Source organism: Schistosoma haematobium, chromosome 1 (assembly GCF_000699445.3).
Source record: "Schistosoma haematobium chromosome 1, whole genome shotgun sequence".
Lineage (NCBI taxonomy): Eukaryota > Metazoa > Platyhelminthes > Trematoda > Strigeidida > Schistosomatidae > Schistosoma > Schistosoma haematobium.
In genome coordinates this window covers 87,394,363-87,460,050 of record NC_067196.1, presented here as the reverse complement: position 1 = coordinate 87,460,050, position 65,688 = coordinate 87,394,363, and the positions used below count along the sequence as shown (strand labels likewise).

The window sequence follows — 65,688 nt, the reverse complement described above, 5'->3', positions numbered from 1 at the left end:
TAGTTTTTATTTTGACTAGAATAATTCTATTGTTTAATCAGCCTACTACCTTAATTTGATTTGCACATATCTCGATGTTCACTTGATCAAAATCAAATCATTTCTATTTGATGACCGAACTCGATGTAACTTATCAGTGTTGACATTCACTTGATAAATATTCATCATTCAGTAGATTTCTTCTAATTATTTCTGTTTCATGTTACACCTTTTTGTAATAAATAAGTGGAATTGTAATTAATGTAGAAACTGACAAATTGTAAATCGATTATTCTCGTAATATTTGTAATTCACTAACCATTTCTATTCAGTTGTGTACTTCATTATTGTAACTTGTTTAAAAAATAATGGAAACTTATATCTTGAAGTGATATCAATGTGCTATGTTCTCTGATCTGGATATGGTTTAATTGTATGTCTTTCATTCTTGTTCTGGGTGACACCATCACAGACCACTTAGAATTAATATTTCGTTTTCAATAATTTGAATAAAACTTAATACTGCTATATTTAGACATTTAAGAGATTGAGAAACAAGTAAGTATAATTTTAATAGTTGAGATCATGAGTCAGTTGAAGCTAGACCATCATGGAAAACCTCGAAGCACTGGACGGACGTTTCAACTTATCGTGGGACTCCCCAGCAGTGTGCATCCACGATTCCGCCTCGTGGGATTCGAACCCAGGACCTATCAGTCTCGCGCGAAAACGCTTAACCTTTAGACCACTGAGCCGGCATCCAACGGTGTTAATGTCTAACTTTGATCAATTCCCGAAATTGTGCCACTGTCCACCATTGTCTTCAATGAGTTACTATCTCACAACAGACCCGGTTGAACTCCACTAGTTTTAATAAGCTTGTAGTGCATTAATGTCAAACAAAAAACTGAAAACAAATGAAGTTGAAGTTTCTCAGGAAACCATGTTTTGAGAGACAACAAAACAATAAAACATTCAATTAATAAATACCTTTGTATAGCTTTATATTAACATATAAGTAACTAAGTAATTTAACTAGAAGTATTATAAATTTACATGGAAATGATCCTTATGTATTACATCAACTCAAACATAAACTGAAGTTCATTTGTATTGATTGTTTGAATATTCCTGTTGACATTTAGGATTTAGATTAATCCTTTGCGAATTGCTTCGATATTATTAGCTGACAAGTATCAAATGGGATGAAATGTACATTCTAAATTTCACTGCTATCCACCATTCAACTCTCCTTATAAACTGAAGTATTGTTCTTACCAATAAACCTTTTAACTTTGCAATTACAGACAAGAATCAGCATATCATAACCAGACTGAAAGTATTAATGGCTTTTTTTAAACCTTAAAAATCTGATTTTGTTTTCTTCTCATATTATAATGCACTAAGACAGACATTTAACTGGTTCTTATGAAATGGATATACGATTGCTTTTATCTATGATATATATATATATATATATATATATATATATATATATATATATATATATATATATATATATATATATATATATATATATATGGAAATAAGTTCTAGTGTAAACAGTCATATAACTTCTGGTGATTACTTTAACATTCTAGATATATTTCCTAATGATAAAGCAGAATATTCCTAATCGATTTACATAAATAGATAAGTTTGAAATAAATAAATCCTTAAATTTGATTGGTTGGCTATTTTTTTATTACTGTGTTCTGATTGGTTTATCATGACAAGTCAGCTGTTTTTACTTAGATAATAAAATCAGCTGAGAAAAAAAAGTTAGTCTATAGATATTTGGAAAAGCTAAAATAAATTGTTTTTTCATTATTTTTCTGATCAATTCATAATTTTATTTGCTACTTCGTATTTATGATAAACCAGTTTTAATTTAATCATTGTGAAATGCTATTCGTCTATTGATATCATCACAAATTTACGTTTAAAGTGGTTACAAATTTTAGGTACGCAAAAGCATATTATAGAAATTTCAAGAAAAGTGATTATTGGGTAAATTGTCGTTTAGAAGTTAAGTGTTAGTGCACGAAACATAAAGTCCTGGGTTCGAATCCTGCATGTGGGATCATGGACGCGCACTTGTGAGGAGTTCAATACTTGGACTGAACGGATGTTCAGTGCTTTCAGGTTTTCAGTAGTGGTCTAACATTGATCGGTTGATGATTTCAATCAGAAAAATTCAACAATCTCCGTATCCCCATACTACGTTCAAATTGATTGATTAATCATGATCATATGGAATTTACAATGTTATTTTATAACTACGGTGTCAAAATAATAACAACAACTATTTATTCACACTGTTATTCAAATATACATTTTCCTCTTATATTGCACATTATTATTTGGCTGCTATAAGTACAGTAAAGTTGACGTTTCCTAGAGCTTTTCGATTTAAAGGTTATATTTTCATAAGATTAATTAACCAACTGTGTTTTCATTATCAAAATGTACCATAATGGTTCATATACAGTTAATTTCCATGATTAATTTGAACTAAAGCAGAATAATACCCCTTTGCCGTCTTGTTCTTTTATTGCTTTTATAAATACCCATCCAAATGTAGTAGCAAGTACGTAGAAAAGATTGAGAGAAGGGTTTATACGAGACTTGCAAAAGAGGTACTTAGAAACATGTGTCTGAAAGCTGATAAAGTTTTCATAGTACTAATGACCAGACAGTTAATAAAAAATGAGATGATGTAAATTTTTATAACAAAAACAAATGGCCCATTTTACTTCGCTTTGTAGAGAATGTTGTGTCTAAATATTTCCGACCTCAAATAATTTTAGAACGATAATGTAATAAATTTTTCTTTGACATGGTAAATATGACTGTAATTAAATAAATTGGTCTGTTACTATATCATATTAATGGTGTCCATTTTGTTGAATACAGTAAAAGTCGAACCTTGGTTTCTTATCAGTATTGACTTTCATAACTTTATGTTATTTACAGTTGAACAGAAGTAATTTGCTTACTGAAAATTCTTCTGTACTCTCTTTATTGAAGTGGATTAGTTTTTTTGAATTGTTCCGAAATCATGTAAGCTATTGATACAATAGTGGTTTAGTAGTTTTAGCTTTTATCATTCAATTCACACATCATGAGATTTAACTATATTCTACATACTTCGATCGTGTTAGTCACTTGATAATTGTGAGCCTCACACGTACACACACACACCCACAGACGCAAATAACTGATTTCACGAATCAGTAATATTGATAACTAATAAACTATTAATAATGACTTGAAATCTATATTCAATCTCATGTTGTATATTCTAACATTTTAGAAAGTTATTATTTTCAATAAAATGAATGGAGTTTTCTTTAGTACATTCCTTTCATATTACTTATTACAGTCTACTGATAATAACTCTGTAGCAAGAGAGATAGAGAGAGAGAGAGTGAGAGTGAGTGAGTGAGTGAGTGAGAGAGTGATCTATTTGACAAAAATTACAGACTGTTGATAAGCACACTTGTATATCTACAGTAAAATGTAAATTAATACTGATAAATTAATTATTTTGTAATCAGTTGGATTACGCCATCTTGCATTCAGTAAAACATTCGCACTTTTTTTCATTATTAATTAGTTTGTTCCGTTTATAAAACATTTTCATGATTATTTGATGAAATAAAGGTAAATGATTATCAGGTGATTGCATCACACTGCATCATTACAAGTACATTTTGTTTTAAAATATGAAAGAAGAATATTAAGCATGATTTTGAGATGGTGGAGAAGATTTGTAACTCAGATGAATGATTTTGATGGGGTTTTATTCTCTGAACTGAATGGTTTGCTTGTGAAGTTTTCATCATTCTTCTGAACGATATCATCTGAACAAACTTCAGGTACAAGTGAAGTGTTCGAATTTCTCCACATATTGTTCACAGCATGTCCTGTACACCTCGTGGATGATTGGTTCTTGTTGACCTTAAACGTATCATTGTTTACTTCTTTGTTTTGGTTGTATCTCCCATTGGTATGATTTTTGTTCCTATGTTTGTGCATAATTTTCCTCATTGGTTGATGAGTTGGATCGATTTCAATGTGCATGTTGATTACTGATTGACCTGAGTGTCAAGTTTCTAAAAATTCTCTGGTGTTTTTAGAATTGCTTCTATACAAAATTTCCACATTTTTCAAATCGAATGTGTGTCCGCAGTTGTTCACATGCATTGATATAAGTGAGGACATATCATGGCATTTGATTGCTAATTGATGTTCATGCAGGCGAAGATGAAAAGGACGTCAGCTTTATCTGATGTAGTGTTTTTCGCAGCTGGCACAACTTATTTTGCAGATGATGTTTGGTTTATCTTCTTTTGTCATTTCATCCTTTGATTTGCATAGGATTGATTGTAGTGATTTTTTTATTTGTGTACAGTGCCTATTCCGAAGGTTTTCAGCAGTCTCGTTGTACTTTCTGATATGCCTTTTATGTATGGTAGGGTGATAGTTACAATAACTTAATAATTAAACGATGTGTTAAACGTCTGTTCTAAGTAAAATTCCGTATTAGTGCAACTATTTTAATCGCATTATCTCCTCAGACTTAATGTACAGTGAAGACTGTCGTGTATGTGACCACTAAGTCATAACCTTTGTTTCTTGGAAATCTAACTAACCTAAGAAGTTCTCATTTACTACTTAATACACTGGGAAATTTCGATAGACTAAAGGGAACTGAGGGAAGTTAGATGTCAGTCAGATACTCATCAACCCTTCCAACTGTAACATTTGCATAGTGGCTGAACCAAAAAATTTGAGATCGTGGACTGGGTACAGTAATTTTAGCTCACAGAGTTAGTATTCAGTGATGCATGATTCCAATCACCTACTAGGTGGAGGTCCAATCTCTGGTTTTCAGTGGGGAGATAAACAATCAAGATCAAACTGATATTTAGTGATCCTCTGTTCTTAAAGATTTTCTGGTTCGATTGTGCCTGCAATTTTAACTACCTGTAGATCAAATAATCACAACGAACTGTATTTCGTAAACGATTCTGTCTGCCAAAAGTCTCGAGAAATATTTCCTAGCTACGTTGTACTACTAACAAGTAGTTGAATTTAGAAAAACGAAGTGAAAACACTTGATAAGAGAGTTGCAAAATATGTAGGAATTGAAGTGTACAAAATATTGTTTGAACTAGGTAACATTCGTGTTATATTTCGAGGAGAATAAACAACAGTAACTGTTAGGATCTATTTATAGACTAATACTTTACATATATTCTTATTGTACAACTATTCAGTGGCTAGATTTGGTATATTTATATTCCTCTTATTAAAGGCTTTATTTTGACCTATAGACTATTATGATACGATTTATTAGTCTTAAATTATACTCAGTTTGCTAATTACTGTCTTCCACAACCACACCTCCTTTTGGCTTCATCGTGTATTAATGTCATTTCCTATTTTATGGTGTGATGCGGTCCGTTTGGCGTGTATATAAACCGGGTATGATTGAAATGAATGATTCACACAGTGGAAGCTAATATTGGTATTCTGAACTCAACTGGCAGGGTTAGGTAGGGAAAGGACCAATAAAGACGCTAGACTGCTCACACCGGTCGACACATCATTGGTTTTGCACAGTGCTAAGATTTTATAAATCATACTCTGGTTGACGAATAAATCACGTGATATTTAACCGGGTTAAGTCACAGAAATTTGGTAATGGCATTAAACAACACTCGTAAATATATGATAAGAATATGTCTTGGTGAAATGCTGACATGTATTTACATTTAACAAACACTAAATCTACTCACAGCAATAAATAATGAATTGAGTAAACATGAAATGAGAATAATTAATTTGTACTGTACAAATAATTTGTTTGTTCTATTGCATAAATCATAATAACAACAGTTATACTTGTTAACAAGTCCTGGAGTAAGCTCATTGATGACATCTCTAGGTGGGCATTTAAGTAAACAACCTCGACCCTCCATTTGATAACCTTGGAAAGTTGAGTAAGCTGTCTGTAAATGAGAAATTGAAGAAAAACAAAACATTGCTTAAAATCGTAAATCATAAAGTAATCAGTAATTATTTCTGAATCGTACAAATATGTTCCATTTAGTTAATTTGAAGAGAGCAAGAAGAGAACATGAGTGATATAATATGAATCCATTTTATTTCGTTAGGTTCTCTTCAACTGCTAACTAACTGTAATATTTCGAAATTGATATTACAAAGTGGGTGGTTATGATTACTTGTATGATTGTATTTAATGGGGAACTATTGCAAACAAATCCGGCTGACGAGTCCCAAATGGGACAAAACGCGCGTCCTGGATTCCACTGCTAGCCACTACCCATTACTGCTTACATAAAAAGCTCGTGAATTAAGGCGATATCGAGGCATATACACAGTATGCCAATAACAAACTGATCAATTGAAGTCTTAAACCTAAATGGGAAGATACAAGCCAAACAATACCAAGTGAATTTAAATTCACACCATTGCACAAGCAAGTGGCTATCAGGACTCAGTAGCTGAGTGGATAAGGCAATGACGTTTGAAGCGAATGGTACTGGGTTCGAGTCCCAGAGTGAACATCAACTCGGATGCAGGTACATCCAGCTGACGAGTCCCAAATAGGATGAAGCGTGTATGCTGGATTCCACTGTTAGCCACTATCCATCTTTGCTTATAAATCAAAATATTACAGAAAGAATGTTAATGAGTCTAAAAGGCTAAATAAAATAATTTAAGTATATTTCTTTCGTAGAATAACATACTGGTACACTGATATCAACTCAGCATGGTGCCCCTTTGGGGCTACTGCCCGCCTCATACCCGGATAAAGGGGGAGAGTTGAGCATTGAGTTAGCGACTTCACTGCGTAGAAAACTAACTCGCCAAAAAGACGCTAACCAGAAAAAATTATTTAAACTATTTAAACTCTGCCCTAAGAGTTAGAAGGTCTTCATTTAGAAGAGTTATGACGCCTTATGGTGAAAGCTGAGTTCCTTCGGAAGTCACGAGGCTGGTGTCCCTTTTGACAACCAAAGCAATTATTAATTTAGGTATATGGAATGTTCGTACAATGTGAGATACCTGGGGAGTCTTCCAAATTGCTGGAGAAATGACGAGGTACAATCTGGAGGTTCTTGTAATCAATGAAACACATTGAACGGAGGTTGAACAACAACGACTAACTTCAGGGGAGCTTCTGTTATACTCCAGCCATGATGAAGAAAATGTCCCACATACACAAGCAGTTGCATTGATGCTATCCAAACAAGCACAAAATATACTTATAGGATGGGAGTCTCATGGACCAAGGATCATCAAAGCCTTTTCCAAAACAAAGGAAGAGGGCATTACAATGAACGTCAGCCAATGCTATGAACCTATTAACGACTACAATGAAGACGTTAAAGATCAATTCTACGATGGGCTACAGTCAATCGTCGAGAAGTGCCCAACACTGATATTGGTAAATATCAAAGAAACAAACTCTAATCATGAGTAAGAATAAGATAAACAGAGAATACCTCATTTAGTAAAATGTAAATAGGTATTTCTTGAATATTAGACGTCACATTGATACTTTGTACTTTATTGAAGGTATCAACAAACAGTCTAGTTCTAGTTATTTGAATGGTTCTGAAGTTGTTATTAATAGGCAACAGAATTTGAAGCTAAATGTTCCGAGAAAAAACTGTTGTCAATATTTCTCTGTAATTGTGAAGTAACTTTTATCTTGGTATATCGCAAAGCTTCTTTTAATTCTCTCATTTGATTACTTTGTTATTTTTAAAACTCATTTATTTCATTGACTTGATTATCAACTAACTGAGCTTTACTCATAATATTTTATTCTTATGTTAACATCTATCCATTACGTAATGAACAATTCCTAGTCCTTTGGTCTTTACGGTTATCAGTGAACTAGAATGCCATTCTACGTTTGAAATATACTTGTAATATTGTTACTTAATTATAAGCAAAGATAGTTAGTGGCTAGTAGTGGAATCCAGGACGCACGTTTCGTCCTATTTAGGACTCGTCAGTTGAGTGGATAACGCGATAGCGTTTAGAGAGAACGATACTGGGTTCGAGATTCAGAGTAAACATCAACTCAGAGATGCAAGTACATCTGGCTGACTAGTCTCAAAGAGGACGAAACGAGCGTACTGGATTCTACTGGTAACCATTATCCATCTTTACTTATGAAGCTTGTGACTTAAGGCAATATTGAGGCAGTACGTACACGATGCACATATGCTAACAAGAAACTGATCAATTGCAGTCCCAAACCCCAATACTTACTTACTTACTTACTTACTTACGCCTGTTACTCCTCGTGAAGGAACATAGGCCGCTCACCAGCATTCTCCATCCGACCCTGTCCAAATCAATCCTTTCCAGCTCTTTCCAGTTGTTATTCACCCTTTCCATATCTGATTCCATTTCCCGATGTAATATGTTCTTTGGCCTTCCTCTTTTCCGATTCCCTTCACGATTCCAAGTTAGTGCTTGACTCGTGATGCAGTTTGATGATTTGCATAATGTATGTCCTATCCACCAACTCCATCGTATTTTCCTAATTTCTTCTTCAGATGGAAGCTGGTTTGTTCTCTCACAGAAGGTTATTACTGATGGTATCCGACCAATGGATATTGAGTATCTTATGTAGACAACTATTTATAAATACTTATACCTTCTTGATAATGGTTGTTGTAGTTCTCCAAGTTTCAGCTCCGTACAGTAGAACTGCCTTGACATTCGTATTGAAGATTCTCATTTTGATATTGGTTGAACGTTGTTTTGAGTTCCATATGTTCTTCAATTGAAGGAATGCGGCCCTTGCTTTGCCAATCCTCGCCTTTACGTCTGCATCTGATCCTCCCTGTTCATCGATTATGCTTCCCAGGTATGTGAAGGATTCTACATCTTCCAGAGTTTCGTCATCAAGAGTGATTGGATTGCTGTTTTCCGCTTTGAATTTGGAGACCTTGGTTTTCCCCTTGTGTATGCTGAGGCCTACTGATGCAGAGACTGCTGCTACACTGGCTGTCTTTATCTGTATTTGTTCATGTGTATGCGATAGGAGGGCTAGGTCATCTGCGAAGTCCAAATTGTCTAATTGTTTCTGAGCTGTCCATTGTGTTCCGCGTTTTCCCTCAGATGTCGAGGTCTTCATAATCTAGTCGACCACCAGAAGAAAGAGGAAGGAGGAGAGTAGACAGCCTTGTCTGACTCTGGTCCTTACTTGGAATGCATCTGTCAGCTGTCCTCCATGCACGAGTTTGCACTGTAGTCCGTCGTATGAGTTCCAGATAATGTTGACAATCTTCTCAAGTGGAACATACTTCTTAATATTTATTCATATTGCAAGCAATAAATTAAAAGTAAAACCTTCTTTATTTTATTGTAATGTGGGGTTATTTCCACTTGACTTACAATACAAACTCCACAGTTATCTAAAATTTCGTCTTTTGTAATTTGGAATAATTTTTTGTATTTGTCTTCACATGGTAAACAAACACGACATTTGATAGCAGAAACTACAAAGAAAAGACACAGAAAAATATACATTTTTCTCAATAAGTGGATTTACAGCTCTCAGTTGATATATTAATTCCAATGTTATTATTGGAGGGAATCAGTAGAAATACGATAAACCTACTCAGTAATTCATTTTGTTCTACATTGTGAATATAAAATGTGCTCTTTAAATGTAGGGATTATCCATAAGTTTCTAGCATTCAATCGTAGATACCTTCAGAGCATTGTTCACGTATCTAGAGAAGTCTAAATGAGGATCCCTAAAGTTAAAAACGGAGTAATAAGTAAAGATAACAAACTGATTGATAAAATTGTGAATCTTTATCGATTAAAGAGGTTGAAACGTGTATTACGTACGGCTGTCCAGTGCTTCCAGGTTTTCCATGGTAGTTGTTAGAGTGATTCAGAAAATTTATTGCAAAAGAAAAGCAAGCATCAAGAGACACTAAGAAGCGTTTCATCCAATCAGCGTTCACTTAAAGTTTTAACCAAAAATATCAAAGAAGTGAAACGTCACATGTAGAGAATCTGATTGACTGTTTGCTATATTGCTAATATGTTTAGTAGCATTCCAGAATCTTCGAGCAACCCAAGAACATTTAAAAATACTAGAAAAACTCTATATTTTCTGTTAAAATGAACCTTGGAGTAAAACTACTTCTCGCATACTTTGCGTCTTCTCCCTGGTTGTTTAGGTCGCTGTATAGTTCTAGCTTTGAGGGAGGGGGTTACAGAATAGCTTAGGAAACGAATATAGCGTTCAATCCGCAAGACTTATCAGTAGTCTAGATTCAAATGAATCATGGTCTCAACTATTGAAATTACTATAATATCCACAAAACTCTTTCTGATATCTATCAAAATCAGTCATTAAGCAATAACTGTCAAATAAAAAAAGTTTAAACATTTAAAGTCATTTATTATCTTAGTAGGTAATGTTATAAATAATTGACGTCTATAATCTTGACATTATGAAATATGTAGTATATGTAGTATATAGCACATAGTATATATGTAATATAGTATAGTATAGTATAGTATATATAGTATATATAGTATATATATATCGTAATATACTTATTACATAACATTTGACATCTATTTTACAAAACAACCAAATGTATTTTATTTTCAAATTTAGAATGATTTTCATCTTAAAAATAAAAAAAAGAAAAGAAAAAAGAAAACAATTAACCGTTTCTTTCTTTTTCTTTTCTTTTTTGATTTCTTTATTGGTTACACATGAAGATTCGGAAAATAGAATTGAATTGTTATATATTACTATAACAATTTATTAATCTGTGAAGATTTATATTTTTAGCTTTAGTGGTATTTGTTATAACTTGTGGACTGAGTGCTTTATTAATGTGTAACGTAACGATACCGCCAATTAGAGAACAGTGAATTATCGATCGGACCAAACCTGTACGAATAGTCTAGAGTCCTTATCAGTCCTACTTCCCGCCTAGCCCAACCTGTTATGTCCAGAACACCAATCTCAGCCTCTGCGATATCAATCATTTATTTCAAACATACTGGGATTATATACAAAACTAAACAGACCGCATCGTACCATAAAACGGAAAATAACATTTGTACAAGATTTAGTCAAAAGTGGCTGTGAATGTGGGAGATAGTGATTGATAGACAAGGCATAATTCAAAAATGGTAAATGGTATAATAATAGTTTATAGGTCAAAATAAAGCTTATGATAAGAGGAACACGAATATGAATAGTTTAGTTATTTAAGAATTATACAATAAAAATATACGAATAGTGGATCCCAATGTTACCATTCATTATCCTCATACAGATATGACAATATTTAAGAGTGTATTTGATTTAAAAGTACATATGTATACTCTATAGTTAGATTACTTGATATTGAATTAAATTATATATATATATATATATATATATATATATATATATATATATATATATATATATATATTAATGAAATTAGTAACGACATCCGGGAATCTGAGTCCGAAACATTTTAGTTTCATCAAACGGACTATATGAAGATCTTTTTTGGGGACTAACATTTTGCAAATTAGAAAAACATTCTTAATCATTTGCATATTTTAATATAAACCAAACTATATTTCATTAAAAATAAGTTTGTTTTTAGTAATGAAGTAATAAACTATAAGAGGAAAGATGAATAGTAAATAGCAGTGGAATTTAGGACTCACGTTTCGTCCTATTTAGGACTCGTCAGCTGAATTGATCAATTGCAGTCCTAAACATCAATTGGAAGATTCAAGTAAACATTATCAAGTGAATAAAATTATTATGTCTGATAAGTCTTGCGGATTGAACGCTTTATTCGTTTCCTAAGCTATTCTGTAACCCCCCACCTTATTATTCAGAAACCCATAGTGATGACCAGCTCGGAGAAAATACCTACCGAATGGATCCCTTGTTAGAGTTAGAATTAGCTAAAGTACGTTTAGCTCAGACAGAAAAAGAAATCGAGCTAGAACGGTTACGCCAAAAAGGAAGAGAACATTATAATCAGGTTATGGTTCACAAGGCGATGGCGTATGAGTCTACATCTGTCTCACATGTCGTTGATGTTCCTCCTAGAAAAGACTGGGTAACAATGATGTCTAGAGCTTTAGACCTACCAAAGAAAGAGATTATAAGGTTTGATGGTAACCCTGTGAACTATTGGAGCTTCATACGGAATTTTGAGGACTGTTTTGACGAGAGCATTGGGTTCCGATCTAGGTCAAACTATTTGATCCAGTACTGTGATGGTGAAGCTAAAAACACTATTGTTCATTGCGCATTGCTCGAGCCAGAAGAAGGCTATTGTAAAGCACCAGAACTTCTCGAGGAAGCATTTGGTCAGAAGCATATAGTAGCCCATGCATTTATTGATAAGATGCTGAACATCCCTGCCATTAAAGGGACCGATCCATATAATTTAAGAAGGTTGTCTCGTGAGATGCATATTTGTGAGCTAACACTCACGCAGATGAACTATGTATCTGATCTTAATTCTACAAGGACTATTGAATGCATGTTTTTAAAACTCCCGTTACACCTGCAAAGAGAATGGGTTAAAGTTGCGTGTAGAATTCTTAAGACAGGTAGAAAACCTTTATTCAAGGACTTTTGTGAATTTGTGAAAGAGCAGTCAGACATTGCTAATACTAGGTACGGCTTACTTATCAACCGCGGTAGACATGAGAAAAATCAACAAAAATTGGATAGAACTGAAAAGGAAGGCCCAGGACAGAGTCAGTTAGAGAATGCTGGTCAACGGTCCATGCTCCATTGGGAGTAACAGGCGTAAGTAAGTAAGTAACTCATTGAATAATACGTAAACTGTGAAATAATAATTAGTGAGACAAAACTTGGCTTAGAATGAGTTATTTAATAAATGAAATACCGTAAAACACTGATTCAAACTATATAAATGAGTTAAATGACAAATAATCAACTACATTTCATATTGCTTTTTATCAACCTGCCTCATTTGACAAAGATACTTCAGAGATAGTTAAAACAGACTTGTTTTGTAAATTGTTTTTGCTACTATATGTATTTCTTTCAATATTTCTCATAATTGGTACAATTACTATCAGTGACTGTTACATAGTTGTTTAAAATAACATAACCTTGGAACTTCTCTCTTATTTTAGAATCCTCTATAGCATTACACATTGATTATCACTCCTCAATACACTGCTGTATACATATGCCTCTTTTTCTCAATTACCCACTGTTATGATAACAGAGCTCTAATATATTTGCTATCTACGTTTACAGATAACAGTGATATTAGTATCAGAAGGGGTTTTGTGGAGATTGTAGTAATTTCATTAGTTGAGATCATGAGTCATTTGAAGCTAGACCACCATGGAAAACCTGGGAGCACTAGACGGCCGTTTCGTTCTTTTGTGGGACTCCTCAGCAGTACGCGCCCGCGACCCTACCCTGCGGGACCCGAACCCAGGACCCATCAGTTCTGCGCCAGGCACTTAACCAACTAGACCACTGAGCCGGCATCCAGAGGTGTTAATGTGTAACTCCAACTAGTCCATGAAGTTGAGAGACAGTGATATTCCCATTATATTTGGATATACATCTCAACCTATAACAATTGTAATTGTAATTATTACTTTCTTACTTACTTACGCCTGTTACTCCCAATGGAGCATAGGCCAACGACCAGCATTCTCAAACCCACTTTGTCCCACTCTGCCTTCTTTTCTAGTTCCATCCAATTCTTGTTCATTTTTATCATGTCTATCTCCATTTCTCGGCGTAATGTGTTCTTTGATCTTCCTCTTTTCTTTTGGCCTTGAAGATTCCATGTGAGGGCTTGTCTTGTGACACAGTTGGGTGATGTCCTCAATGTGTGTCCTATCCACTTCCAACACTTCTTCCTGATCTCTTCCTCCACTGGGATCTGGTTTGTTCTCTCCCACAGCACGTTGTTGCTAATAGTGTCCAGCCAACGGATCTGAAGTATTTTACGTAGACAACTGTTAATAAACACCTGTATGTTCTGGATGATGGCTTTCGTAGTTTTCAAGGTATCCACCCCATACAGTTGAACTGTCTTGACATTTGTATTGAAAATCCCGACCTTGGTGTTGGTTGACAGTTGCTTTGAGTTGCAGATGTTCCTCAGTTGTAAATATGCTGCTCATGCTTTGCCAATCCGCGTCTTCACATCTGCATCAGATCCACCCTGTTCATCAATGATGCTGCCCAAATATGTAAAGGTCTTTACATCTTCCAAATCGTCTCCGTCAATTGTGGTTGGATTGGTGCATGCTGTGTTGTATCGGAGAATCTTGCTTTTCCCTTTGTGTATATTGAGACTTACTGCTGCTGATGCTGCTGCCACACTGTTCGTCTTCTCCTGCATTTGTTGTTGCGTTTGGGATAGAAGGGCCAGATCATCTGCGAAGTCTAGATCGTCCAATTGCATCCTAGATGTCCATTGTATCCCGTGTTTCCCTTCAGATGTTGACGTCTTCATGATCCAGTCGATCACCAGGAGAAAGAGAAAGGGTGAGAGTAAGCAACCTTGCCTGACACCGGTCTTTACTTCGAACGAGTCTGTGACCTGTCCTTCATGCACAATTTTGCAGTTTAATCCATCATATGAATTCTGTATGATATTGACTATCTTCTGAGGCACGCCGTAGTGTCGAAGAAGTTTCCATAGTGTTATTCTGTCCACGCTATCAAATCAATCGGTTCATGATCTCATTCAAAAACTTAATATTCTCCACTAGCCCATACTGGTTATTTTACTTCAGCTTATATTCGTGTTTCATTAAGAAGTGATAGATATCGGGATTATTACATAAAATATTTTGGCATTTTATATACATACCTGACTTACGATCTGTTTTCATATAGCCTTTCAGTGAAAATGTTTATCTACTTTATATTCACAGAAATTTTTTAAAATCACTCAAGTTATGAAGAAAAATAAATACAAGAGGTTAAGCGTTCGCGCGAGAAAAAGCTAGGTCCTAGGTTCGAGTCTCGCGAGGCGGGATCACAGATGCGCACTGCCGAAGAGTCCCATACTAGGTCGAAAAGGCCATCCAGTGCTTCTCGGTTTTCTATGATGGTCTAGCTTCAAGTGACTCATGAATTCAACTATTAAAATATACAACTTTGTTCAAAATTTGATTTTATATTACTATTTAACAAATGAATATTTTCAGAAGGGGTTTTGTGGAGATTCTAGTCATTTCAGTAGTTGAATTCATGCGTCAACTGAGGCTAGACCACCATGGAAAATTTGGAAGCATTGGACGGCCGTTTTGTCCTATTATGGAACTCCTCAGCAGTGCACATCCAAGATCCCGACCCCCCCCGCGAAACGGTCATCCAATGCTTTTAGATTTTTCATGGTGGTCTAGCTTCAAATGACTCATGATTTCAACTATTGAAATGATTATTTGTTTAAAGGTAATTTTATAAAGTGTACAATTATATTTCATTAAAACTACAAGGCAAGTAAAAAGGTCATGCAAATCTTTGAGATTTGAATTCGAAATGAAAATGTAAAAGAAAAATATTTCTACATAGAAGGTTACTTTAATGTTTTTACCATTTAATAGCGCTATATAGACTGTAAGAAGTAGTAAATACGCATCGTTTCATTTATTTGATTTCTTAATGAGGGTCAGCAATAATAATAGAGTTTTATTGAGATTACGAACTGATTCAAATTTGACAACCACTGGGAACATGAAAACAGTGAACGACTATTCTGTCTGAGTATACGACTTCGCAGTGTTACCCATTCACAGTACTCTAATCGGGAATCAAACCCAGAAATTTCGATCACTCTAAGAAAGTCTAACCTCTAGATCACTGAACTAGCATCCACTAACTTTCAAGCTGATAATTATTCCCAATGGAAGTATATGTATGTTATTGCACTAATGACCAAGTGAAATCTTTATGCTATCTACTATTTAACTAACCAAATATCCCCCCAAATTGTTTATATTCATCTTGACTAAGCAATAATCTTTAATAATATCATCATTTATTCATGTGCTTTCATAAGAAAGATTGGTTCAATGAATAGTTCCCATGTTGGAAAATTCAACTTCAAAGACTGTAATATAAGGTTGTGGACAAATATCGATTAGAGTTACACTACTATTTTAATCCAACCATCAAATAGTAGCTATGCAGTTTTAAAAAAAAATCAAATTTCACTTACCATCTGATATAAACTGTAAAAGAAATACAATTATTACATTGATTTCACTAGTGATTATTATTTTTTTGTTCTTTTGCATGTTCAATTTGTCACTATGACATATATTGGATCATATAGGAGTTTCAATAATTAATGATGCTTTTGATCATTACTGTTCATGCATTCAGTAAAATAATAATAATCAATGTTTAACAATTATTTAGCAATTTGACACAGTTTTGTTTGTGTGTGTGTGTGTGTGGGGTCTGTGTCGACAGAAGTTCTCTCGTTCATATAATCATGCAACTTATATCAGACTGATTAAAGCACTATAAACACATACATTTATATAACTGTATATTATTGGTATGCAAGAGTAAACTACATGTAAGATTATTTGTTATCCAATGAATGAATACACAATTTGTTTGTTTGTTTGTTTGTAATTGACAATATAACATTTCGATGAATTCATTAGTTATTGGTATATAGATAGTGAAATGTTCATGGAAAAAATGATGCATCATTTGTCAAGTGTCTAAGTCATAAATAAATCATTTCCATAGTTTGAAACAAGGATTAATGTTTCACTGATTGAAATCATGAGTCAGTTGAAGCTAGACCACCATGGAAAACCTAGAAGCACTGGATGGCCGTTTCGTCCTAGTATGGGACTCAACTTAGATCTTACCATAAATGGTGAAGTGTTATCTAGGTTACATACAGTAGTAGACTTAGGACTTAGATACTCCGAAGAATTGTCGTTTACAGAACAGATATTGAAGCAGACCTCTAAGTCTCAACGTCTTGTCGGTTACATAACTCGAAACCTTCATAACAATGAGTCACGTATTTCAATGTACAAAGTTTGTGTTCGACCACTTGTAGAATATTGCACGTTTATTCTTAGCAGTGCGCGCACAAAGGATAAATTAAGGCTGGAATCAGTACAGAGATGATCTACACTTCGTATTCTTGCAGCTGATTGTACCTTATCTTATAATTCTAGATGTAATAAACTTGGGCTAGACCCTTTATGCAAGAGAAGACTCAAACTAAATCTTATCTTTTTCTTCAAACTACTTAATAAACTATCCTTTACATTCAATCACGTGATTTAATATGCAGAAACTTCTCATTGTGACATCCGTAATTCCTTGACACTAGTGAAAAAAACTTATTCTAAATCATCTCTTTATATGAATTACTTGACCTGTAAATTTTCTAGACTCTGGAATAACCTACCACAATCTATCCGTACGATAAAATCACTGCCATTATTTGTTCGTTGCATCGATGCATACTACTCCTCTGAAAATGCATTGAATGTTCTAACACCTGTAAGTGTACCTCATTCCACAAGTAATATTATAGGAACTTTAAATATTTAGCCATTTTTATTAGTGCATTCCCTAAGTAAAACCACCTACTTGTTGTCACTTTATGTTAACACCGTCCCCAGCAAGTTTAACGAATTTGAATAACATCAACAGTATATCACTGTGCCACATGACACATGCATTTTGGTAGACCTGATTGACATATTTTGGTAATTACTACTTTGTTGTTCCGTGCTCTCTGTTTTCATTTTACTTTCTCTAGTTGTAGATAATTATCATTAATTTCGATCTGGCACACGAAATGACCTTAATTACATCGTTCATAAATCAACAGGCTGTGCATTTAAGAAAAATTAAAAGTTCCCGGTTGATGCATTGGATCGCTGTAATACATGTATTACCCAAACAATTACTGAATTAGTATACTTAAAACTTTCTTCTATCACATGTTTGTTCTCTACATCTAATGTTACTATTTATATTGAATTGATCATGCCTGCAAACTGGTGTGAACTCTGTAATTATTATTTTTCAGAATATATAAATTATTATTATGATTATTATTATTATAACGTAAAATAGTCGTTACAAAACCGCTTTATCGATATTACGTTATGTCATCTTTTTGATGACATATCTCAGTATATCTGCTAGACAATACTTATCGACATTTTAATAATTATCTTTTTCTCTGTACTAAAATCGATTATTTTTGTTAGTCTAATGCACCACTTTGAAGATAGTTTACATAATGAAATGACTTCTGTTAGACAACCATTGAAATCAGAGAGTACTGTATAGTTGTTTCATCATAATGTGATACTATTCAGGCATATTCAGTCATGATTCAATCATCGATCGAATAGAAGATATTGATGCCTCACTGTGGGTGGATTAATTTTAAACCACTGAATTGAAATCTGATGAGATTGCGGATTTCACTAACTTAACAACTGATGAAGTCTAAATATTTACCAAAATGTTTTATATAATAAAGTAAAGCTTTTCAAAATGATGTCTCATAAAATGACGAAGTACGAAATATTGTTTATTTATTCCTATATACCCATTTTACATGACTCATTAGACATATGTGCTAACGTTGTCCGACCTCAAGTCAGACGCATAACGTTTTAACTACTGACCCGGCATTTAAACTCCACTTATCAATTCATGCTAATGTACAGTCACTTAGTGACCAGTAATTTTTTTTAATAATTAAACTGATCCACATAAATTGCCTTAATTAGTTTTAGTTATATGATCTAAAATTTTTTCACGAAACAGTTTGTAATTTTTCGTGTTCTTGATCTGAGTTGTGTTGAAGTCATGTAGAATAGACACCGGGGGTGGTGGTGAAATCTAGTGTAGATATTCGTCTAATGTAACTTAACGTCCCATTCGTGTAGACGAAGATTTTAGTCATTTCAATAGTTGAATTCATGAGTCAGTTGAAGCTAGACCATCATGGAAAACCTGAAATCCCTGAACGGCTGTTTCGTCTTAGTATGGGACTCTTCGGCAGTGCGCATTCACGATTCCGCCTCGTGAGATTCCAACCCAGGACCTACCGGTCTCATGCGCGAACGCTTAACATCTAAACTTTTGAGTTGGCATCCAATGGTGTTAATGTCTAACTTCAACCAATTCACGAAATTGTGCCACTGTCCATCATTGTCTTTAGTGAGTTACTATATCACAACAGACCCGACTGAACTCCACTGGTCACTGCTTCTCATTAGAACTTCAGGGAATACCTCTTGAAGCTAGTCATCAGTGTTCACATGATGAATAATATCAGAATGGGTTTGGTGTAATAGTTGAATCTCTCAGGGCGAGATCGTTGATTTGCACCGCCAAGGAGTTCCATACTAGGACGAAAAGGTCGTCCAATGCTTCCAGGTTTTCCATGGTAGTCTATCTTTAATTGACTCATGAATTCAATTAATAAATTAAACAAAATTAATTTTATAAATTTGACAACTACATCTTACCTGAACTAATTTTGACATAAAATTTTGTAATACAATTTAAAAACTTATTTGTCGTAGTGTTATACAAGCCCATAAAGCTTATTCTAACATTTGGACAGGTTTATTTATTCATTCTTTTTAGTCACTTGACAACCAATAACTATCCACTAGTTTTAATTATGAAAATTATTTATACATTCAAAAAATTTTATCTATAAATAATCATCTATTTTAGTTGACATAGTGAAATTGTATGTCGAAATATATAGTTGACATCATGAGTCAATTAAAGCTAGACCATCATGGAAGACCGAGAAGCACTGTACGGCTGTTTCGTTCTAGTATGGGAATACTAAGCAGTGCGCATCCACGATTCCTTCCGCCGCTCGCGCGCGAGACTGATAAGTCATGGGTTCGAATCTCGCAGGGGGCGAGATCGTGGATGCGCACTGATGAGGAGTCCCATACTAGAACGAAACAGCCGTTCAGTGCTTCGAGGCTTTCCATGGTGGTCTAGCTTCAATTGACTCGTGATTTCAACTATTAAAATTACTAAAATCTCCGCAAAACTCATTCTGATTAGAATACTTTAGTCATTTCCTTTCACATTTTTAGAATTGTTTGAAAAGATTCGGTAAACCAACAGGTATTTTTGTGAATTGTAAGTTATCATGTCATTACATTATAATCAAAAGATTTCTGTGAATGCTATTTATTTTGTACCTATTTTCAATTAGTATTTTTGATTTGGGTTTTGTATAATAAATATGACCAATTATTTAAAGACTCACGAACCGTGTGAACACTCCCCCAAAGGATCGTGTTACTTTGATAAGGATATGTTTAGAATATTGTACTGGATATAAAATCAGATTATATTTGGGATGTAGTTTCATGAGGCGAACTTTTGTTTAAAATGTAAACAGATATACTGTAAATTGCTGAAAGAGTACAGACTTGGGTGTTCACAAGAGTTATGAGTAAGTTAAAATGTAATAATATTTGTTGAACAGTACTTTCGGCATCTAATTCATCCATCTCATAATGAACGCCGAATTATCTGTCCTTAGGACGATAGGAAAGTCGTCTAAGTATAGAGTTTCATTTCTTACATACAGCATCGAACTATTACAAATCTATACCAGGGAAAGTGACCTCAGCGTCTTTATGCGCTTATGATGAGACTGAAGCGTAACGGAAGTAAAAGTGGAAAATATTAACATGCAGATCATCTAACTATAGCCTAATATTACCGGGAGTAACAAACTGACTGTCAACCATGAAATTTATCTGGAACATTCATGTAATTTGAAACGGTGCTTTCACTTTTTTTCTATTTAACAGTAACAAGGAATAATTCTTCTCGAAATACCTCTTACTGCTAATCAGTGAATTATGTGATCTAATCAATGTATAGCAATAGTTGAGATCAAGTTTTCAAAAACATATCTAATTATTGCTTCCTTACTTAATTACATATTTTACTCCCGATGGAGCATTGGCCACCAACAAGCATTCTCCAACCAACTCTGTCATGGGCCTTCCTTTCTAGTTCTGTCCAATTTTTATTAATTTTTCTCATGTCTGTCTGTTTCGCGACGTAACGCGTTTTTTTGTTTTCCTCTCCTCCTACTTCTTTGACCTTGAGGATTACATTTGAGCGCTTGCTTTGTGACGCAGCTGTGTGCCTTCCTCAATGTGTGTCCTATCCACTTCCAGAGCTTCTTCCTGATTTCTTCTTCCGCTGGAAATTGCTTTTTCTCTCCCACAGTAAGTTGTTCCTAATAGTCTCTGGCCAACTGTTAATAAACACCTGTATCTTCTAGATGATAGCTTTCGTATTCCTCCAGGTTTCCACCCCATACAGTAGAACTGTCTTGACATTTGTATTGAAAATTCTGACTTTGGTATTGGTCGACAGCTCTTTGGAGTTCCAGATATTCTTTAGTTGTATATATGCTTTTCATGCTTTGCCGATCTGCATCAGATCTACCGTGTTCGTCAATAATGCTGTCCAGATATGTTAAGGTTTTTACATCTTCCAAATCTTCTCCTTCAAGTGTGATTCGATTGTTGCATGTTGTTTTGTATCGGAGAATCTTGCTTTTCCCTTTGTGTATATTGAGATCTACTGCTGCTGAGGCTGCTGCTACATTCTTTATCTTTTCCGCCTGGAGCCCCTCAGGGGCTGCTGTCGGTCCCAACTCCGGTTAAAGGAGGAGGGTTGGGCATGGGGCTAGCGACGCCATCCTGTCAAGAACTAACTCACTCAACAAACGTTAACCAGAAAAACTTATTCATATCTAGATATATTTAGGGATAATTGATCCTATCCTGAATGAGGACTTGGATAAGTACTGTTCTCATAACTTCATTACTCAAATGAAACAGATTTTCAGTTTCTCATAGTTTTGAAATTGTCTTCAGTTAATAGTGAAAATCACACTGAAATCGGACTAAACCACATAATATTAATTAATATTATTACTTTTAACAATGACAATGATTCGTTATGCTAACTTCATCAACCACACACACACACACAGTCAAGTTTCATCTATTATTTTGGAATATAAGTTTGTATGTATTAAAAATTCCTAATTCATAAACAATATTTGACTGTCATCACTGTTTTAAAGTTCATGTAAAAATTGTCCATTTTAGAGAACTGTATCACAAATCATTTTCTCACACACGAAAACCAGACGAAAACAACTATTACTATTACTAGTAATAGCAGTAGTAGTGTGGTGTGGGTACTTATATCCACACAAGTAGTATATAACGGTGGTCGGGCATAGAATACATTTCAGTAGAAGGTCGATGAGAAAAAGTCGGTAACGGAACGTAATTGGTATGAAAACTTATGAACAATCAAATCTGAGATAACAGATTGATGTTTGTAACAGCAACAGTTAAGTTTGATATGATGGATTGATATTTTGCAAATTAACGATTTACTAGATGGCTCTCAGATTTTATTGAGATACTCTGTAATTTCACTCGTATTCTTGTTCACTACAGTAGTAGCAGCATGGTGTGTGCTACTGATGTCAGCAGATATAAATAGTATGTATCACCAATCGAAAGTGGAAGGCTTGGCAACTGAAGGTTGGCATGATCAAATAGATGAGAACGGAAACAGAGAATGATTAGTATGGAAATAAAAGATCAATAAAGTTTGAGACAATTGATAAACATTTTGTAAACGAAGTATTTACTGTATAGTTTTCAAATTTTAGTAAGAATTCTGTAATTTCAGTTGTCCCCATTTACGTACTAGTTCACTTCAGTGATAGTAGCATTAAAAATATTTAAAACATCTTTTGGAATATTTATCTGCATCAAATTTATTTTCTTTATTTGAGTTACCTTTTCAAGTCAGTCAAAAGCGTTTGAGGGGTTTCAATGTCACGGCGCCAATTTCAGTACCTGATGCTAAAGTACGACCGGTTCACAGCGGATTTTAAAGAAGACGTGACGATTGAGTGGCTACAACAAATGGGATTACTAAGAAGTTCCTTTATTTGTGAATGCGGTAATTAGATGGCTGTTGTATCATGTGCAGACTACCGTGATATGATTGTCTTTAGATGTTATTTATGTTGAAGGTAGAAGTCTGCTAGAAGAGGAACGTTCTTTGCTCGATCTTGATTGAGACTAAGGCAAATCATGATAATTGTTGTGAATTGGATAATAAAAGCACCAGTAACATTGGCTGCAACTTTTACAGACGTTACTGAAGCTTAGGCTGTTCAGTGTTATGAGTATTGTAGAGATATATGTGAGATAAAAACGACACACTAACAATATTGAAGCTATGTGGTCTAGGCTGAAGGAGTTCTTACTACCTTACCATACCTCGAGAGGTCGACTATTATGAAGCCATATGGATGTCTTCCTCTACCATATGCATTACGATTTCAGAACTTCCTAACCTCCTTCTAACCTTGACAAGTTTATAAACCATGTAAAAGAAGTGTATCCACTTTAATTCTTTGGTTTCATATAATCTATTTTTACTTCATATTAACTGTTTTATGATTGCCTAATATTCCTCAAGATCACATAAGATCCGTTCAAATCCCGTGCATAAATTATAGTCTCACCGAATATTTCAGATTATGGTGATTAATAGAATCATCGAAATAATTTTCTTCAAATATAAGACTCATCAAATAAACTTGCCTTCAGTTCATTATTGATATTCACACTGAGATCTGAACCTCGTAACTATCGTTTAAAAACGTTAATGTATTATTGATGAATTTACTGAATCAAAATATCCACCCGTTAATTAAACAGGACTACGAAAAAGCATTTAACAGCGTGGACAGAATAACACTATGGAAACTTCTTCGACACTACGGCGTGCCTCAGAAGATAGTCAATATCATACAGAATTCATATGATGGATTAAACTGCAAAATTGTGCATGAAGGACAGGTTGCAGACTCGTTCGAAGTAAAGACCGGTGTCAGGCAAGGTTGCTTACTCTCACCCTTTCTCTTTCTCCTGGTGATCGACTGGATCATGAAGACGTCAACATCTGAAGGGAAACACGGGATACAATGGACATCTAGGATGCAATTGGACGATCTAGACTTCGCAGATGATCTGGCCCTTCTATCCCAAACGCAACAACAAATGCAGGAGAAGACGAACAGTGTGGCAGCAGCATCAGCAGCAGTAAGTCTCAATATACACAAAGGGAAAAGCAAGATTCTCCGATACAACACAGCATGCACCAATCCAACCACAATTGACGGAGACGATTTGGAAGATGTAAAGACCTTTACATATCTGGACAGCGTCATTGATGAGCACGATGGATCTAATTCAAATGTGAAGGTGCTGATCGGCAAAGCATGAGCAGTATATATACAACTGAGGAACATCTGCAACTCAAAGCAACTGTCAACCAACACCAATGTCAGGATTTTCAATACAAATGTCAAGACAGTTCTATTGTATGGGGTAGAAACCTAGAGAACTACGAAAGCCATCATCCAGAAGATGCAAGTGTTTATTAACAATTGTCTACGTAAAATACTTCAGATCCGTTGGCTGGACACTATTAGCAACAACGTGCTGTGGGAGAGAACAAACCAGATCCCAGTGGAGGAAGAGATCAGGAAGAAGTGTTGGAATTGGATAAAACACACGCTGAGGAAAGCACGCAACTGTGTCACAATGCAATCCCTCTCTTAGAATCTTCTTGGTCAAAGGAGGAGTAGAGGAAGACCAAAAAACACGTTGCCTCGAGAAATGGAGATAGGCATGAGAAAAATGAACAAAAATTGGACAGAACTAGGAAAGGTAGCCCATGAAGGGGTGGGTTGGTGATTGCTTGTCGATGACCTATACTCCATTACGAGTAACAGGCGTAAGTAAGTGATGATGTCACAGGTATTCAGTGTTTGACAACGCTTCTACCAGTAACACCTTCTAATATATTTCGTTCCCACCCAGAGAAATCAAAAGACAGAGTCGAGGAGATCGGAAGAGTATATTTGGCGTTGACCAATATATCGGAATTCTCTGATCTAATCTGGCTAGCGATTGCGGTTGATGTTGAGCACGGCGTTACCACACGTGATCTGGTGCGGATGCCTGACCGAGCGCCTTCAGCTAGATGAGTCCACTAAAACATATGGTCAGCATCCAATGTCGAAAACTTACAGTGCTATTTATTTTGGGGATTTATTTACCGCTACAGTTCACTCCCCCCTAGTGTGGCAGTGACGACCCTAAGACGTGGCCAGCCAGAAGTTTAAACCCAACGAGTTTGTCGTTGGTAAACACTCTTCTGATAGCTTACTAAGTGTAGCAGCGTCTGGTCGTCTTTCCTTACTATATGGGACCGAGGTACAACATAGTAAAAAAAGAAAAAGTTACAACAAAAATCTCGAATCCTCGTAAACTGCATCGTTCTTTTCCAGCCGTCCTGGAAAAGAAAAAAGAATATGTAAGTGCATGTCGAAATACACTCGTATGTGCGTAAAAACACAATGTCGGCGAAAAAAATTGGAATCTAAACTAATTTACACGTAATATCGTTAAAAAAATTTGTTTTTTTTGGAATAAAAAATAAAAATATATAAGCATATTAAAAATTTTTTTTAAAAAGTATATGTCGTAAAAAGAAAGATCGAGATAATATTAAATGTCTAGTAGTGCCTTACGTGCAATAGTCGTTTAAATGCTCTGGAAATCTAACTTTTCTTCCAGAACGCGTCGTTTTAAGTTTGTTTTCAGATACATTCGGAGTATCATCGCTAGTGTTGGTTGTCGGTTGAGGAATTATGAGTGGAGTCGTGTCGTTCGATTGTACCGAAGGAAAATCGACGTAGATAGGATTTCCTTCTAAATACGCTGCTTTGAGGCGATCGATGCTGATGCTATCGTTTGTTCCGTTCTTATCGACTATATAGTACTTAGATTCACGTTGAAGAACTTTGAAAGTTCCTTCGTATGCTGATTCGAAAGGTCGTCGATGCGAGTTTCGACGAACGAAAACGTGTGTACTATATCGTAAGTCAGGTTGAACGAAAACATCAGTTGATTGAGGTCGAGTGGAAGCAGGTTTAACTGAACGCATTGCGTTTGTAAGCCTGTTCGTGTAGGAGGTTAGATCCATGTTCATTGAAGAAGACGAAGGATCAACGAATTCTCCTGGAAGTCGAAGTGTCGTTCCATAAACGAGTTGAGCCGCAGTGTATCCAATGTCAGCTTTCACTGCATTGCGGATACCTAGTAAGACGAGTGGAAGAGCGTCGGTCCACTGTGAAACGTTTGAAGCTGATAGTGAAGCTTTTAGTTGTCGGTGAAAACGTTCTACCAACCCGTTTGCTTGTGGTTGGTAGGCGGTCGTTCGGAAGCGAGTGATTCCTAAAAGTGTGGTCAGACGACGGAAAAGTTCAGATTCAAACTGACGTCCGCGGTCTGTGGTGATGGTTGAAGGGCAACCGAAGTTTGCTACCCATCGTTCGACGAAGGTGCGGGCCACTGTTTCAGCAGTGATGTCCTTAATAGGTACTGCTTCTGGCCATCGAGTGAAATGGTCTACGCAGGTTAAGAGGTAAGAGTATCCATTTGAATCTGGTAAAGGTCCTACCAAATCCAGATGAACATGGTCGAAACGAGCATCGGGAGTTTTAAATGAGCCTAAAGGACATTTATTATGTCTGATAACCTTAGATTTTGGGCAGCTTACACAGGAACGTGCCCACTCCCTCACGTCTTTATTCATTCCAGGCCAGCAAAACCTTTCTGCTATAAGCTTGATGGTTGCACGGACGCCTGGATGAGAAAGTTTGTGCAATGTATTGAAGACATTGCGTCGATAATGTTTCGGAACGATTGGGCGATCCCTACCTGTAGATGTGTCACAAAGTAAGGTTTCTTTACCTGTTCCCATCTGTTTGATGCGTAGTTTAAGTGTTGTGGACGATAACTCGTGCTGAAGATCAGTGTCTTCTTTTTGAAGCTCGGCGAGTTTAAGAAGGTCGATTCCTTGGAAACTGTTCAAGGAAGTTATGCAAGATAAGGCGTCTGCAACTACATTGTTTGCTCCAGAAATGTGTTGAATATCTGAAGTAAACTGCGAAATGTAGTCCAGTTGTCGAGACTCACGGGGAGAGTACTTATCTGAAGGAGAGCTTAACGAGAAAGTGAGCGGTTTATGGTCCGTAAAAAGAGTGAATTCACGACCTTCGATGTAGTGTTGGAAATGCCGTACAGCACAATACATAGCTAGGAGTTCCCTACCGAATGTGCTGTACCTCGATTCGTTGTCTAGCAACCGTCTAGAGAAAAAGGCTAAGGGTTGCCATGAGTTGTTAACCCATTGTTGTAAGACGCCACCGATTGCCGAGTCGATGCGTATACTGCGATACTAATGGGTGCTTCGGTGTCCTGATGTGCGAGCATTGCTGCTTTAGCGATCCGTTCCTTAACTGTGGAGAATGCTTTTCGTGCGGTGTCGTCCAAATTAATGGATTTCGCATTTCCACGAAGTTGGTCGGTCAGAGGTTTCATAAGTAATGCGCATTTGGGTATGAAACGTCTATAGAAACTTACCAGGCCGTTAAACGTGCGTAATTGCTTGACGGTGGTCGGTTCTGGGTAATCCAGAATGGCCGCCACTTTGGTTCTAAGGTATCGGATACCTTGAGCATCGATAGTGTGTCCCAGAAAGTCTAATGAGTCGGTTCCAATTTGGCATTTCTGAACGTTTACAGTAATGCCATGCTTTTGTAGTCGTTCGAAAACAAGATCCAGATGCTTGAGATGTGTTTCTCTGTCCGGACTTGCGATTAGGCAGTCATCAACATACGCATGTACGAAGTTGAGACCTCGAAAAACGTCGTCTATGAATCTTTGGAATGTTTGAGCAGCATTTCTTAGACCGAAAGGCATTCGCAAAAATTCATAGAGTCCGAAGGGAGTTATGATAGCTGTTTTCGGTATGTCGTCAGTAGCCACAGGGATTTGGTTATACGCTTTAACCAAGTCGATTTTCGAAAAGACAGTTGTACCTTTCAAGGTAGCTGTCAAATCGTGAATGTGAGGCAACGGGTAACGATCGGGAATGGTTTTTGCATTCAATCGCCGATAGTCGCCAGTTGGACGCCAATCGTTGCTGTCCTTTTTAGGGACCATGTGCAACGGAGATGCATATGGGCTACTTGACGGTCGTATGATTCCTAAGTCTATCATATGGTCGAACTCGCTTTTCGCTAACCTTAGCTTTTCAGGAGCTAGTCGTCGTGCTTCAGAGAATACAGGTGGTCCTGTAGTCGTGATGTGATGTGTAACGTTGCTGGTTACACACGGTAGTTTCGGTTGAGTTTGTTGTATCCCAGGGTACTTATCGAGTAGTGGTTGATAGAGTGGGTCTATCATATGTTTAACTGTAACTAAGGATACTCTGCAACCAGTAAAAGAAGTTACACAAACGGACAACTTAGTGTTTCCGTCTACTAGCCTCCGTTTGCGAGTGTCGATGATCAGATTGTGGTGTTGTAGAAGGTCCATACCAATGATTGGCATAGAAACATCTGCAACAACGAAAATCCAGTGGATGGGTTTGCGTAAAACCCACGTTAAGGTAAACGTACCTTTTGCCATACGTAGCGATCGGTTTTCCGTTTGCCGCCTGTAAGTTTAGAGCCGATTCTTGAAGCCGATCGTTGGGATTCGCTGGGAGAACGCTAACTTCTGCGCCAGTATCGACAAGGTAGCGAACTCTCGTTGTCACATCTGTGACGTATAACAGACGGCTATGTTCGCCGGCTACGGTTGCCGTTAACGCGTGCCGGCCTGGAAGTTTCCCGAGTTGTTTTTCGAGTCACTCGATTTCGTGTTGGGAAAATTGCAGGGTTTTCTGCAATTTCTGGAAAATTTTCCATACTGGTTATGATACCAGCACCAGTCGGGGTTATCTGTCTCTCGTGGTCTAGAGACAGATCGCTTACGTGAAATGTTTCTACGTGGAGTGCGCGATCTCTTACGGTCGGTACGAAGACTAAGATAACGCGTGAGTGTGTGACATAACTCGGTTATATCATTCTGAGTCGTTTGAGGTTTTTCTTCGACTGAAAATACCTCGGTAGTAGAAGGTTTCGTAATTTCTAAAATGCGGCCGGCAGATGCAGCTAGCTCGTCTAAGGCGTTGTTCTGGAACGAGACCAGAACTGCTTGCACCTGTTGGGAAAGTTTTGACAAGAAGAGTTGTTTGAATAGACCTTCGTCGAAAGTTCTTGGGCCTATCACCTCTCCCATCCGTTGCAACATGTCCGTCGCAGAACCGTGTTGCAGGTCGATGTTATTGAAGAGTTGATCTAACCTTTGTCGATCGGTTAGGTCTCCTCGTTTACGAATCGAACGTTTTAAGATTTCGTAAGGATCGGAAACATCACTAGTAAACATACTAGGTGTTACGTACCTGTTGAATTCGCGCGGTAGTGCCTTGACTACTTCGAGGAATTGTGCACGTGTGTCGATCACGCCGTGCTCGGAGAAGTCGGCTTCTGCGTAGCAAAACCAGGCTTCGATGTTGTCGGGCCAGAAAGGCATCAGTTGAAACGAAGGTGGGGACAAAGTCTTAAGCTTGAGTACTTTAGGTGTCTGTTCAGTCATGATGAAATATGAAGTACGATAATGAACGAGGGGAAATATATATATATCCAAGAAAAAACACGAAAAAAAATCACAATGTTTAAAAAAATAAGGCAATGGTATATAAAAAATCCCAAAAAGGAACAGACTCGCAGTTGCAATTAGGTGTACCAGATCACGTCGGTCTCACCAATGATGGTGTCACAGGTATTCAGTATTTGACAACGCTTCTACCAGTAACACCTTCTAATATATTTCGTTCCCACCCAGAGAAATCAAAAGACAGAGTCGAGGAGATCGGAAGAGTATATTTGGCGTTGACCAATATATCGGAATTCTCTGATCTAATCTGGCTAGCGATTGCGGTTGATGTTGAGCACGGCGTTACCACACGTGATCTGGTGCGGATGCCTGACCGAGCGCCTTCAGCTAGATGAGTCCACTAAAACATATGGTCAGCATCCAATGTCGAAAACTTACAGTGCTATTTATTTTGGGGATTTACTTACCGCTACATAAGTAAGTAATCAAACAGATCTTTGATTAAAATGGCAGATACAGATATTATCGAAGAATCCCCTAATGATCCATAGTTGTCAACAGAGACCAATCATATGAAGAATATCATGTACATGATAGTGTAAACTTCTGAAAACGTTTCTTCGTATTTGTTAAGATATCACAAACATATGAAATGAGCTCATAATAAATCTATGTCTAAAAGATATAACGTATACACTAACATTAAATTATGATTATACAACGTTTTGTTACCTGCTTCTTTAATCTCCTCTGGGATTATTTGAGCGGAAATTAAAGTTTTGTCATTTACGACTTTGAAGCTGTGAAAAAATGGTAATTTGTTCATTCTTTTTATTAGAGTAGATATTAAAAGTTTCTGGTTGTATCCCATCGTAAATCAAACATCGAGAAATCAAAGTAGATAGGTATGAAGCATTCATTATCGATCCTAACTGATTATTCGTTATCTAGTAAAGTTCATCAGATCGTTTATTCACTTACACCATTAAACTACTTATTTTCATTCTTGATTATAGGATATCATCCAGTAATAAATAAGTATTTGATTTAATGAAAGAAATTTTATTGAAATCACGAACTAATCAGTGTCGAACCACTATTGAATACCTGGAAGTACTGAAGTGAAGTTTCTAGTATAGAACCTCTCATCAGCGAGTGTCCATGGTTCTGCACGCGGGATTCCAGAAAAGGACCTTCGGTCTTGCTTGAACACTTAACATCATACCCGACACTGTTGAACTCCGTTGGCTACGGTTCCTCAATCGAAACCTGAAAATTAACTCTATAAGCTAGTTATAAGTGAGAACATGATAATTTTCAGTTTAGGTTTGAAGAGATTGTTGCAAGATCGTGGCTGCACGCTGCTGATGGGTCCCATACTAAAACGAAAAGGCTGTCCAGCGCTTACAGGTTTTAAATGGTAGTCTGTCATTGATCAGTTCATGATTTCAATGAAATTCAATAATCCACACAACCCCAAACTGAAAAGGAACAAATTGATGACAATGTAGTCTTGTATTATTGTTTATCGATCTGATAGGTTTTGAGCTTCACTTTATAGCAAAGAATAAGTGGAGAAATTACAAAGTAGATTAAACGTTTATTTCAACACTTAAGTGTTTATCACTTTTATTTAAGTTATTTTGATTCACTAGACTCTATGGTGAATACATGTTCCATGATTATCGTTTTACTGACTTGGTTAAAAATGTTATTACAATAGTATATTGTGCAAAGATAAATTATGTTTCAGCGGGTCCGAACAAATTAAAAAATGATTGTTTTACTTACCATTTTGTATCTTATTAGTGAAAACTTGAATAGAAACCCTTACACTTAAAAGTGTGGGAATATTTGTTAACAATACTATACTATCCAGATTCAGAAGTACCTAGGAACCTGTATCTGACAACAAAGTTTTCACAGAAGCAACGATTAGATATCTAATAAATAATTGAGATAATATAGATACTTCCATTAAAAGACGGAAGCCATAACATTTTTAATTTGTAAAGTTTACTGCGTTCAGACCTTTCCGACCTTAATTATATATTCAGCGGGATAGTGTGACAGATCTTTCTTTGACATGGTGAGCATATTTGTATTCACATAAATTTGTCTGTTACCTAATCTTTTCGATATTTATACATTCATATCAGAAGGGGCTTTTGTGGATATTTTAGTAATTTTAATAGTTGAACTCATGAGCCAATTGAAGCTAGACCAACATGGAAAACCTGGAATCAATGATCGGTCGTTTCGTCCTATTACGGGACTCCTCACCAGTGCTCATCCACGACCTTGCCTCGTAATATTCGAACTCAGGATCTATCGGTCTCGCGCATCACTGCTTAAAATCTAGACCATTGAGCTGGCCGGCATCCAACGGTGTTGATGTCTAACTTCAACTAATCCACGAAATTGAGCGACGAATCCACTATTGTCCTCAGTGAGTCACTATCTCACAACAGACTCGGTTGAACTCCACTGATTACTGCTTTTATTAGAACTCCAGGAAACTACCTCTTGAAGCCAATCATTAGTGAGCACATGTTGATTTGTATCAGAAGGGGTTTTGTGGATATTATCGTAATTTTAATAGTTGAGATCATGAGTCAATTGAAGCTAGACCACCATGGACAACCTGTAATCACTGGACGGCCATTTCGTCCTACTTTAGGACTCTTTTTATGTCCATATTTACGATAACTGATAAATATTTCATGAACAGTTAGATAAACAAATGTTTACGAAGTGACACTAGTTGAAATTGTTCGATTTGTAGGTAATTGAAATTATGGCTATAATTTAAACAGATCATCTCTAAAAACACCGAAGTACTTTAAGGTTGTTTCGTTTGGATATGAAACTCAGTAATGAGTGCACGCAATCCCATCTGGGTCTTTCATTGAGTTGGTAATATGATTGTAGTTGAGAATATGAAGTATTGTATTCTAATCTAGAGATCTAAAGTATTTGTGCGTCTCTTAAAATCCAATAGTTCTGAGATTGCAAATGAGCACTACTGATGAGTTACTGAACAATATATAACAGTTTTGTGTTCAACACATGGAAGTTTTTTCTGGTTTTTTTTTAGATAAAGTCATTTTTTTTCGATCACAAATGTCAAAGTAATGGGAAGTAGCTTTATACATACTTTTACTGTTCAGTTATATTGTTCTATGATTATAAGTAATTCCTACGAAATACACTAGTCTAGAGTTTTGAACCATAACTACAACATTGTCAGATCATTTATCTTAAGAAATATTTGATTGTTTTGATTGATAATTATCATATGATCATCATATGCTCACCAGTGATGGTCTCTAAGAGGTATTTCCTGGAGTTCTAATGAGAAGCAGTGACCAGTGGAGTTCAGTCGGGTCTGTTGTGATATAGTAACTCACCAAAGACAATGGTGGACAGTGGCACAATTTCGTGAATTGGTTGAGGTTAGACATTAACACCATTGGATGTCAACTCAAAAGTCTAGATGTTAAGCGTTCGCGCATGAGACCGGTAGGTCCTGGGTTGGAATCTCACGAGGCGGAATCGTGAATGCGCACTGCCGAAGAGTCCCATACTAAGACGAAACAGCCGTTCAGTATTTAAGCGTTCGCGAGCAAGACTAAAAGCTCTGCGGGCTAAAAGTCACAAAAATTTGGTAATCGCATTAAACAACACTCGTAAATATATGATAAGAATATGTCTTGGTGAAATGCTGACATGTATTTACATTTAACAAACACTAAATCTATTCACAACAATAAATAATGAATTGAGTAAACATGAAATGAGAATAATTAATTTGTATTGTACAAATAGTTTGTTTGTTCTATTGCATAAATCATAATAACAACAGTTATACTTGTTAACAAGTCCTGGAGTAAGCTCATTGATGACATCTCTAGGTGGACATTTAAGTAAACAACCTCGACCTTCCATTTGATAACCTTGGAAAGTTGAGTAAGCTGTCTGTAAATGAGAAATTGAAGAAAAACAAAACATTGTTAAGAAAAATACACTTCTATATATGATCCGTATATATACAATGTTTGATTTAGTTTCTTAATATTATTTGTATTCCTGCTATTCTATAATGATGTATTTACAATACTTTGTAACCAAGCAAGTGGCTATCAGGACTCAGTAGCTAAGTGGATAACACGATGCTGTTTGAAGTGAATGGTACTGGGTTCGAGTCCCAGAATGAACATCAACTCTGAGATGCAGGTACATTCAGCTAACGAGTCCGAAATAGGACGAAACGCGCGTCTTGGATTCCACTGCCAGCCACTATCCATTATTGCTTACAAAAAGCTTGTGAATTAAGGCAATATCGAGGCATACGCACAGTATGCACAAATGCCGATAACAGATTGATCAATCGCAGTTTTAAACCTCAATGGGAAGATACAAGCCAACTAATATCAAGTGAATTCAAACTCATTTATGTGAATATATTCAACTAATTTTATGATCCCCAGTTGATTAGAAGTAAACAAAATAAAGTGAAATCATGTTATTCTGCTAAGATCTTTGTTTTTATGCTCTTCAAATGTTTTGAAATAAGATATCAAATATGCAAAATTATGTCAGCCATTAGACAACTATTGCTATTCACAATGGAAAAGGATCTCTTACGATCATAAATTGACTGAATTTAGTAATGTAAACTATTAAATATCACCTCAATGGTCTGAAGGTTACTTCCTTGTCAGGAGACCTAAAGAATCTGAGTTTGTCCATATGTGATTTTTAGAACATGAACTGGAAAGGAGTTTTATGCTGATACTAAACAGCTTTCTAATACTTCTAATGGTTAAAAATAGTTATCTAATTAAAATCAGTGGGTAGTGTAAATCTATAATTAGGTGTGTGTTTATCGCCCAATTATATGAACACATGTTCTAGAAATCTGCTTCCTCAATATAAATTAGATAATTAAATATCTTACAAGACAACTGTATGGTTATTCAGTAATTATATATACAAAAAATCTGCAAACATTTTGCATGTACACATGTAAGACATGACTATGGTTATTCAGTCAGTCAGTCAGCAACAACGTAGAACCTCGTACGTACGTACATCAGTTCGAGTTGCCATACCACATTAGCACAGAGATACAGTTGTCGATTAGAATCCTGTAGTGGTAGAGGTAGTAAGAGTATAAGCAGTAATCGGGAACTATGGTTATTAATTTCATGTTGATCTTGGTTGTACCAATACCAATGAGTACCAAACTGATATAAACACAGCTATTCAGTGCGATACATGTTTCCATTTATCCTCCAGTTGATATTAATTTACAGTGGAACATGCCTTCATAATGTTTATTCACGATTCTTCTTCTTCTTCGTCTTCTTACGCCTGTTACTCCTCGTGGAGGAGCATAGGCCGCTCACCAGCACTCACCATCCAACCCTGTCATGGGCAGTCCTATCTAGTTGTTATTCATCCTTTTCATATCTGGTTCTATTTGCCGACATAATGTGTTCTTTGGCTTTCCTTTTTTCCTCTTCTCTTCAGGATTCCAAGTTAGTGCTTGCCTCGTGATACAGTTTGATGATTTCCGTAATATATGTCCTGTCCATTTCCATCGTCATTTTTGTAATTTCTTCTTCAGATGAGAGCTGGTTTGTTCTCTCCCACAGTAGACTGTTGGTTTATTCATAATACAAACAATAAATTAAAAATAAAACCTTCTTTATTTTACTATAATATGAGGTTATTTTCGCTTGACTTACAATACAAACTCCACAGCTGTCTAAAATTTCATCTTTTGTAATTTGGAATAATTTTTTGTATTTGTCCTCACATGGTAAACAAACACGACATTTGATAGCGAATGCTGTTAGAAGAAAATATAAAATATCCTTTTAGTGTTATAACAGATACTTCAATCAGTCAGTAAGTCAGCTACGACGTAGGATCAGGCACATATGCATCGGTCCAAGTTGCCATACCTCATTAACACAACAAGATGGACACCAGATTCATAAAAGTAGTTAATTCAGTGGTGGTAATATATAAAGGAAAGGTCTTATGTTTGGATACAATACAGGAAGAAAGAATTAGTTTGTAGAAAGAAAGATATGAAATAATTTTAATCTCACAGTTTGAGGGAAGACAGAGAGTGTATGCACCAACACTATTGTGATACTTAATAAACCACAAATTAACAAACCTTTTTCTAGTCTAAATTATTACTGAAGTAAGTAAAGCAGTCGTGGTTAAGTTATGTCTGCGGAAAGTCGACATCATGGACGAACAGTGGGTATATAAAGATCGAAAATCCTGAAGTATTGAACAGTTGTTTCTATCCTAGAACAGAACTGTAGTATATAGTACTACTGTGGTCAATGTCATATATGTCTATTAACATACGTAGTAGGTGACATCAGTCACAAGTGGAGTGCCTGATAGCAGAAGGTTGAGAAGATCAAAGAGAAGAGAACGAGAACAGAGAGTGATTGTAATAGCAATGATGGAGCGATGAAGTTTGGGATAATTGATGGTGGATTTTATGTATCGTTTTCACATTTTAGTAGAAAACTCTGTAAATCTGTAATTAATAACGAAATTGGTTATCCCCACCTGAGGTTTCGTTCATTAAACTGCTACACACATAATCCATCCTAGCTTTTGAATAGGTTTGGGTAACCCAGACAACATATGACTATTGAGTCATTTTTACCTTCATAATAACTGATCTTTTCATAGGAAATTGTGAGCCACAGGAAATATAAGTCTATCATTCGTTATTTAATATAATACCTGTTTCTTTATTGTAATACTCATTATCCATTTTGAGCAAATCCCTTAACTCGTTTACCGCACGTCTTTAGATTATTTTTATCTGGTTCTAAATAGTGAGTGACGCTTTACCAAGATGAGTTGAAATGCTTACCTCCTCCACTTTGCTTTCCTACTTCTCATCTTAATTTTTGTTTAAGTAAATGAATGCCTGACATCTAACTTAGTCCGTATTTGGCTTCTGATTACCGCCATCGCTCAAATTGGGTTTACCTAGATGTAATAGACGAAGTTAAATGGGAGATTTGTATTCATGGTATACTCTTTCGTTCATCCAAGTCGAAATCAGATCACAGGCCAAAAAACTCAATAACAAAGACACTCATTCCTTTATGAAGTTTTGAACCCAGAAAATTCGAGTCTGGCAGCTAAGAATTTACTTTCTATACCATTGAGTCTACTTTCATTGATTTTCATTTCCAAAGTTATTCAATTTGTTCTTTTTAGACATGATTTGATAAACATTTCACCTTTAACTATTGTTTATAGGATATTAGTCTTACAATTAGACGGATATAACTTTATTGTTATTTTTTATTTGAACACATAAAAATTGATACAAGGGGGCACCAAATACATATGCGCAACACAATAACAATGAGGCTAGTAATCCGTCAGTCAGTCAGCTACGACGCAGGACCAGACACATCTGTGCCACACCTTATTAGCACAGCAAGATGAACACCGGATTCATAGAAATAGTTAATTCAGTGGTGGTAATATATAAAAGAAAGATTGCATATAAGGATTTAATACAAGAAGAAAGAATTATTTCGTAGAAAGAAAGGTATTAAGCAATCTTAATCTCACTGTTTAAGGACAGACAAAGAGTGTATACACCGACGCCGTTGTGATTGACTCTGAGCCATACCATTCAGTCTCCAATCAACCACAACCAAGTAATCTGCATCACACAGTATGGCTCAGACTACAAGTTAGTGGCTTCAAGGACTGATGCCACGTTTTGGTTGGGCCACCTCTAAATTTCTTCAAGCAATCTCCTCCACTATTCAGCATTGTGCGCCGTGGTAGTCGGTGTTCAGGCATACGTAACACGTGGCCCAACCATCTTCGTCGATGAAGAGGCTAGTAGTAGTTGTCATTGATTTGTATGAAGATTGTGATACTATCCGGGTGACAAAACTAAAGCAGGTGGTTTTCTTTGACCACAACCTGAGCCTTTGACTTAAAGGTATAATCTACAAGACAGTGGAAGAACGTCAGGAGATACAGTCCCATGGTTGGTACGCTATCTGTTCCCTCTGAATCCTGGAGCTCATGTGCACCATTGATTTAGAAGCGGGGTTTTTCAACTCCCCTAGGTGGATCTTCCATATCCACTAATCTGCTTAAAGCTCTGAACATTCGCTTTTCGTCCTCTCAATTTCGTAAACAATACCCCCACCACGAGAAGGCAGTGGATAGGACTTTGCATTTAGTGGCTGTATACGTTAGTCCATGTAAGAGCATTTGGAGAAGGAGAGCGTAATCACCCTTACTTTGATCGTACCAGAGTATTTGGGGGGTATAACTTACAAAACAAAACATTTCATTTTATGAATTGGAAAACAACTAGTAAGAATAAATATTTTAAAAAACATAAAATTTAGAAAAGCGATCTTTTTCGACTAATTTCCTATATATGAGATGACGAACCGACCCAAGTTAGGGAACCGTTGAAAACCTAAAAGTAATTGATGATCGCTGCGTATCAACATGGGACACCTCAGCACATCCAATCCTGCAACCGAGAACAAGAACCAAGGAATTTCAATTTCATGAGCAAATGTATAACTTTTAGATCAGTAAACTGCGATTTAATGGTATACATACCTAACTTCAATCACTTTACTCACTTCATTATGCAATTGTTTACTTCCATTTTGAATAATGATCCTGAAGTATTTATTTGACATAATAACTACAAATGTATTTTGTGTACTTAATGTACACATGTATTTGTTATATATGATGAGATTTGTGGCTTGGATTTTTTCCGTCACCACTGTCTATTAATCCATATTATATTGTATCTCAGTAGCTCATTTCAATCTGAATACCATTGCGAGTAGCTGATTAAGAAATAAGGAACTAAAATGACTTCATATTATTCTGTTTCACTTATTATTTTGACTTTATTCCCATTTAATTCAAAATAAGTTGTAATCTATTTTCATAGTAAATCAAGCGATCGAATACATTGTTGGTAAATATCATATTGTGGGACTCCTCAGCAGTGAGCATCCACGACTTCGCCCCCATGCGAGTTTCGAACCCAGGACCTACTGGTTTCGCGCGCGAGCACTTAACCACTGGACCAATGAGCCGACATCCAACGGTGTTAATGTCTAACTTCAACTAATCCAGTGCTTCCAGGTTTTTCATGGTGGTCTAGCTTCAACTGACTCATGATCTTAACCATTGAAATTACTATAATATCCACAAAACCAATCTGATATTAGATATCATATCGTTGAAACGATTTAGTGGCCATAATAAATAATTAGTCTTTTAGGCTAGTCTTTCATGACATTTCATACTATTTAGTGATTTATCACTGTATACAAATCACAATCTTACGGTGTGTGTTCAAGATTACTTCCGTTTTGATTCAATGTAATGAATTCTCAATGTAGTATTTGGTTTCTTTTCTCGTATAATATTTTATTCTGTATAATATACGATATTCTTGTATTCCATTGATATGGACTATGCTTAGTATGTGATTTGTTATAACTCTAAGTATTTTTCGTATATGTGATTTCATCCTAATTGTTAATCAAAATGGGTATATAATCAATATATAAATGAGTGTATTTTCTACTAGAGTTTTCGTCATCGACGTGTTTTGGGGTTAATAAATCATCACTTATACCAGTCTTTGTGTTCTTACTTTCCCATCGTGGGAATTACAGAGGTCCCTCGTTCCGAGTTTAAGTGATAAGCGTTTCCAACATAACAATCAGCATTAAAAGAGCCAAGATAATAAGCATTCAGACGACAAGTTATAACAGTATTGTTGATGAGTACCATTTAGCATGAAATCTTGATCTGGGATTTCTCGTCGATTTCTTTTGACCAATTAACATCAAGTCGCTAAACTAGTGGTTACAGTGCAATTTTATCGATAAAGTTCAATCAATATGATATATGTTAAATATGAACACCAACAATGAGATCCATATACATCGAGCTGAGAATACCTAAACAGAATGGAATGTGAGACATGGATTTTATTATGAATCACTCTTTAAATATAATTAACTTGTATATGTTGACAAAATGAAGGAATTCATCGGACGAGTCAGTAACAAAAAGGGATGATCGAATTCATTACTGAATATTTGCAACAGGAAAGTACAAAAATTTACAATTAGGAACGAATATGCAATAATATTGCTTACACTTTATTTTCATTTTACCTAGCAGTGGTTCTCTCATGAATCGTAGTCACTGGTTGAAGACGTTGAATGACATGCCTCAAAATCAGTTACAATGTCACAGCTATATCTTTTCCTTATCGTCTGATAGATTTTGAGTTTTAAGGTTATCTATTACATTTTATTCCATGAATTCGTTCATTTTTTCTTTACTTATATTATCAATATTCAATCGTTTCTACCACTTATAACACTGTTACTACCCGTTCTACTCTACAATTTCATTTCACTATGTTGAAGTTGTATGTCAACTTGAATAGATGAACACAGTTGTCAGGTTTTATGTTGCTTATTCTTAATTGATTGATCACTGGCTGGTGATCAATGTCATGTGTGTCAAGTCCTTATTTAGTGCAGATCGAATGCTAACGACCATGTTGCAATGTGGCCAGCAGTTTAGGTGACTCGACACTGCGTGCACTATATATTGAGATTAGATGGTGGTTGGAGGTAGTCAACAGGAAACCCTGGACCCGGGTTTCGTGATACTTGGCACTCGTCAGCAAGGTGTAGCTGTAATCTTGAGGGAACTGATGCTCTCTGGCGGATTCGATCCCGTGTCACCCAGCTTCACAGTCAGAGACGTTACCACTGAGATATCCAGGCCGCGACTGACCTCCTATCGGACTGAGGTGTAATCACAGTTGACTGATCACTGGGTGGTGATCAATGTCATGTGTGTCAAGTGCTTGCTTATTGGCTAACTGACTGACCGCCTGACTGACTGACTGACTGGATGACCAAATGGTTCTAGAAATTATACTAGTTAGGCAGCCATGTAAAACAGTTATTCAACAAAAACTATGAATGAAAAAAGTTTTAGTATTTTATAATTTAATCTTTTTGTTTCGTTTAAAGTCATATTTTATCTTGTAAGATGATTTATAGATAGAAAAATAATTGACATTTTATATACAAAATGAAAATAGTACGTTCTGTCAATTTGACATTATGAAATGTTTGACATCTTTTTTTTTAAATAATTTAACAGTTGAATTCATGAATCGATCAAAGCTAGATCACCATGGAAAACCTGGAAACACTGGATGACCATTTCGTTCCAGTATGGGACTCCTCAACAGTGTGCATTCGTGATCCTCCACACGGGACTAGAACTGAGGACCTTTAGTCCGATGCGCGAATGCTTAATTTTTTGATTACTGAGTTGGCATCAATTGGTGTTACTGCCTAACTTCAACCAGTTCACGAAATTCTACCAGTGTTCACCATTGTCTTCAGTGAGTTACTGCCTCACAACAGACACGGTTGAACTCCATTGGTCACTATTTCTAACTAGAACTCCATGAAATACCTCCTGAAGCCAGTCACTATATTAATTAAAAAATATACATCATTATTTCCTTGTTTGACATCTTTTTTTTCTAATGAACTAAATATGTTTTCATAGTGAAAAAAATGAATCAATAGCAGGTTTTGATTTCATTATTAGTTACGATTGAAGCAACGTTAGGTCAATTTTCTTCTTATTTGATAATTAAGATTATTTGATCAACATCTACTGATCTTTCTTTCTCTTGATCGAATGCCTTCGTATTTCTTTTAGTTAGAAATCTTAGTATTTTTGATTGGGATGAGTAATGGAATCCAGGAGGCTGATTTCGCACTATTTGAGATTTATCAGCTGAGTAACTGATCTCTTACTAACATAAAGATTAGGAAATAAATCACCGAAACAGTTATTCAAGGTCCATGTGTATGGTAGTTATCACGACATATAAAGCTATTGGATTTATATCTCTGGATTATCATGAGTGTAAACTGTTGATGATTGATCAGTCAGTGTGAAACAATATTTAAGTCCCTCTCAGTTCACCAGTAAATATTTATTCTGAGTGGAAAACAAACGAAAGGTTAGATGCGCACTGATATTTATTATGTAGCCTAAAATTAAAATGTAATGAGTAACTGTGACTAATATAATTAGAAGTGGTTTTGTAGAGATTTTAGTAATTTCAATAATTAAAATCATGAGTCAGTTGAAGTTAGACCATTATGGAAAACCTCGAAGAACTGGATGTGGATTGGTTGAAGTTAGATATTACCATCGTTGGATATCGGCTCAGTAGTCTAATGGATAAGCGCTCGCGTGCGAGACTGATAGGTTTTGGGTTCGAATCTCGCGAAATGGGATCATGGATGCGCACTGCTGAGGAGTCTCACAACAGAACGAAACGGCTTTCCAGTGCTTTCAGGTTTTTCATGGCAATCTAGCTTTAATTAACTCATGATCTGAACCATTGAAAATACATTTTAATCATAGCTTTCCTATTATTAAAAGTTAGTTTGTTCTATAACAAAATATACTGATATTTTCAATTGTTTCTTCTAGAATTTAGAAAAATGGAGAAAACGTACTTGTGAAATTGATTTATTGAAATGAACTAAGTTAAAATAAAAACTAGAACTAATTCACTTGGTATTGTTTTACTTGAATCTTCCCAATGATGTTTAGGACTACAATTGATCAGTCTCTTATTGGCATATGTGGGTATTGCCTCGATATTGCCTTAATTTACAGGCATTATAAGCAAACATGGATAGTGGCTATTACTTAAATACAACATACAAAGCTAGATTTTATTTATTCAAACACATAAATATTATCAGAATCTGGCGGGAGGCGAGATCGTGGATGAGCACTGCTGAGGAGTCCCACACTAGGACGAAACGGCTGTCCAGTGCGTCTAGGTTTTCTACGGTGATCTAGCTTCAATTGACTCATGATTTCAACATAAATATTAGTACAAGAAATAATCAAATATATATGTACCCTATAAGTCAAATAATTTGTATGAGGGCTAGGGTAATGCCCAGGCTCCCAAACTATAATTACAAAGCCAGAACAACAACTGAAGCAGAATAATATGAAGTCACTATATTTTATGGTTTCTTCATCATTTACTAAAAACCACATATGAATTGTAGGGTAACATTGAGTTATGTTTTAATGTGAAACAATCGATACTGATATATATATGCAAGAATAGGTTAAAGGTCATTTGGAGATTGAATTCAAAAGTATAGGGGGTTAGGTGATACACTGATTAAATGAGGTCAGGAGATATATAAGATAGATTGTGCAATAATTTTAGAAGTTATAAAGGGTTTACATACATTAGATGGTGGTTGGAGGTAGTCAACAGGAAACCCTGGACCCGGGTTTCGTGCTACTTGGCACTCGTCAGCAAGGTGTACCTGTAATCTTGAGGGAACTGGTGCTCCCTGGCGGATTCGGTCTCGTGTCACCCAGCTTCACAGTCAGAGACGTTACCACTGAGCTATCCGAGCCGTGACTAACCTCCTGTAGGACTGAGATGTAATCACAATTGATTGATCACTGGGTGGTGATCAATCTCATGCTTGTCTAGTCCCTATTAGTGCTGACGAGTGCCAAGTATCACGAAACCCGGGTCCAGGGTTTCCTGTTGACTACCTCCAACCACCATCTAATCTCAATACATAGTGCCCGCAGTGTCGAGTCACCTAGACTGGTGGCCACATTGCAACATGGTCGTTAGCATTCGATCTGCACTAATAAGGACTAGACAAGCATGAGATTGATCACCACCCAGTGATCAATCAATTGTGGTTTACATACATATTTGGTAGTAAAGCAGTTGATGAGAAACCACGAAATATAATGACATCATATTACTCTGCATCAATATTTGTTCTGGCTTTATATAAAGGGTTTACATAAAATTACTGGAATTAGAGATTGATAAGATGGGTTATGTATTAATTGAATAGCATTTAAAGAGTCTATATAAGTTAAGAGAATTAAGTGAATGGATACGTATGAGTGAAGGGATGGTTTTGGTGTACATAAAATAAAATCATTCAGTAACAACGTAGGACTTCTTACGTACGTACGTGCGTACATCAGTTCGAGTTGCCATACCACATTATCACAGAGATTCAATTGTCGATTCAAATCCCGTAGTGGTAGAGATAGTATAAGTACAAGCAGTAATCGGAAAGATCAGGGTTTAGGGATGTTATTTACAGAGTATAATCCAGCGAAATAAATTTGGAAAGAGAAAAAAAGAGACAAAGAGGAATCAGGAGATTAGAATTTGAGAGAACACAAACAGTGCATGCACCTTTGCTATTAAAATGAAATAAACACTGACAAAAAAATGATAGAAATAATTTCACAAAGTAGTGATAAATCTCTAATTATTTATCAGGAAGAAGCTCCGGAAATGGATAGGACACATATTGAGGAAAGCATCCAACTGCGTCACAAGACAAGCCCTCACATGGAATCCTCAAGGCCAAAGGAAAAGAGGAAGACCAAAGAACACATTACGCCGAGAAATGGAGAGAGACATGAGAAAAATGAACAAGAATTGGATGGAATTAGAAAGGAAGGCGCAAGACAGAGTGAGTTGGAGAATGCTGGTCGTTGGCCTATGCTCCATTAGGAGTAACAGGCATAAGTAAGTAAGTAAGTAAGTAGGTAAGTAAGGATACATAAATCAGGTCTGAGTTTTTTTATTGCTATTACTTTAGCTAACTGGAGAGATACTGTTTTTTAGTCCGCTAATAATTTTGAATGTCTACAGAATGTTAATGGTATGCCTGATGTCAAGTAAATGCCAAGCTATTGTACTGTTTAGAACCATTGCTCATCTCAGTCTCAAGTTCGTTTCAACATGCTCGGAAATGTGAACATGTGCTTTTCTGTCTAGATCAGTAGGTTTCCGATATTTTTGTCAGGTAGATATATATATATCCAGAAAAGAAAAAAATCAATAAAATTGTGACATTGTTTCATCAAATGATACCATGAATGAATTATGTGAACATTCATTGAGAAATGATTTTTAATACGGTAACAATCGATATATTATTTGTAAATCAATATTTAATTTACAATCGGTTTTCATCATTAAAATGATATCAGTAAGAGAATAGCTGAAAGATAAAAAAAAACTGTAATAAACTATTGCCTCCAAATGCCTTTGTACAGTCGAAGATGAGGAGAGTCTACTGACTTCTCGTGGTGGGGGTATTATGTACAAAATTGAGAAGATGAAAAGCCAATTCCTGACGCTTTAACTGGGTATGTGTTGTGCATATGTATTTGGCGTATTCAGATATTCATGAACTGTGTGCATTGAAATCATCATGTCTCGTTAGTGAATTTTATTTTTTTTTTGATTGAGATCATGAACCGATTGATGTTAGACCATCACAATTGAAAACCTGGAAGCACTGGACGGCCGTTTCATCCTATTGTGGGACTCCTCAGCAGTGCGTATCCATGATCCCGCGAGCGGGATTCCCTAACTTCATAATTCTTGATATAGACTTATGGTGATGATCATCATCATGCTCATGTCTTATTCAGATAAAGAGAAGTGATGTCCGAAAATGTTAGTCTAGAAGTTTGATGACAACATTTTATTAAGAAACTGTTAAAGCTAGGTTAATGAAATATCTTACTTTAAACAAAGTATAGATGATCTTATTAGACAAAGGTAGGAAATCTAAGAACAAACTACTAAAAGTCATTTTCTATCCAGTTTCTTACGATTCATAATGGTCTCTATTTATTACCTGTTTTTCTAACGACTTAATTTCATTTATTCATACAGTTTTTTGTCCATACTCTTTCATTAAAGGCTTAAAACACATTGTCATGTCTGATAAAGGCTGCTAATATGATTTTAATAGTTGAGAGCATTAGTCAGTTGAAGCTAGACCACCATGAAAAACCTGGAAACACAGTGATTTACTGCCTCACAACAGGCACGGTTGAACTCCATTGATCACTATTTTTCACTAGAACTCCAAGAAGTACCTTTTCAAGCTAGTCACTAGTCAGCATATGTTGATTAGTATCAGAATGGGATTTTTTGTGATCTCAACTATTGAAATTACCATAATATCCTCCAAAACCCCCCTTCTGATACTGTTTATATAAGTTTATAGGCAAATATCGATAAGAATTACAATACTATGGTGGAGAAGATTTGTAGCTCAGGTGAATGATTTTAATGAATCTTTGTTCTCTCTCAGATTTACCTGAAGTTTGTGCTAATGATGTTGTTCACAAGAACCATGACAGCTCCACGACCAAACCATTCCACTTAGAGAATAAAACTCTATCAAAAATGATCATACCACGTTCAAAATTATTCAAAACAATAAGCATATACTTTCCAAGTATCAAATTTCAGTTACCATATGATCTGAATTGTAGAAATGTTATTATGATGATTAGACTATTTTCCACAAGGATTTTCATCCTTGGGGTTCTTTGTTATTTGTCCAATCTTTTTTTCAATGACCAATGTTAATATGACTTGTAATTGTTTTTAATGATTACTAATGATCATTATTATGTTATTGATAAAATAAACAATAATCAATATAGAATGACCAAACAGCAATTTGACACAATTTTGTTATTTGTTATCTCGCTCTCGCTCTCTCTCCCTCTCTATTGTAAACACATAGCGACAAATTTGATTTGACATGAAATTCTATATTAGATTGATATTGAACTACAATATATACAGATACATTTATATAACTGTATATTATTGGTATGCAAGAGTAACTACAATGTGAAAATCAAAATTATTTGTTATCCAATGAATGAATACACAATTTAATATTAGAAGGGGTTTTGTGGATATTATAGTATTATCATTGGTTGATATCATGAATCAGGACTCAGGACCTATCAGTCTCGTGCGCGAGCGCTTAATCACTTAACCATTCAGCCGGGTCCTGGGTTCGAATCTCGCGGGGAGCGAGATCGTGGATGCACACTGCTGAAGAGTCCCACAATAGGACGAGACGGCCGTCCAGTGCCTCTAGGTTTTCCATAGTGGTCTAGCTTCAACTGACTCATGATCTCAATAATTGAAAATACACAACTTGTTTGTTTGATTAGAGACACTGATTTTTTTAGTATAACTATGAATAGAATCATAGTCAATCATGTGTTTAGGTGATAAAAAATTCTTTGATAAATAATTTTTGATGGGAAGATTCATGCAAAACAATACCAAGTGAATTTAAATTCAATTCAGTGCACAAACAAATGGCTGTCAGGACTCAGTAGCTAAGTGGATGACGCGATAGCGTTTGAAGCGAATGATATTGGGTTTGAGTCCCAGAGTGGACTTCAATTCTGAGATTCAGGTACATCCAGCTGACGAGTTCCGAATAGGATGAAAAATGCTCCGCGGACTTCACTGCTAGCCACTATCTAACTTTGCTTCAATAGCTTGTGAATTAAGGCTATATCGAGTGAATACGCACAGTATGCACATATGCCAATAAGAGACTGATCTATTGCAGTCTTAAAACTCAGTGGGAAGATTCAAGTAAAACGATACCAAGTGAATAACCTCCATAGTTTGAAGCACTGACTAACGTTACTTAGATCACAATCAAAAACTATTTAGCATAGGGCAGTCGTCTTGTTCTAGTATAGGATTCCTCTACAATTAGTATGAGTGATTTCCCATCTCTCTCTCCACCCAATAAGTATTAAACCTAGAAACTTCCGTCTCATAGATAGCTAGTTGACAGTCAATGAAAATATATATGATTATGAATTCAATAGTGGATTCAATCAAAATACTATTTCGTTTGTTTTCTGATATGAGACTCCGAAAATCACGCTCTATATGACTAGTATTATGAAATGCAGAAGATTTAAACACTATTTGTTATCTACATTAGTTATGAATGGATATCTCACAAATGTTTAACTAAGCAAAACTATTAGTCGAAAAGGAGACCTGAAATAATAACAACTTGTAAGAAATCACTATTGATATAAGTCAGTCAGTCAGTAACAACGTAGAACCTCGTACGTACATACATCAGTTCGAGTTGCCATACCACATTATCACAGAGATTCAATTGTCGATTCAAATCCCGTAGTGGTAGAGATAGTATAAGTACAAGCAGTAATCGGAAAGATCAGGGTTTAAGGATGTTATTTACAGAGTATAATCCAGTGAAGTAAATTTGGAAAGAGAAAAAAAGAGACAAAGAGGAATCAGGAGATTAGAATTTGAGAGAACACAAACAGTGGATGCACCTGCGCCATAGCAAACGATTGTGAGCTATGTCATTCAGGGTCTCTAACCTTCGGTTGCTATCATCTCGCGGTCCCCAACCAGGTAGTCTACACCTACCAACATGGTTCACTCAGTTCACTTGTTAGTGACTTCATGGAGTTTTGCGATGTTTTGGTCTGGCCGCCCCTAACTTTCTTCCAGTCTACTCCTACACCAGAAAGCATCGTACGTTGGGGCAGTCGGTAGTTGGTTATACATAACACGTGTACCAGCAATCTCAACTGATGAAGTTTCACTACTTTATCAATTGATTTGCCATCCCTACCTAGTACCCGTTTCCTAACAACTGCGTTACTTACTCGATGGTCCCAGGGTATTGTTATAAATGGAATTCGTAGATATTGTTAATGAGAATGTGACAGAGAAGATAGAAGGAGCTGTAAATAGAACAAAAATTCATTCAAACTATCAAAAGATGTCTAATGCACCACTTTCAAGATAGTTTACATAATGAAGTGACTTCTGTTAGACGACCATTGAAACCAGAGCGTACTGTATAGTTGTTTCATCATAATATGGTACTATTCAGACATATGTATTCATGATTCAACCATCGATCGAATTGAAGATATTGATGCTTCACTGTAGGTGGATTAATTTTAGGCTACTGAATTGAAATCGGACGAGATTTCGGATTTATAGTACTAAAAAATAGCAGGGATAAGTTTGTGAACCTTTTAAGTTTTCAGCTTTACCACCAAAGAATAATGACTACTGGTTGTTAATTATTGGGCATAACTCATCAACTTTAAACCTAAAAATCAAATTCGGTTGTGTTATATCCTAGTGAAGATTAAATTACGAGTAACTTGTGAGAACTATTAATGGGTTAATATATATATTCCTATTGTATAACTGTTCAGTAACTAGATTATGCATATGTATATTCCTCTTATTATAGGCTTTACTTTGACCTATGGACTATTATGATACGATTAACTATACTTAATTTGCACCCAGTTTATTAATTACAGTCTCCTACGTTCACAGCTACATTTTGGCATAAATGTTATTTCTTATTTTATGGTGTGATGTGGCTTATTTGGCTGGTATATATAAAGCAAGTATGTTTGAAATGAACGTTTCGCATAGTAAATAAAAATAATATATTTGTAATATCCCAATGAGTAGAAAATTGGATTTTCTGACGTTTCGTGACTTAGTGTAAGTCACTTCTTCAGAGAATAGTGTTAGCTGTTATCGATGTTCTGGACCAAAAGTAGACGAACTAGATCAACATAGGACTGATAAAGACGTTAGGCTGCTCATACCGGTTGGACATTATTGATTTGGCACAGTACTAAGATTAGATGAATCATATTTCGTTTGACGAATAAATCACATGGTGAAAAGCCGGTCTTAAAGTCACAACAGGTTAACATTTTGAACTGAATTAAATTGCGTTTTTCAAAAAGTATCCAATGAAGTTTGGAGGCTATTAGTTCGATTCACAACAAAATTATGGGTGGACACTTTTCGGGAGTTCACAATACAAATAAAGCATCTTTACAGTAACTTCTAATTCTCAATATATTTTTTTAGATCACATTAGTCTACGTTGAGAATCATACTGAAGTAGAATGAGTGTTCAAGACACTAGTAACCAATATTGATAAAAACGACCAGAAATCTTATATATTAATCAGAGTAGGGTTTTGTGGATATTATTTAATAGTTGAGTTCATGAGTCATTTGAGGCTAGACCACCATGGGAAACCTGGAACCACTAGACGGCTGTTCTGTCCTAGTATGAGACTCCTCAGTAGTGCGCGACCATGGTCACACCCGCGGGATTTGAACCCAGGACCTATCAGTCTCGCGCGCAAACGCTTAACCTCTAAATCAATAAGCCGGTATTCAACGGTGTTAATGTCTAACTTCAACTAATCTACGAATTGAATGTATTTGAACGCAAACTTACAGAACATCTTAGTAAAATCCGAGAATCATACAGTATATTCTTCATTTGCAAAATGTCAGTCAGTCGTCTCAGAATTCATTGTTGTTTCGTTTCCACAGAAATCATTCTCTTTTCTTTGATTTTCTTGACATTCTGCCTCCAGGCACTTCACTTCCAATAGATGATGCATACTACTTATATCAGTCGATATCAGTAGCATACATCACAACTACACATTCATGTATCATTCTTTGAAAAATAACTCTGGGTTCGAATCCTGCAAGCGTGATCGTGGATGCACACTGCTGGAGAGTCCCATACTAGGACGAAACGGCCATCCAGTTCTTCCAGGTTTTCAATGATGGTCTAACATCAATCGGTTCATGATCTCAATAAATAAATAAAAACTTAATAATCTACACCAATCCCATACTGATAATTTCAAATCATCTTGCCCCTTGATGATTAATGTAAACTATGATTGTTTTGATTTTTACATGTACACAAATATCAGTTAACAATTACTTGTAATCAAATGTGAATCAAGTATTCTTGTATGAAAAAATTCGAAATGTTTACCTACATCCTTTTCATTGATGTAATTACTTTTATTCTTTTGGTTAATCCTATCAAAAATGATGCTTATGCATGTGAACTAATGTTAGTGAATAATGAAGTGAAGAAGTTAATTCCAGTTTTAAAATGAACTTAAACTAGGATAATGTGATGATTAGTTAAGTATTAATACAGTCACTAATAGTTTCATAAAAACACCCACAATTTTGAAGAAACTTCTTAATGTATAGTGAAATATTTTGAGTTGACTTAAAACTTATTTACTTACTTACGCTTGTTACTCCTTCTGGAGGAGTATAGGCCACTCACTAGAATTCTCCAACCAATTCTATCTTGGGCAATCCTTTCCAGTTGTTATTTATTCTTCCGATGTCTGTTTTCAATTCTTGACGAAGTGTGTTCTTGGCCTTCCTCTTTTTCGTTTTCATTTACAATTCCAAGTTAGGACTTGCCTTGTAATGCAGTTTGATGATTTCCGTAATGGATGTCCTATCTCCATCTATCGTCTTTTCATAATTTCTTCTTCAATTTGAAAATGGTTTGTTTTCTACCACAGTAGGTTGCTGCTTAAGGTAACTGGTCAACAGACTTTTAGTATATTTCGTAGATAATTGATTATAAAGATCTATACACTTTTGATGAAGGTTGTGATAGATTTCGGAGTTTTAGCTCCATACAGTAGAACTCTCCTGATGATCATAATAAAGATTCCGGCTTTGATGTTGAATTGCAGACAGTTTCATATGTTCTTCAACTGGTGGAATGCTGTCCTTACTTTGCCAATGCTTGTCTTTAAGTCTGCATCAGATCCTCCATGTTCATCGATGATGGTACCCAGATACGTGAATGGTTCCAACTCTTCCAGAGTTTTTCCATCAAGTGCGATTGGGTTGTTGACTTAACACTAGGGGGAGGGTATATTACTGATTGTAGATTTATATGTAACATAATAGTGAGAGGCATTTAGACTCATCTTTTGGTAAGAACAGAAGGAGTGCATACTGATATTTAGTGATATATATATATTCGTCCACCTTCTTCGATATTTATTCCTTTTGTTCTGGGAATCTTGATGAGTATGTAAATCAAATAATTAACCAGTGGAGCCAATCTGTGTTGGGCAGAGACAGGTACATGCCTCAGCACGCTGGAAGATGATTGTGCAACTTCTTGGATTAGTTGAGGTTAGACATAACAGCGTTGGATACTGACTCGGTGGTCTAGAGGTTAAGCGTTCGCGCGCGAGACTGAAGGCCCTGGATTCGAATCCCGTCAGTGAGATCGTGTATGTGGACTTATAAAGAGTCCCATACTAGGGCGAAACGGCCGTTCAAATCTTCCAAGATTTCAATGGCGGTCTAGCATCAATTGACTCATGATCTCAATCAAAAACTTAATATTCTCCACAACTGTATACTGATAAAAAATAATAATTATTACTATTTTAGCCAAACAAAGTGACGTAGCTCAAAAGGCTAGTTTATAATCCCCAGTGTTTGAAGTGATATATAGTGGACTTGATTATCTATGTGAATATTAACGGGATGCAAGGGCATCCTATTCATAAGTTCAAAAAACGAAATAGGACATCTTAGAATCTACTATTAAGTACTATTGCAAACGCTGATCGAATTATTGAGATTTTCATGTAATAAAATATTCATTAATATATTATTCCAAAGTATGACTGATATCGTTCGAATTCAACTGACGGCCAATTCATGAAAGTAAAAACGGGTTTTCATCCAGATTAAACTCGCTTTAAAACATAAATATTTTGTTACTACTTTTAAGCTACTTGTAAAATAAAAAGTAGTGTGGTATATTTTTAAGTAATTATTACATCTCCATTATCTCAACGTTATTACCGTTAAAAATTAGTACGGTATTATTTTATGATTAGGATTTATGGATTAGCTTTAGTCATATGGTGGATTTTATTACAAACTGACACCAACTGTAAAATATATGAAAATTAGATAGTACTAGATACGTATTTTGTCATAGTTAGCAACACTTAGATAATAAACAGAATCGATTCTTTAATAGAAATTTTTGACTGCTTGATTCTGATTTTTATTTAGCTCGTGATACTGAATAGTGGTCATCTATGATCTTTCTTACAATTTCTTACTTTTGATATGGTCAGTACACTCCTAGGAAAAGTTTCAAAATATGCTTTTTTTCTTTTCATTTTCCAATGTACTTTTTATTATAGACAAAAACTGATTGTTATTACTGGTTACCGGGCAGTTTAACATTGAGAGTCAATTTTAAAGATTTAAATTATGATAAAAACTTCACCTGGAGCCCCGCTGGAGCTACTACCGGTCCCAAATCTGGATAAAGGAGGAGGGTAGGGAATGAGATTGGCGACAACGTCCTGTAGAAAACTAACTCACTAAAAAACATTAACCAAAAAAATAATTCAAACCATTTAAACTCTGCTCTGGGAGTTAGAAGGTCTTCATTTAGAAGAGTTATGATGCTTCAGGGTGAAAGCCGAGTTTCTTCGAAAGTCACGAGGCTGATGCACCTTCTGACAATCAGAGCAACCATTTATTTAGGTACATGGGATGCTCGTACAATGTGGGAAATCGAGAGAGTTTCCCAAATTGTTGAAGAAATTATGGTAACATTTAAATAATAACCTGATAATTGCCCTTTTCGAATTGATTATAAACTGACGTATACATCTGACGGAAAGTACGAATTTGTTATTTGTATCGTGGAATGAATTTCATTTGATATGATTGAGTTTCTAATGCAAGGTATAATAAGCGATCAGTTATTTATGACTTTGTGAGATGCCATAGAGCAAAGGTCAAATCAACGTTTATAAAATACTAGTAAATTAAATATATTTTAAAGGTTTGTTTATGTGGTAGCTAAAATACTGGTAACCTTTCATCATTGGAACTCTATTAGGCTTCAAAATTAATAACACAAATAGATATAGATTATCTATGAGCATGAACAAAGTTTGCAGCCAAATTGAACGTTTAACATTTAAATAACTTCGTACGGAGTGATAAAAGTTAACAAATAACTTTAAATTATTATTTAAACACATAAACATTGGTACAGAGGAGCACTGAATGCATATGTGCCACACAAGTCACTTAGTTTGTGAGTGGTCTGTGATACTGTCACGGTGCCCGAACCAACTCAGGCGGTTTTCTTAGGGAGCCACACCCGCAACCTCCGACCTAAAGGTCTGACCCACAAAGCAGATTCAGTCTCATGGTAGCCGGTGACCAATGATTGACGCATACACCATTTGTTCCCTCTGAATCCTGGAGCCCATGCACACCCGTAGTTTGGAATCAGGGTTTTCAAACTCCCCTAGATGGATCCTGCATATCCGCCAACCAAGGTAAAACGCTGGAAATTCTCCTTTTGTCCTCTCGAATTCGTAAACAACAACCCTGCTGCGAGAAGAAAGTGAGTAGGACTTCCCTGTCAATGGCTGTATACGCTAATCCATGTGAGAGCATTTAAAGAGGGAGAGCTGACTCTCTCCACTCTCGGCCATGCCAGGGCCTTTGGAGCAACGGACTATCGATCATATCATCACAGTGATGGAACTCGATAAACACTGTAAAACAAGGAAATATCAACAGAAACTGAAATATCAACAGCTGAAGTAAAATTCTTTAGATCATTGGATAATCCAGTAGAAGATAAGTTATCACCTGATCAAAACAATCAGTAAATCTCTATAAACGCAAAATTTTGATCAGTATCTAAATTGATTGGAAGAATTTAAAATGAACTTACCGAATAACCTATGCATTTGATCTTTTTGACTAATCATCATCACTACTACTTGTTATTAGTTTACTATAATGATAAGATCAACAAAATTTTGTCACAATTAAAAAAAATTATCAGTCTCTTATATGCATATCTATATACTGTGCGTATTCACTCGATATAGCCTTAATTCACAAGCATTATATACAAAGATGGATAGTAGCTAGTAATAGAATCCAGGATGTGTGTTTTGTCCTGTTTGGGACTTGTCAGCTGGATGTATCTATATATCAGAGTTGATGTTCACTTTGAGACTCGAACCCAGTGCTATTCGCTTGAAACGTTATCGCATTATCCATTCAGCTACTGAGTCCTGATAAACACTAATAATCACTGATGAGATTAGGTAATTTAAAAATGACTATTGCTAAAATAGACAGATTATTATTTGATAATAACTAGTTGACACAAAGTGGAATGTTGTAGGGATAAAAGAAATTAAATTAACCAAATTTCAAAGTTAAATGAACAGTGAAATTAGCATATATTATTAGATGAGTGGATAGGATACACATTGAGGACAGCACAAAACTGTGTCACAAGATAAGCTCTCACATGGAATCCTCAAGGCCAAAGGAAAAGAGGAAGACCAAAAAACACATTACGCCGGAAAATGGGGATAGACATGAGAAAGATGACTAAGAATTGGATGGAACTAGAAAAGAAGGCTCAGGACAGAGTGGATTGGAGAATGCTGGTCGTTGGCCTATGCTCTATTAGAAGTAACAGACGTAAGTAAGTAAGTATTAGACGAGTAACGAATATATCAGATTAGGAGATAATTATTGGCAACATATAAGCTAATAAGTCAACTATAACAAATGATTGATAAAACAGTCGGATTATCTAGGTAGTCGTGTAGTGAACGAGAACAAAAGTGGAGGCAAACCGAATGTATCTGAACACAAAATTACAGGACATTTTAGTGAAATCTCTGAACCCTAAAGTAAATAGTTCGTTTGAGTAATCTCAATCATTTGTCTCAAACTTGCTTGTTCCTTTTGTAAATATCAGTTAATCGGCTCAAACTTCATTGTTCTTTTGTTTCCACACCAATCGTTCTTTGTTCTCGTTCTCTTTTCTTTGATCTTCTAAACATTCTGCCGCCAGATATTTCCTTTATGATTGATAGTATATACTAATTATATCTGTCGACATCAATGGCACATACCACAATCTCACTGATAATTTACTCTACATGATAAGTTATGTGTTAACCAACGAATACACAACTTCAATAGTTGGGATCATGAGTCATTTGAAGCTAGATCACCATGGAAAACCTGAAAGCACTGGACGGCTCAGTGGTCTAAAAGTTAAGCGCTCGCACGCGAGACTGAAAGGTCTTGGGATTCGAATTTCACGAGGCGGGATCGTGGGCACGCACTTCTGAGGAGTCCCGTGGTAGGACGAAACAGCCGTCCAGTGCTTCCAGGTTTTCTATGGTAGTCTAGCTTCAATTAACTATTGAAATTACCATAATATCCATATATATATATAAATATGTTATTTATAATTTTTGAAATGACTTAATAGGTTTACCAGTTTTACTGTCTAATGAGATCGAACTATTAAAACCTATACGCTAATTGCTCCACTTTTCCACACAAACAGTTCCCTTTTATCATTTTGAAGAGGGTAAGAACAAAGATTCTAGTAGAATAGTATGAATTCATTTTATTTTGTTTGATTCATGTCAGCTGCTTAAAACCTGTGATATTTAAAAATCATAATTACATAATGAGTTTAAATTACTTACATGAGAGGTTTAGTTAGATGTTACTTTGAAGATATTTCAGTACAATGTAGGCAAGATTGTTAATAAATTTAATAGGAATGTCACTGATTGAAATCGTGAGTCAATTGAAGCTAGATTACCATGGAAAACCTCGAAGCACTGGACGGCTGTTTCGTCCTACCACGGGACTCCCCAACAGTGAGCATCCACGCTCCCGCCCCTGGCGAGATTCGAACTCAGGAACGATCCGTCTCGTGCCAGGCACTTAACCAACTAGACCACTGAGCGGGCATCCAACGGTGTCAATGTCTATCTTCAACAAATCCACGAAGTTGGGCCACCGTACACCATTGTCATCAGTGAGTTCCTATCTCACAACAGACCTGGTTGAACTCCACTGGTAACGGATTCTCACTAAAACTTCAGGAGTATCTCTTGAAGTCAGTCACTAGTGAGCATATGTTGATTAGTATCAGAAGGAGCTTTTGTGGAGATGGTGGTCTAGCTTGAATTGACTCATGATTTTAACCAGTGAAATTTCTAAAATCTCCACAAAATCCCTTCTGGTAAAATTTAATAGACTGAATATCGTATATATATAGCTTATGTAAAAGAAAATTTGGCGAGACTATAATTTATGAACAAATCAATCAGGTATAATATAATAGGTCTCGGATTTTTGCGCAAAATTCACTCAACCATTTGGTTGAATACAGTTTTGGCATTATAGCTGATGTCATTTCGTGATGAAAACCATAAATGTAATTCCCTAATCTTAACTATTAACTGTAAATCATAATTCTAATTCCTCACACTAATTTATAACCCTCATTTGGTCTTAGTTATCAGGTGAATTCTCTCAAGGTCACTTTGGCGTCACTCAAATGTTGTCCATAAATCATAGTCTCACTGAAGTAATTTGGAAGACAGACGAAAGAGAAAAAACAATGGCATAATGACGTAATAAATACAAGAAAGAGTTCAAAAAAAAAGAACTAACAAAAAGAAATTTTAAGATATAACAAAAGGAATATTCATCATTAAAGCAAAGTAAAATTAATAACATTCTCTTTTGGAACACATTAATCAAGTTTTTGACGCCTGATAGTAACGGTTCCGGTTTTGTCAAATATACTCTCAAAATCCTTTTAATCATATTAATACGAAGAATTATACGTCATCTGTATAGTTTCTGTAAATTTGTTTTTCTATTCTTATAATTCTCTCAACAACTGATCAAATAATTGAAACTGTATCATAGGAACAAAATAATCAATTAAATTCTTTCTTTTTCCCCTTCTCCTTCCTCCTCCTCCTCCTCCTCTTCCTCTTCTCCTTCCTCCTGTTCTTCTTCTTGATTTTCTTTTTCTTTTTTCTTCTTCTTCTTCGTTCACTTCTTCTCCTTCTCCTTCCCCCTCCCGCTTTTCTTCTTTTTCTCCTCCTCATCCTTCCTCCTCCTCTTCTTCTTCTTCTCCTTCCTCCTCCTGTTTTCCTTCTTTTTCTTTTCCTTCTTCTTCGTCTTCATGTTCTTGTTGTTGATGTTGTTCATCTGCTTCTCCTTCCTCCTCGTGTTGTTCTTCGTCTTTTTATCCTTGTTGTTGGTGTTGTTCTTTTTCTCCTTCCTTCCCCCACTCTTCCTCTTCCTCTTCGTTGTCTTTCTTTCTTCTTCCTCTGCTTCCTCCTCCTATCTTTCTTCTCCTTCCTCCTCCTGTTTTCCTTCTTTTTCTTCTTCTTCTTCGTCTTCGTGTTCTTGTTGTTGATGTTGTTCATCTGCTTCTCCCTCCTCCTCGTGTTGTTCTTCGTCTTTTTATCCTTGTTGTTGTTGTTGTTGTTCTTCTGTTTCTTCCTCCCGTTCCTCTTCGTTTTCTTTCTTTGTTCTATTTCTTCTTCCTTCTCCTGTTCTTCTTCTTCTTCTTCTTTTTCTTCGTTTTCTTTCTTTCTTTTACTAGTTGATGAATGAAATCAAAATATATTATAATTCAATTGAACATGAAGGTCATTAAATAACCAATAAGATTTCATTACATTATCTTTGTTAATATTGTTTTGTCTAATAATGGTAACTGAAATATATTTCATCAATTTAATGTTGTTCAATCACATGATCAAATTCATTTTCTTTATACAATTCAATAATTTTGTTGTTTTTTCTTCAGTTTTTAGTATCTAAGTTTATTTAATTATAAAGATTTTTACATTCTAATATCATAGATATCAGTAGTATAGTTTGATATGAGAACTTCAACTACATTGAACATTGGATAGATTGTTATGAACAAAAAGATATCCCTAACAAGTAAAACAATTAGATATTTCTGATGTTTCGTGACTTAATGTAAGCTACTTCTTCAGAGTAACTAAATAATCTGTTATAACTTGTGGGTTTATGCCTCTATTAATGTAATAACGTAGTGATATCACCAATAAGAGAGTGGTAGTTTTCTCGACAGGATCAATGACGTATAAAACTCGAACGAGAAATCTAGTGTACTTATCGATCCTTCTCCCTTCCTAGCCTAACTCATTAGACAACGCTCTCATCGACTGAATTTTCGGGCATTGATCTCCTACCAGGAAATCCAATTATCGACTTAGAATACGCAGATGACATAGTCCTATTTGGTGAAGACGCTGACAAAATTCAGAGTGTTTTGGTAGCACTGAGCAATAATTCCAGAATGTACGAGATGTGTTTCTCCCCGTTTAAATGCAAGTTGTTACTTCACGACTGGTCTGCGTCGACACCTGAACCAAGGATAGGTGGTGAAGCAGTCGAACGCGTTGACAACTTCACTTATCTTGGAAGTCTGATCAGCCCTAATGGGTCGGTGTCTGACGAAATCTCAGTACGGATCCAGAAAGCTCGTTTGGCTTTTGCCAACTTACATCACCTATGGCAAAGGCGAGATATCCGTCTATCAATTAAAGGACAAGTATACTGTGTGGCAGTTCGCTCTGTTTAACTTTACGGCTGCAGAACGTGGCCATCAAGAGTTGAAGATATTCGTAAGCTACTAGTATTTGACCACAGATGGCTAAGAAATATTCCTGGTATCTGAGGTTAGACGCAGGGTGTTAGGCAATTATGGTAAATCAGTTGATGAGGTTGTGAATCTTCATCGCGTTATGTACTCACGAACACCGACTACCACGGCGCGCAACGCTAACTAGTGTTGGAGACGGTTAGAAGAAAGCTAGGGGCGGCCAAACCAAAACGTGGCATCAGTGCTTGAAGTCACGAACTTCTGGTCTGAGCCATGTTGGTAGATGCAGACTACTTGATTGGGGTCCAAGTGACTATCGTAACCAATGGTTGGAGAGTGTGTGTGACATGTCTCAGAATTGATCACAATGGCGTAGGTGTATACACTCTTTGTGGGAACTTGGACCGGTGTATTTATGTGTCTGGCCATGCGTTGTAACCGACAGACTGACACCAAGAATGTCTCAATTAAGATGTATGTATAATAGTTTGTGAGATTCTTGAGGAGAGTACTTGTCTGGAAGTTTATGATTTCTGAAAATAGTGGGTTCCTGGCCTTCAAATACCGCATACTACACCACACAGCTAGGAGTTCCCCGCCGAAATTTCCATGCCTCGATCCAGTATCTCGCAACACTCCGAAGAAGAATCTAGATTATGTATCCATAGTTGTAAGATCACCGATTGATTACATAATGTATAAACGCTGAACCAGATCTGTTTTTTCCATGAATTTTACATAATATTTTTAAGTTATTCATTTGTACTATTTAAACTTGAATTAATTTTCATTTGGTTATTTATTTACTCTGAAGAAGGGACTTGCATTCAATCGCGAAACATCAGAAAATTCTAACGGTTCTACTCATCGGAGATATCTACAGATATATTATATTTATTTATTCCAATGATATACTTCGATAATATAATTGACATTACTAAAGTGTTATACACAATTTAAACCGAGAGATCGATTTACATATTTAATAATTTATTAATGAAAGTGTGTGTATTATAAATAAAGTTTGTAAAGAACTTACTTACTTACTTACTTACTTACTTACTTACTTACTTACTCACTTACTTACTTACTTACTTACTTACTTACTTACTTACTTACTTACGCCTGTTACTCCCAACGGAGCATAGGCCGACGACCAGCATTCTCAAATCCACTCTGCCTTTCTTTTTAGTTCTATCCACTTCTTGTTCATTTTTCTCATGTCTGTCTCCATTTCTCGGTGTAATGTGTTCTTTGGTCTTCCTCATTTCCTTTGGACTTGAGGATTCCGTGTGAGTGCTTGCCTTGTGACGCAGTTGTATGCTTTCCTCAATGTGTGTCCTATCCTATTAGTGAAGAACAGTACAACAATATGAAGTAATAACCAAATACAATCACTGAATGGATTGATAGTTGATGATTAAACCAACTGATAACTAGTAGTGACAATGAAAAATCAATTTCAAAGTGAACAAAGTCTACGAAGATTAACATAATCTCATTTATTAGGACAACACTATTCCGTTATTCGTTAATCTTATACACAATAGAACAGTGGTAATGTTATAATGAAATCAAGTGAAAAGGGTTTTTAATTGAAGAAGAAATATCAATGATTTAATGAAGATAAGATTTAAGGACGATTTTTAATTAACTTGGGTCAAGTAGGATTTCGCTACTGATTTTCTTCAATTATTTGATGTTAGAATTAAATAATCACAAGATTTAGATGGAATGAAATAGGATAAGAAAAGTTACAGTAACACTCGTACGACTCTTTTTTCTCAAGCCTTCTTATTAACTTATTTGACAGACTATGTTATTCGGGTAGTAACAATCTGTCTATTTCTTTGCCTACGCACATACCCTTCTCTCTCTCTAGCTTAAATGTTAATCGCATAATATCGCACGACGAATCATTCTCTTTCTCATGTATATATATATATATATATATATATATATATATATATATATATATATATATGGTTGAATCCTATTAATTGCTTTTGCCTTGCCTAGCTGCTTCTCGATTCAATTTGATTACAAATTCACCTCTACGTTGCTAACACATACACATTAGCCTCTCTGCTTCAAATTTGCTCGATGTGCTTATAACTTTGTTATCTGTGTTATCTACTAATGAAGTATAGTCACCGCTTCTTATTGCCTTCTAAATTCAAACACCGTTGGAGATTTATATGCTAACGGTTATCAAGGTGATTGATTATTTACAAAGCTAAGCCATTTTACATATGTGCATGCTTAGGGATTATCATTAATCTAGTGATAAAGCATAAATTCTCTAAAGTCTATTAACTGACAAGACTTTCACCATTGTTTCACGTAATCATAAGTTGTAACAATTCTATTACTTATTCTGATATTGTTCACTTTACTTAATTGGTCAAAAGTTAGGGAAATCAACAAAGTGGTTTTATTCATTTTATTTATAATGTGAAGTAAGGACATCAGCAATAAACTTGAAGGTTAAGATTGATAATAACAAGATTGATATTTTTATTCAGAAACGCAAAATACTACTGATATTTATTTTTGTATTGATTTTAGATCAATCAAATAACTTATGTAAATCTAGAAGAAAATGACGGCTGTTTTGTTTCAATTTGCACTTCTCAACAGTTCACACACATATATAATCTAACGACAATTTGAAATCACGACTTTCAAAAACCACTTTCAGGCATTAATGATGGCGTTCGAAACGAACGGTACTGGGTTCGAGTCCCGGAGTGAACATCAACTCAGCGATGCAGGTACATCCATCTGACGAGTCCCAAATAGGACGAGATACGCATCCTGGATTCCACTGCTAGCCGCTATCCATCTTTGCTTGGTTAATGATCTTCATTTCTCTACAACTAATGTCAATCCATTTTGAAATAGATTATTTTCAAAGTGTACAAACTATTTCCTACTAAACCACTAAAACGGAAAATAAGTTATTTAAACATAATAATTCAAATTGTCTAAAAATTGTTTTGTTTTTAGTAGTGTAATCCAGGACGCGCGTTTAATCCTATATGGGACTCGTCAGCTGGATGTACCTGCATCTCAGAGTTGATGTTCAAAACCAAGTGAAATTAAATTTCACCCCATTACACAAGCAAGTGGCTATCAGGACTCAGTAGCTAAGTAGATAACGCGATAGCGTTTGAAACTAAAAGTACTGGGTTCGAGTCTCAGAGTGTTGATTATCATGTTAAGCCAATATACCTTATTATAGCCTTCAAACAGCCCATTCTATTTATTCTACTTGAGTCACATTTAGACCTCGCCAATTATCCGCTTGTCAATTTTGACTGGTTTTATATGAGCGCATATGTGTATATACATTTCTTATCCTATTCATCACATGTCTGTAACTTATTTTTCTGTGACTATAAATGTTGATTAACGCTTGACTAAATACAGTTGGCTTACCGGCCATCTGCACTGTGCATCTTTTCGCTTCTCTCTATTCTATTCGCTTCATATAAAAAATTCATGTATTCAAAAGTCCATTCTTGTTATTCGACTTATTTAATTCCGTTATCGACTAACGCAATTTAAGTCGATGATTATATACAAGTATACGAGATTTATATATAGATTTCAATAACAATCATTCATACAATCAAATTAGAGTCAGAACTCAGGTCAATAAAGTGGAAAGTCCATTGACAACATCATCTAATCGAAATGACAACAAAATAAGGGGCCCCACTATACCACCATCCATCTTTGCTTATAAAGCTTATGACTTAAAACAAGATCAAGACAATCCACTACGCGTCGTTTCGCTCTCTCTCTCTCTCTTCTTCGCTACGTCCGTCTGATTATCTGTTCCGATCAACGGTTGTACAAAATATATGTATTGGAAAATCCATTCTCGTATTTGACTTATTTAATTCTGTTATTTACTCAATGCAGATTAAGTCGATAGAGGTATACGAGAATAGTCAGGATATATATCTCGACAGCAAACATTCATATGATCTAATTGGAGTCTGATCTCGGCCAACTAAACAGGTGTACATCCAGTTGACATGTTCCGAATAGAACGAAACGTGCGTCGTAAATTCCATCGCTAGCCACTATCCATTTTTGCTTATGACTTAAGACAATATCAAAGCAATCCGCATAGGATGCATATATCCCAATAAAAGACTGATCAGCTGTAGTCCTAAACAAGAATAACAAGATATAAACAAATGAATATCAAATGAATTTGTTTTGTTCTTATATCTGACTTCATTTAATGTCAGAAATCTAGTTTCATGCTATAATCATTCTACATTCAATTACAATAATCTATTGTAGATATTTAGAGCCAAATGAAATTTCTTTCTAGATTTTACAATTAAATAAATAAACAATTTTTTTTTGTTTTTTTTTATTTACTTATTTAATCAATCGATTTGTGTTGATTATTATTCTATTAGATAAACTTACAGTTTATTGGTTAATGAATACAATGATTGCGATAAAAACAAACAAAGCATTTTGAGATGGTGGAAAAGATTTGTAGCTCAAGTGGATGATGATAAGCTCCACGACCAAATCATCCAGCTCAGAGAACAACACTTCATCGAAAACAATAAGAACCAATCAACGTCAAGGTGTACAGAACAATCTGTGAAATGTATATGGAGTAATTCGAACACTTCACTTCTATTTGAAGTTTGTGCTGATGATGATGTCGTTCAGAAGAACGATGAAAACTCTATGACCAAACCATCCAGCTCAGAGAACAAAACTTCATCAACAAACAAAGCAAATAAGAAATAAGAACTCAATTGAAATTGAATTCTTTCTTTAGTTTATTACTTATTTTCAAACAAACTATTATTAAGTAATGAATTCTATACGATAGAATTTTGATGCTTAAAATAATTCCAGTTTTGAAGTATTGCTTGTATTGTGTAGTTTAATCTTTTTCGAAGTAGATGTTCTTCGGTATTTGTTAGTGGTTATTTTGACAGATTGACCAAACAGTTGTTTGTGTTTTTATCCATAGATGGTTTTGAGATCTTGATTAGTTTCTTCTTTAAGATGTTTCTTCTTTGTTCTCTGTGTCGTTTGCGTGATATATCGATGGCTGTTGTCAAGATTTCCAAATGTTCTGACATGAGTGTCCTTTGTAGCTTCATCTCTTGGTTCTTTATGAAGTGTTAGTATTTGCGAATCCTGTAGTTTACATCCGTTATCATTAGGTGTACCATTTTTATTCCACTTTTCTCAGCTATTCTCCATCCCAATAAGCGGTTGATCGGAGGTCTATATCATATCTATATCTTACACTCAAAACTTCCGGCATAAGTGAAGAAACGCAACAAAAAGTAAGGCAAACTGTTACTTACTTACTTACTTATGCCTGTTACTCCTCGTGAAGGAGCATAGGCCGTTCACCAGCATTCTCCATCCAACCCTGTACTCGGCAATCCTTTCCAGCTCCTTCCAGTTCCTATTGGTCCTTTTCATATCTGCTTCCATTTCCCGATGTAATGTGTTTCTTGGCCTTCCACTTTTCCGCTTCCATTCAGAATTCCAAGTTAGTGCTTGTCTCGTGATGCAGTTTGACGATTTGCGTAATGTATGTCCTATCCACCAACTCCATCGTATTTTCCTAATTTCTTCTTCAGCTGGAAGCTGGTTTGTTCTCTCACAGAAGGTTATTACTGATGGTATCCGACCAATGGATATTGAGTATCTTATGTAGACAACTATTTATAAATACTTATACCTTCTTGATGATGGTTGTTGTAGTTCTCCAAGTTTCAGCTCCGTACAGTAGAACTGCCTTGACATTCGTATTGAAGATTCTCATTTTGATATTGGTTGAACGTTGTTTTGAGTTCCATATGTTCTTCAATTGAAGGAATGCGGCCTTTGCTTTGCCAATCCTCGCCTTCACGTCTGCATCTGATCCTCTCTGTTCATCGATTATGCTTCCCAGGTATGTGAAGGATTCTACATCTTCCAGAGTTTCGTCATCAAGAGTGGCTGGATTGCTGTTGTCCGCTTTGAATTTGGAGACCTTGGTTTTCCCCTTTGTGTATGCTGAGGCCTATTGATTCAGAGACTGCTGCTACACTGGCTGTCTTCATCTGCCTTTGTTCGTGTGTATGCGATAGGAGGGCTATGTCATCTGCGAAGTCCAAATTGTCTAATTGGTTCTGAGCTGTCCATTGTATTCCGTGTTTCCCTTCAGATGTCGAGGTCTTCATAATCTAGTCGACCACCAGAAGAAAGAGGAAGGGAGAAATTAAACAGCCTTGTCTGACTCCGGTCCTTACTTGAGATGCATCTGTCAGCTGTCCTCCATGCACGACCTTGCACTGTAGTACGTCATATGAGTTCCGGATAATGTTGACAATCTTCTCAGGAATTCCGTAGTGTCGAAGAATTTTCCATAACGTTTTTCTATTTACGCTGTCAAATGCCTTTTCATAATCAATGAAGTTGATGTACAGTGACGAGTTCCACTCAATTGATTGTTCGACGATGTTTTGAAGGAACTCAGAACTAGAAAAGATGTTGTCACAGTTGTAGCGGCCAAAGGACGTAC

At 35.8% G+C, this 65,688-nt stretch overlaps 2 protein-coding genes across 2 annotated transcripts; both read right to left on the bottom strand.

Annotated features, from left to right (window-relative positions):
- Nucleotides 1–5,311: 5,311 nt before the first annotated feature.
- On the bottom strand, nt 5,312–16,542 carry MS3_00002369 (uncharacterized protein). The gene is made up of 3 exons (XM_051209935.1): nt 16,257–16,542; nt 9,433–9,536; nt 5,312–5,999 (listed from the first exon to the last, which is right to left on the bottom strand). The coding sequence occupies exons 1-3, from the start codon at nt 16,333–16,335 to the stop codon at nt 5,763–5,765; spliced, it is 420 nt and encodes a 139-aa protein (XP_051075423.1). The 5' UTR covers nt 16,336–16,542; the 3' UTR covers nt 5,312–5,762.
- Nucleotides 16,543–33,453: 16,911 nt separating this feature from the next.
- On the bottom strand, nt 33,454–35,594 carry MS3_00002368 (uncharacterized protein; the record flags this gene model as incomplete). Its single annotated transcript, XM_035732469.1, has 2 exons — nt 33,454–33,690; nt 35,421–35,594. Coding segments are annotated over 2 exons (411 nt in total), but the record flags the coding sequence as incomplete, so codon positions are not given.
- Between the last annotated feature and the right edge of the window lie 30,094 nt (nt 35,595–65,688).

Bases quoted from the DNA above. Each gene is read 5' to 3' on its own strand.
- MS3_00002369 (XM_051209935.1), bottom strand. From the start codon at position 16,335: ATGCAAAAGAACAAAAAAATAATAATCACTAGTGAAATCAATGTAATA. The intron at 9,537-16,256 runs GTAAGTGAAATT...TTTTCTTTGTAG, and splicing joins TTTACAGTTTATATCAGATG to TTTCTGCTATCAAATGTCGT. The intron at 6,000-9,432 runs GTAAGTCAAGTG...TCTCATTTACAG, and splicing joins ATAACTGTGGAGTTTGTATT to ACAGCTTACTCAACTTTCCA.